The 60948-nt window shown below is 47.6% G+C and overlaps 4 protein-coding genes and 1 non-coding gene across 13 annotated transcripts; all 5 read right to left on the bottom strand.

Moving 5' to 3' along the window:
- Nucleotides 1-7748: 7748 nt before the first annotated feature.
- Tstd1 (thiosulfate sulfurtransferase like domain containing 1) lies at nucleotides 7749-9583 on the bottom strand. Of its 2 annotated transcripts, none has more exons than XM_048452079.3 (4): nucleotides 8938-9583; nucleotides 8662-8754; nucleotides 8001-8163; nucleotides 7749-7910 (listed from the first exon to the last, which is right to left on the bottom strand). In XM_048452079.3, exons 1-4 carry the CDS (start codon nucleotides 8999-9001, stop codon nucleotides 7859-7861), a joined length of 372 nt encoding a protein of 123 aa, XP_048308036.1. In that variant the 5' UTR covers nucleotides 9002-9583; the 3' UTR covers nucleotides 7749-7858. The 2 variants fall into 2 exon arrangements, with proteins under 2 accessions (XP_048308036.1, XP_048308029.1); XM_048452072.3 differs by having other exon boundaries at nucleotides 8632-8754; nucleotides 8938-9260.
- Nucleotides 9584-9767: 184 nt separating this feature from the next.
- On the bottom strand, nucleotides 9768-18756 carry Usf1 (upstream transcription factor 1). 5 transcript variants are annotated; one of them, XM_048452014.3, is made up of 12 exons: nucleotides 18603-18756; nucleotides 15091-15237; nucleotides 14461-14552; nucleotides 13697-13746; nucleotides 13279-13394; nucleotides 12457-12558; nucleotides 11408-11603; nucleotides 10961-11048; nucleotides 10765-10823; nucleotides 10553-10647; nucleotides 10199-10327; nucleotides 9768-10020 (listed from the first exon to the last, which is right to left on the bottom strand). In XM_048452014.3, the coding sequence occupies exons 3-12, from the start codon at nucleotides 14466-14468 to the stop codon at nucleotides 9931-9933; spliced, it is 933 nt and encodes a 310-aa protein (XP_048307971.1). In that variant the 5' UTR covers nucleotides 14469-14552; nucleotides 15091-15237; nucleotides 18603-18756; the 3' UTR covers nucleotides 9768-9930. The 5 variants fall into 5 exon arrangements, with proteins under 5 accessions (XP_048307971.1, XP_048307997.1, XP_048307981.1 ...); XM_048452040.3 differs by having other exon boundaries at nucleotides 15044-15237; XM_048452024.3 differs by lacking the exon at nucleotides 18603-18756 and adding an exon at nucleotides 18296-18549.
- Nucleotides 18757-19810: 1054 nt separating this feature from the next.
- Arhgap30 (Rho GTPase activating protein 30) lies at nucleotides 19811-41960 on the bottom strand. The gene is made up of 12 exons (XM_048452001.3): nucleotides 41545-41960; nucleotides 31982-32084; nucleotides 29198-29342; nucleotides 27631-27713; nucleotides 27366-27473; nucleotides 26492-26619; nucleotides 25839-26013; nucleotides 25654-25757; nucleotides 25496-25573; nucleotides 24609-25004; nucleotides 22243-22556; nucleotides 19811-22150 (listed from the first exon to the last, which is right to left on the bottom strand). Exons 1-12 carry the CDS (start codon nucleotides 41639-41641, stop codon nucleotides 20540-20542), a joined length of 3342 nt encoding a protein of 1113 aa, XP_048307958.3. The 5' UTR covers nucleotides 41642-41960; the 3' UTR covers nucleotides 19811-20539.
- A 639-nt stretch (nucleotides 41961-42599) lies between these two features.
- On the bottom strand, nucleotides 42600-60242 carry Nectin4 (nectin cell adhesion molecule 4). 4 transcript variants are annotated; one of them, XM_048452085.3, is made up of 9 exons: nucleotides 59863-60242; nucleotides 50298-50657; nucleotides 48205-48495; nucleotides 47047-47167; nucleotides 45961-46109; nucleotides 45558-45714; nucleotides 45087-45162; nucleotides 44584-44658; nucleotides 42600-44236 (listed from the first exon to the last, which is right to left on the bottom strand). In XM_048452085.3, exons 1-9 carry the CDS (start codon nucleotides 59936-59938, stop codon nucleotides 44012-44014), a joined length of 1530 nt encoding a protein of 509 aa, XP_048308042.3. In that variant the 5' UTR covers nucleotides 59939-60242; the 3' UTR covers nucleotides 42600-44011. The 4 variants fall into 4 exon arrangements, with proteins under 4 accessions (XP_048308042.3, XP_048308045.3, XP_048308053.3 ...); XM_048452088.3 differs by having other exon boundaries at nucleotides 45558-45711; nucleotides 59863-60241; XM_048452096.3 differs by lacking the exon at nucleotides 44584-44658.
- On the bottom strand, nucleotides 48701-48804 carry LOC125412373 (U6 spliceosomal RNA). Its single transcript, XR_007235579.1, has one exon. It is a non-coding gene; the product is annotated as a U6 spliceosomal RNA (small nuclear RNA).
- Nucleotides 60243-60948: the final 706 nt, after the last annotated feature.

The following is a 60948-nucleotide window of genomic DNA, read 5'->3' on the forward strand; positions in this document are numbered from 1 at the left end:
AACACCAATGCAAATAAAATAAAAATAAATAAATTACATATATATATTATATATATACACACATTTTTTTTTAAAAAGAGCTAAGCCTAAAGAGAAAAAAAAGCAAGTTATTATATAATGTGGTAAGGGTTACCATAGAAGTCCATGCTTGAGACATACTGTTTTGCATCTGTGTTCTTCATGAAATCCAGTTATACATATTTATCTGCTAATCATTCTTCCTGAGTACAAAAACCCTCTTGAGGAGAACCACAAAACTCCTGCCAAATACATTTTCCTAATTCTTATGAAATCCAGAGGGCTTGAAAGTCTGGAAGCTTCTCAAGCAGAAGAAATGATGAGTGAAGGCAGGGTCAGAAAGGACTATAGTCTGTTTGGGTCACTGAGGGCACCAGGCTGGTGGACGCAAGCACTGGCAGGATAGGTAAGGCAGGGTGAAGCCAAATCTGAACCACAGATTGCTCCAAGAGTCAGGATGAGACATGTCCCAGCCACTGGGCAACAAAGACCTGCTGTAAATGATCAACTCTCTGGCTGATAAAAAATGTTATTTCAAAGTTAGACAGGCAGCTATACTCCAGATGGGCTGGAATTAGAAGGTTCGGAAGGCCGGTAGATTAGCAAGGCTCAACAAGCAACTGTTTGAGAACTGATGTTCAAGGTGTTTGAGGTAAAGAAAGGGTACACGTCGGGCATGGTGGTGTCCTCCTTTAATCCCAGCACTTAGGAGGCAAAAGCTGGTGGATCTCTCTGAGTTCAAGGCCAGCCTGGTCTGAGTTCCAGGACAGCTAGGGCTGTTACACACAGAAGTCCTGTCTCAAAAAAATAAATAAATCAGAAAAGTAAAAACGAACACCCCCACACCCTGATTGAAACCTGAAAGGGTTCAATGCCTTTAAGACACTAATTTAGGAGACGAACAACAGAAATGGAGTGTGGTGGATACAATGATCCAGACACTTGGTAAACACCAGCCTGACATAGAATAGGATGACAGTGTTGGGGAGGTCCACTTCCATATGAAAAGGAAGGCAAAAAATGGCAAGGTGCTGGGCAGTGGTGGCGCATGCCTTTAATCCCAGCACTCAGGAAGCAGAGACAGGCGAATCTCTGGGAGTTCGAGGCCAGCCTAATTTACAAGAGCTAGTTCCTGGACAGGCTTGATAGCTACAGTGAAACTCTGTCTGGAAAAGAAAGAAAGAGAGAGACAGAGACAGAGAGACAGACAGAGAGAGAGAGAGAGAGAAGAAAAGAAAAAATGACAAGGTAACAATGTATAGCTGGTAAGCCCTTGTGTTCTGATGAAAAGACATGAATGTGCCATGCAGTGGTAGCACATACCTTTACTCCCAGCACTCAGGAGATAGAGGCAGACCGGTATCTGTGAGTTCAAGGCCAGCCTGGTCTACAAGAACTAGTTCCAGGACAGGTTCCAAAACTACAGAGAAACCCTGTCTCAAAAAACCAAAAAGAAAAGAAAAGACCTGAAAGCTTTGCATAAAGGAAAAGAAAAATTTAAAGGGTGGGGTAATGGATTAAAGCAGCCTATCAACTACCAAGGTTATGAACCAGCTACTTAATGAGGGGGAAGGAATTTTCTCTCAGTGATCAAACCAGAGGGCAACCATGTGGAGGGCCTAGTCCGTTTCCCCTTAGGATTCCCTTTAACCCTCAGCTATGAAGCCACAGGAAATGAAAGTTGGCAGTCCAGGAGGGCAGCTAGAAAACTGCTAGATAGAAGTTTACACTGATAGAAGAAAGCTGTTGCCTAGAAACCAAGTATGCCTGTAATCCCAAGCAAATGTAGAAGGTTCATGCATCTGAGACCAGCCTGGGCTGTGTAGTGAGACTAACTTAGAGAGGGAAAAAAAAATAGCTGAACTATAATCCCAACATTTAAGAACCTGAAGCAGGAGGATTACAAATCTGAGGACAAGAGTGTAGCATGTAACTGAGGAGAGGCACCCAGAAGAAGCATTGAGGTTCAGCGTTTCAGTCCTTGTATAGGGAAGTGGCCACGGAGTGACTACACGTAAAGCAAAATGAATGAGCACAAAGCACAGTGTTCCATGTTCGTAATTCCGGTACTCTGGGGAGCCTGAGACAGGAGAATCACAGGTTCGGCTGAAGATGTAGTTCTGTTGATGGAGTGCTTGCCTGGCATGCACAAAGACCTGGGTTCAACCCTCAGCATCACAGAGAAAAAAAGAAAAAGACATACTGACTCACAGTTGTAACCCCACTGCTTGGAACGACACAGGAGGATTGCTGTGAGCTGGAGACCAGCCAGGACTACATAGCAAGGTCCTGTCTCACCCACTTAGAATTTTTTGTTTTGAAAAGGAAAAGAAAAAAAAAAAAGGACTCATTTAATTTTAATAAGTTTTTTTTTTATTTTAGGTTTACTCCTTTTATTGTATTGTATGAGTGTTTATATCTGTGTATCATGTATGTGTCTGATGACTGGGGAGGTCAGAAGAAGGTATCAGATCCCCTGGAACTGGAGTTACTAACAATTGTGATCAGCTGTGTGGGTGCCGGGAATTGAACCAGGTTCTCTGCAAGAAATGTTCTTGACTTGCAGCTGGGCATGGTGGTGTACGCCTTTAATCTCAGCACTCAGGAGGCGGAGGAAGGCAGATCTCTGTGAGTTTGAGGCCAGCCTGATTTAGCAAGCGAGTTCCAGGACAACCAGGGCTGCTACACAGAGAAACCCTTTCTCAATGCCTGCCCCCCTCCCACCCCAAAAAGGAAAGAAATGCTCTTGACCACTAAGCTATCTCTCCTACTTCCAGTAAACATTTATTTTACATACCAACCAGTTTCCCCTCCTTCCTCTTCTCCCACCTCCCTTCTACCCCCACTTTTTGAAATTACATTTATGTGTGTGTGGCGGTCAGAGCACACTTTCAAGAATAGGTTCTCTTTCTTCCACCCTGTAGATCTTGGGAATTGAACTCAGGTTGTCTTGGCAGCAAATGCCTTTGTTCACTGAACCATTTTACCAGCCTAATATGCTTTTTTTTTTTTCTTGTAGCTTTGGAGCCTGTCCTGAAACTAGCTCTTATAGACCAGGCTGGCATCAAACCCCTAATATGCTTTTTAAAATAAACTTTGAGCTGGGTGGTGGTGGCACACGCTTTTAATCCCAGCAATTGGGAGACAGAGGCAGTCAGATCTCTGCGAGTTCAAAACTAGCCTGGTCTATAGAGGGAGTTTCAGGACAGCCAAGGACACACAGAGAAACCCTGGTGTATGTGGGTGTGGGGACAGGGACAGAACGACTCAATCAATCAATCTTGGGATCAGGTGGTGGTGGCACGTGCAGGTGTACCTTTTTTTTTTCTATTTTTTTCCCCCCTGAGACAGGGTTTCTCTGTAGCTTTGGAGCACAGATGTACCTCTTTGAACTCAAGGCCAGCCTGGTCTATAGAAAGAGTTCCAAGATGGCCAAAACTACACAGAGAAACCTGAACTTGAAAAGCCAAAACCAAACAAAAATATCTTTGAGCTGGGTCCAATCCCTGGCACCACTTAGGGTGTTCCAGCAGTCAGGAAGAGGAGACGGATATCTGAAATTCAACTCAACCAACGAGACTCTGTCTACAAAATCTGTATTAAATTTAAAAAGTTTAAAGTGAGCCGGGCGGTGATTTGTTTTGGGCACTTGGGAGGCAGAGGCAGGCGGATCGCTGTGAGTTCGAGGCCAGCCTGGTCTGCAAGAGCTAGTTCCAGGACAGGCTCCAAAGCCACAGAGAAACCCTGTCTCAAAAAACCAAAAAAAAAAAAAGTTTAAAGTATATGAGGCCCTGTTTGGTTTGTCAAAAACAAACAAGATCCTTCAATGAACTAAACATTTACACTACTGTATTTTGTTGCAAATAAGTTATGTCTCAGTAATTATAATCTTTTTTAAAATAAGATTTGTTTATTTATTTTGTATACAGTGTTCTGTCTGCCTGTATGTCTGTAGGCCAGAAAAGGGTGCCAGATCTCATTACAGATGGTTGTGAGCCACCATGTATGTGGGTGCTTGGAATTGAACTCAGGACCTCTGAAAGAGCAGCCAGTGCTCTTAACTGCTGAGCCTTTTCTCCATCCCCAGTAATTATAATCTTAAAGAAATACTATGAACCTTAATAAAGGTAATGGGAGGGGTGTGTACACTAATGACAAGAAAAGTTACACCCAGAAGAGATTTCCCAATGAGCTAGAGACTGAGTTTTGGGGGGGAAATTGATACCTGCCATTTACCTGACCCAAAGGCGAATACCACTCTGATCTCCAGACTTGGGCTGGGAGCCAGGCGACTGAGGAATGGAGAACCTGGTGAGCATGTGCAAACAAAAACTAACCTCAAGTAGCCCAGGAGAAAGTAGGCTGGGTCAGCGATGGAAGTGGGGAATCCAGGTGAGTGGAAGAGCAGAGGAAAAGAAGGGAAAAAAGTAAAACAGGAAATGTCTGATAAATTGTTTTAAGCACTTGAAAAACAGAAAATTGGGATCACATCTGAGCAAGCCTGCTTTCCTGGCTAAAGGAACAAGTCTTTAATTTTTTTTGGGGGGGGGGATGTTGTTTTGCTTTCAAAACAGTTTCTCTGTGCATCTCTGACTGTCCTGGAACTCTGGAGGTGGGGCTGACTCCTCCTGGAGTCAAAGGTGGGTGCCACCGCCACCCTGCAAATATTTTCAATTTTCATTCGACTGTATGTGTATGGGTGTTCTGTCTGTGTGCCAGTCTCTTCTGTCACACATGTGACTGAGGAGATCCCCTGGAACTGGGGTGACAGACGGTCATGAGCTCCTATGTGGGGTGCTGGGAATCACACCCAGGCATTCTGGAAGAAGAGCCAGTGATCAGTGCTTTTAATTGCTGAACGATTTCACCAGCCCCAAGGAATACTTCATGTGGTTTATAAAAATGAATGTTTATTTTATGGTTTCATGTATGGGCACATGCTACACATGTGAGATCAGAAGACAATCTGCAGAGTCAGTCTGTCTTTCTACCTCTTGGCAGCAAGAGCCTTTAGTTGTTGACCAGCCCATATGTAGGTTTTGTCCATCTTCTGATTTGTCTTTGGTAGTGTCTCACCATGTAGCCCTGGCTGGCCTAGAACTCACCACGCAGACCAGCTGGCTTCACACTCACATAGATTCAACTTCCTCTGCCTCCTACTGCTGGAATTAAAGGTGTGCACAACCAGCACTTTTTTTTCTTTCGAGACAGGGTCTTGGTATGTTGCTGTGGATGCACAGAACTCACAGTAGCCTAGACCAGACTAGAACCTAAAGAAATCCTGCTAGTATTGCCTCTGCATCTGCCCCAGAGCAGGGCTTACAGGTGTGTACCACCACACCTGCTAAACTATTTTTCCATTAGAACTGGGGAAAGGGCTTGTTGCAAAATCCTCAGGACCTGAATTCAGATCCCCAGAATCCATGTAAAAAGCCAGAGGTGATGGCATATGCCTGTAACTCTAGCCCTAGGGGGGCAAAGACGGGTGAATTCTGAAGCTCCATCGCCCACCCAACATGCCTGGCCAAATCCTTGAGTTTCAGGTTCAGTAAGAGACTGTCTCAAAAACTAAAGGTGGAAAGCAGTTAAGGCAATTAACATATTCACACACAAAAAAATTTTAAATTAATCTTTAAAAAATTTCATGTGCATTAGTGTTTTACCTACATGTAGGTCTGTGAGGGTGCCGAATCCCCCAGAACCAGAGTTACGAACAATTGTAAGCTGCCATTTGGGTGCTAGGAATTGAACCCGGGTCCTCTGGAAGAGCAGCCAGTGCTCTTAACCTCTGAGCCATCTCCCCAGCCCCCACAAAAACATTTTAATATCTCCAGCACTTGGGTGGCAGAGGTAGGCAGATTATCTGTGAGTTTGGGATCAGCCTGGTCTACAAGAGCTAGTTCCAGGACAGGCTCCAAAGCTACAAGAAACCATCTCTCAAAAACAAAACAAAAATTTAGTATCTCAAAAGAATATCCAAACGATCTACCACCCTAGGGTAGATCTACTTTTCAGTGAGACTTATTTCGGTAAACATTTGCAAGTTGCTGTTAAGCTCCTTGTTGATGGTTTATTTGGGTTGAGACAAGGACTCTACATAGTCCTAACTGTTCCGAACTCAGCTCTGAAGACCAGGCTGGCCTTGCACTCAGATCTGCCTGTTTCCCAAAGGCTGGAACTAAAGGTGTATGTCACCATATCTGACTGGTAGGTTCTTTTTAACATATACATTTATTGATTTATTCATTTATTGGTGGTAAGTAGGCAAGTGCTCTCCCAGTCCTTTTGAAATTTTTGAATTTCTCACTAAATAGTCCCGGCTGGCTTTGAACTCAAGTCTGTATCCTAGACAGACCTTGAATGTTCTAATCCTGCCTCAGACATTCACCACCAGTCCTGGCCTAAATGGACTTATTTTCTTAAGATTATCTTCCCACGGTGACTTAGCCTTGAATTTGTGATCCTCTTGCCTCAAACTCCCAAACAGCTTGATACAGGCACATGTCCTACCCACCCCCAGTGCTTCTTTGTTGCTATTTTGTTTTTTGTGGTGATACTGGGAACTGAATATTGAATTCACCGAGTTTTTCTGTGTGTTTTAGGGTTTTTTTGTGTGTGTGTGGTTGTTTTTTATTTTTTTTGAGACAGGGTTTGTTTCTCTGTGTAGCCCTGGCTGTCTTGGAACTCGCTCTGTAGACCAGGCTGGCTTCTAACTCACAGAGATCCACCTACCTGTCTCTGTCTCCCAAGTGCTGAATTTAAAGGCGTGAGCCAATCTACTGAATTCAGAGTTTTATACATACGTTACTACCTCTAGTCCATAGGTAACTTCGTTACCTTAACCCAGTTCTGGAGTCTGAGGAAGGTGGAATTGGGGCTGAGGAGCTGTACATCTCGAGCAGTCATGGGCACGCATTTTCTATCAAGGACTAGATAGTGCCATTGTAGGTTCTGAAGGACATTCAGCTGTTACCCGATTCTGTTACTTTTGACAAAAGGCGCACGTCCTACCCGTGTAGACAGCAGTCTGTTGTTTGTAGCTGCATATTGGAAACATCAGAGCAGCCCATAAAATCACAAGTGTCCAAGCTTTTAAGTTTTTTACTATGAAGCTTGGGCTGGCCTTAAATCTATAATCCTCCTGCTTCCTCCTCCAAAGTGCTAGGATTATACATGTTCTATCACACATAGCTAGAAAGTTGCTTTTTAAAAAGAGATTTATGTGTACAAATATATTGCCTGCATGTATGGATGTATGTGCGCTTTTTGCAATCCTGGCGCCCAAGAAGGTCAGAAGAGGGCATCAGATCCCTGAACTAGCTCCCTCTCTACAGAGCCCTGGCTGAGCTGGAACTCACTATGTAGACCAGGCTGGCCTCTCAGAGATCTGCTTACCTTTGCCTCCTGAGTGCTGAGATTAAAGGCGTGTGCCACCACCTGGGCCAGAACAAGCTCTTCAGACTTGCTTGTTATCAGACTGGCTAGGAACTGAACTAGATTCAGCCTCCCACGTAGCTGGGACTGAGCACACCTAGCTTCAAAACTCTAAAGCTACTGCATTCTGGGCTGGATACTGCTGCCCTCAGTCGACTTCAGCTGTTTAGCAAACTGTTTGGATTGGGTGGCAGAGAACAGATGAACGAACGGACAGGGATCCTGCGATACAACTCTCAGAACTAGATTAACGTTGGAACCATTTTTTGTCCACCTACCAAATTAAATGCTTGTAATACTTGATTAAATGTTCTTTATTTGAGTTTTTCATGTGCAAAACACTACAAGGGCTTGTCCAACCCAGCAAGGTGGTCATGAGAAGGGTCACGACCTCTAAGCCTTCTACCTAGCCCTCTTTCTCCAGCCATTCCTTATAGGCCCCAGCATAGTGTCGAGCCCTGTGAAGAAAAGGAGTGTTGAGAGAGGAATAGGTCCCGTAGGCCGTCCCCAGTCAGTCCCCAGTCAGCAAGTCTCACGCCTTGTCATACCCTGTGTATCCAAGACTGTGTGCCAGCTGTGTGGCCTGGGAGCCTCGCTTGCCCATCTGACAGAAGAAAACGAGATTCTTGTCTTCAGGCTTTGGCTTCTCAGCACTGTACAAAGCTCGGAAAGCAGCTGGGTCCATGGTCAAGGCGCTTTCCAACTCAGACACTGAGAGAGGACAAAATCGAAAGCCAGTGGCACATTGGGGTTCACAATGTGGGCCTAAAAAGCTGAGTCCTGGCCGGTCTGCAGACATTGTCCACATATGGTGGCCACCCCACACCAACCTCCAAGACAAGGAAGAGCCTACCAGTGCGGGGAGTTAGGCCAATGCAGCCACTTTCTGGGTCCTAAGGAGGCAGCAGATGATCAGGTAGATTAGGGAATCCAGCTTCAGGCAAACCAAGTATATAGGGGCTGATCTACCCCCTCTGGCTGCTGCTGTCCCCTCAAACTGGGTAAGCTAGTTCCACTGCCAGGATTCTCCATTCGGCCTTTCTCTAGGAAACCCGAGGGCTGGCCTGAGCAGATATAAGGCCATCTCTATCTCTACCAGCATCATTCCTACCCTGAGTGAGGTCCCTTTAGCTAAGATCAACATGGACTGTCACTCTGCCAACACAAGAAATTCTATACCAGGGATGTTGAGTGCCCCAGGGATGGTACCAGCTTCTGCTTCCTCCCGAGATCGAACATCGAAGAGCCGGGCCCTGCCTGAGGCTAGGAGTGACCGTAGTTCAGATAACGAGACCGTAGGCACTGAGAAAGACGACAGGAAAGAATCAAGGGCTGGGGGACCACAAGACACCTGTGGTCTGTGCCCTCTCCCTGGGAGCTTCCCAACCCAGTGGAGCTGCGGTCACACCCCTATGCTCCTCTCTGGGACCAGCATACACAGCCCCACTCCCACATCCCAGGTACCCCCATATCCTTCTCGGGTACCTCCACTCATGGTGCCAGCAGCAGCAACTGTGTGACAGAGACGCAGGAATGCAACCCGCAGCATCTCCCCTCCCTCCCTGAGTCCAACCAGGGAGACCGGAAATAGAAGCAAAGTGCGGCACCTGGTTGGCACCCGCAGAGCCCCGGAAGCACCTGTTGGTGACAACTCTAATACCAGTCCACAGCTGAAACCTTTAAAAACTGCCCGGTGTAGGCCGGAAATGACATCCAGGTTTGGCACAGGTACCAGCACTCTGGGTAATGAGTATAGGAATACTAACACCCCACCCAAAGCTTGACCCAGCCCTTACTGGTCAAAGGGTAACATGCATTTTCCCTTCCCCTAGAGCCCCCACAAAAGAAAGAAAACAGACAACTGTGGCTCTAAACAATTTTATCTTAAAAAAAAAAAAAGAAAAGAAAAGAAATAAAAAGAACCACCCCCAGAAGGGGAAGGCTCTCGGTGAGCCCCTGCCTATCTTTCACCCTGGCTTCAGAGACTTCTGCAGAGGCCCCAGCTGCTCACTGGCCCCTCGACTACTCATGGGATAGCAGCCACCTACATCCTTCCCCCATCCCGAATAAGCCTGCTCCCCAGAGTCATCAGGTGCAATCTTAGCTCCTGCTCCAGGGAAAGGAAGAACCAGTAAAACCCACAGTGTCCACGGACCCTCTGCTGGGCACTCTAAGCAAGCACAAGGCAAGCCCAGATTTAGTGTGTCCAGTGTCCATGGAAACAGCACATGCAATGTGCGGAGGAGCACAAGGGCCCGGGGACTACACAGCGGGAGCAGGCGAGGCTGTCAGGAAGGGTCCACTTCGTGTTTTACACCACTCTCTGCAGACGGCCACACCACAGGCCTCAGTTCAAAGACACGCTTGCCAGACTCCCCTACACGCCAGAAGTAGGCAGTGAAGGAAGGGGCGAGGGATCAGCCTGTTGCTCCCGGGCTCTCTGCAGTTCTAGGGCCCAAAGCCCCTGCATCCCCAGAGTTAGTTGCTGTCATTCTTGATGACGACCTCTAATCCATGGTGCCGTAACTGAGCTCGGAGTAGCAGGTTCTTGTTCTTAAGATCTTCCACCTGCACAGAAAGGCGGCAGTAAGGGGAATGGATAGGAAAAAAAACTGATAATCACTAAGCACAAATTTAGTCACACACCCAGTGCTGAGGAGCACAGTGTGAAGTGTTTTCTAGGGAATCCAAACTGGGTCAGTGGCTACAGGGCTGCTAAGGCGGCCTGCCCTGGCATTTGTCTGACCTGTTGCCGAAGCACATCATTGTCTAGCTGCAGCTGATCCAACCCCTGCAATTCTTCCGACAACCGGTGGTTGCTCTGCCGCAGCTCCTGGATATAATCACAGGCTTTGGATAGGATTCCACCTTTACTCTGCAAGGCAAAGTCAACAAAATGAGGACAAAGGCTTGACACACCCTACTTACTGTCCAAGAGCACACTCATACTTCCAGCCTATGTCCCTCAGAGTGGTGACAATTGTCTCACAGAGTACGAGGGAAAGTGGACTGCCATGAACGCTACTCGCCACCATTTCTGATAATAATGCCAGGAGACAGAACTCTAGCCTCCTCCCTGCTACCAGGGCCTTTCCATGACCTGGCCAGACTTGGTGCTCTCCATAGAGCAATCTGGGATGATTTTGGACAGCTGCACAATCCAATTGTTGATCTTGTCCCGGCGGCGGCGCTCCACTGTGGGACAAAGTGGAGGACACAGTGACTCCGTGAAAGATGAGCAGCCCTTCCCCCTCACACATCACTGCAGTTCCCAGATTTACTCAGGTGGCTTCACACCTGGGTACTCCCTACCTTCATTATGCTGAGCCCTGCGTTTCTCATCCCGAGTTGTCCTGGGAGCCTCTGACTTCCTGATGGTAGAGACCAGGGTGATCAGACCAAGTTAAAGGTAAACAAGCAAAAAAGACTGTTTAGGGTGAAGAATTACACAACATTTAGCAGGCATTAAAATCACTCAAAACAACTAAGGAGAGATAAGGTCACTCACGGGGAATAAGGGTGGGTCCTGGGGGCAATTGAACGCTGGCTCCCTCCCTGCAATACTTCTTGTGGTGACATCATCACAAAGAACTGACCTGTGAAGGCGTTGAGTTAGGTTTTTGTCAGGATCTAGGGCCAGGAGCCTCACCAAGACCTTAGGACCCTTTAGAGAACATACTACCATCTGCTGGTAAAGCGGCTCAGACCCGCTATATGCCCTGATTTTGCAGGGGGAGAGGTTCATACATGGTTTGTCTAGGTAGTCCTGGAACTCATTCTGTAGACCAGGCTGACCTCGAACTCTCCAACAACCTGCTTCTGCCTCCTGAGTGCCCATATTAAAGGCATGTGCGACCACCGCCCAGCAACCTGATTGTAGAATCACTAAGTCAAGTGCTAGGGCCCAGAGTCCCCAGCCACAGCCCACAGTAGCCCCTCCGGCTGCCATTCTCACCAGTACTGGGAGGGGTTGCCTGTCCCAGCAGTGCCTCTGAGCCTTGGGTGGTAACGACAGCAGTGGTACTCCCAGACGTGGTACCCCCTGACCCATCTCCCACCGCAGTGCTGGGAAAGTAGGTATAGTGTGTTTCAGCAGCTGTTCCCTCCGTGTCAACTGCATCATCACTGGTGAAAGCGCCCTGGATCACTGCCTGAGAAGGGAAGTGAGAGCAGAGTCCAGTCAGTCAGGGGCATATTCCCCACTATCACCCTCAAGTTTCCATCCCTTACCAGAAGGAAGGAGAAACACATGTGGCCAAAGATAGCTATGAATGCAACCCAACACAAAACTATCCTTACTTAAAATATGAATTGTTTAATTCAATTGTGTGAGTCTTTTTTTAAGACTTATTTTTATACATAGGAGTATTTTGCCTGCATGTATGTATGTGTATGCCTTTTGCCCGAGGAGGCGGAGGATATTTGATATCCTGAAACCAGATGGCTGTGACCCACCATGCAGATATTAAGCACTGAACTCAGGTTCTCTTTAAAGCAAAAACTGCTCAGAACTGCTAACTGCTAAGCCATCTCTCCAGCCCCAACTGCATTGTTCATGGTCATGATCTTTGTAGATGACAGGGACATGTCTCAATGACAATACTTAAATGACAAGTTTGACTATTATAAATGACGATTTATAATTTTAATACAAGTTGAAATATACATATAATAAAATTGACCTTAAATTTGTGTCAATAAACCAAAGTCCATACCAATGTAATGTATCATTTCTATATTATATTCCCCCCTTTCTTAAAAGAGATTAACTATGACCATTAACCATTTATAATCAATCCCCCCCTTTAAATGAAAACAAACATTTATAAACAATCATTTTGGGAATTTGTATTCAGAAGACTGAATACATCTGAACCTAGTCCTTTGGGTCAAAGCCACCCAAGATGCATCCCACTGTTCTAACCCAAGCCCTCCTTCCTCTTGGCTCTGTAGTTTCTCTTAGTGCTAAGAGCTCTCTAGTCCTCTCACGGCTTATCCCCATACCTGGGTCATAGACTGAGTGGCAGGGTAGCCACTGATGGCACCTGTGCCTTCTGTCTGGCCATCCAGCTGCCCCTCAGACACCTGGATCACCCTGTACATCACCTAGAAGCAATAAAGAGGGGTAAGGGATGGGAAGAGAAGTCAAGAATAAGTATCCAGAATCCTAGGCCCGCTCAGAAAGTGCCTCTTGGGCAGGGCAGTAGTGGTGCATGCCTTTAATCCCAGCACTCGGATCTCTGTGAGTTCTAGGTCAGCCTGGTCTACAAGATCTAGTTCCAGGACAGGCTCCAAAACTACAGAGAAACCCTCTCAAAAAAAAAAAAAAAAAAAAAAAAAAACCAAAAAAAAAAAAATTAAAATAAGGGGCTGGAGATATGACTCAGAGGTTAAGAGCATTGCCTGCTCTTCCAAAGGTCCCGAGTTCAATTCCCAGCAACCACATGGTGGCTCACAACCATCTGTAATAGAGTCTGGTGCACTCTTCTGGCCTGCAGGCATACACACAGAATATTGTATACATAATAAATAAATAAATTTTTATTTATTATTAATTTAATAATTTTTATTTATTTATAAAACAATAAATAAAAATAAAAAGTCTCTTGGATTGAGTCCCAGGGACCGTTCAGAAGCAGACTCAGCTGTCTGTCCCTTCTTTCCTCATTCTGAAGTTTTCGCATATCCAGCCCCACACCAACCTCTCTTAGCCTCCTATTAACATTTCACCCCAATCTCCAAGTCATAGCTCCCCAAATGTGTCCAGGCACCTCCCTTGAGCCCAAACCCAGGTAACATCTGCAGCCACCTGGCCCCCTCCCTTACCTGGCCCCCATTCTCAGTTCGGAAGACGTACTTGACGTTGGGATCGGGGAAAGTGGCAGCTGACTGGATGCTGGCGATAGCTACACTAGTTGGGTCCTCTCCAGTAGCCACTGCACCTAAATTAAAAGAGGCAAAGAGGGACGTAGAAAAAGACAAGATCTCCTGAGTAAATTGGGAGCATGGAGACCATGGGAGAGGGTCGATGAGGAAGGGAAAGGAAGGGAGCAGAGAAAAATGGAGAGCTCAATAAAATCAATTAAAAAAAAAAAGAGGTAAAGAAAGATCTATGAGTTAACTGCCTTTCTCCTTGTTCTACTTGCATGGCATTTAAAAGACCCACGGTACACAGAAGATGGGCCAGTCAGCTGAAGAGGGAGGGAGGTTACGATGGGTACTTGGTCTTGATTTTAGCATTCACCTTCCTGAATCTGCACCGTCCCCTCTTCGGTTTCAGCTGTTTTCTGCTGCCTATTTGTGGTGAAACGAAAACAAAGGGAAGACGTGAGAAGCTCACTGGCTTAGTGACATGGCGCCCAAACTCACGAGCATTCACAACAGATGTTAGGTTAGGTAATGACAGTACTTTACTGCCAGGAAACAACAGATAATTGCTGCCAGTCACGGTGGCGCACGCCCTTAATCTCGGCACTCAGCAGGCAGAGGCAGGCAGATCTTTGTGATTTCTGAGGCCAACCTGGTCTACATAGTAAGTTCCAGACATTTAGGGCCATAGAGGTATATTCTGTCTCAAAAACAAAATGAATTAAAAAACAACAACAACAAAAAAAAACCTAGTGAACTAAGTGTTTGCCATGTACATAGAATCAGGCTATAGTCACTTTTTTTTCTTTTTGATTTTTCAAGACAGGGTTTCTCTGTGTAGTCTTTGTCCTAGAACTTGTTCTGTAGACAAGGCTGGTCCCACATTCAAAGATCAGTCTGCCTTTGTCTCCCAAGTGCTGAGATTAAAGGCATGCACCACTACCGCCCAATGGATGATGTTAATAACAACATATGAAATCAATAATGCTACCTACTTTACAGTTACAGAAACTAAATCACAGACCTGGTAAGTGATGGAGCTGGGGGACCCAAATTCAGTTCTGCCTGAATCTAAACTCTCAGCCACTTTGCATTCTCCATGGTCATCCTTCTCTCATCCAGACACCACTTGTCACTTACCCCTTCATCTCTCTGTGTGGGGCTCATCCGAGGATCTGGTCTCCTTCTGGAAATCTTCGTATCTCCTGACTGAAAGGTCTGAGTGCTAAATCCTGGTGAAATTATAGTTTACAGTGAGGCCAGGCAACAGAACAGCTTTCCAAGTTCTGGAACCTAGGCTCCAAGAAGACATAGCCAGGAAAATAAACTAATTATCTCAAAGGACAGTCAGTTTCTCCAATTCTGATGGCAAGGGCTGGCCTGTAGTGATTGAAAAGCAACTCTTCATGAGACATGGTGGCTCACTCCGAGAATCCTAACACTCCAGGGAATGAGATAGGAGGATTGGTGCAAGTTTGAGGCTAGCTTTGGCTACAGAATGAGACCTTGGAGAGAAAAAGAACCAGGTGTGCTTGCCCATGCCTGTAATCCCAATACTTAGGAGGTTGAGGCAAAAGAATTAGGAATTTAAGGCTATCCTGGGTTGCAAAGCAAGTCTTAGGCCAGGTTGGGCTACAAGAACTTGTCTCAAAAACAAAAACAAACAAACAAAAAACCCATAAGCTCAGGGACAAAAGCACTTGGAACTGAAACCTAAACCTACACAAGAAAGGGGTGCAGCAGGGAGAGCAGGGACGCCGTCGTGAGCACCTGTAAATCACAGCACGCCTCGATGGACTGACGAACAGGAGAGGTAAGGGAATCCCTGGAAGCTGGGTGGCAAATGCAGCAGTGAAGAGACTCTGTCTCCAACAAGGTAGCAAGGCAAGGACCGACACCCTAAAGTTGTCCTCTGAACTAAAGAGAAAAAGCAGGCTGTTAAGATGGCTTAGCAAACTGGGCAGTAGACATCCACACCTTTAATCCCAGCACTGGGGAGGTAAAATGAGGCAGGATTGCTGTGAGTTTGAGGCCAGCCTGGGCTACAGGGTGAGTTCCAGGACATCTATTGATGTGGACTATTACTTTATCTAGGCAAAGATGTGTTACATTTATTTATGCTGCATTTGTTTAATTATGTAAAGATGTGTTGCTGTTTTACTTTGCCTGCCTAAGGGTCCTGACTGACCAGCCAATAGCTAGGCAGTAGAGGGATAGGCAGGGCTGGCAGGCAGATGATAGAATAAATAGGAAGAGGAATCTAGGCTTGGAGAAGAGAGAATAAGGGAGAAAGAGAGGGACACACCCAGGGCCAGAAGTCAGGCACTGCCAACCAGCCAGACACAGAGGAAAAAGGAAAATAAGATACACAACATAAAGATAAAAAGCCCCAAGGCAAAACATAGATGAAGAGAAACAGGTTACTCTAAGTTATAAGAGCTAACAAGAAACAAACATAAGCCCCAACATCCACCTCATCTACGATCTGCTGGAGCACGTGAAGGGACCTAACCTGCAGATCCAAAACTGCATGATCTCCACAACACAGAGCAACAGCAGGATAACCAAGAGAAGTTCCAGTGGGAGTACAGCATCGAGAACTTAGCAGAAACCAGAGGCGGGCACCAGACTAATGACTCTCTGCAATAAACACTTGCAAGTGAAGCAATGATATATGGGAAGGGGGTTTACTGTGTGACGCACTGTGTTACACTGAAGCTTTCACGATGAGATTTTTAATTTTTTCCCTTTTTCCTCTGAAATTTTGTTTTATTTGTGGAGGAATGTGGGGCAGAGGAGGGATTCAAAGGGATAGGGAAATAAATGGGATCAAGATACATGACACACAGAATAATTAAAAAGTAAAAACAAGCATAAGACCAAACATTCATAACTTATAATAAATTTCTGTGTCATGATTGGGGGCTGGCGGTCAAAGCCTTCTACAATCTACAGCTACAGAGAAGCCCTGTCTTGAAAAACCAAGAAAGATAAGACTAACTCCTGAAAGCTGTGCTCTGACCTCCACAGGTGCACAGACCACATGCATGTATGTACACACACATACCATAACTTTTTTAAAGCAACTTTTAAAATAATGTTCTTTGCTCTCTCTCTCTTGGTTTTGGTTAAAAGTGGGCTTCTCTGTGTAGCTCTAAATGTCCTGGAACTCACTCTGTAGAACAAGCTGACCTCCAACATAGAAATTCTGCCTGTCTCTGTCTCCCTGAGTGCTGGGCTTAAACACATGCACCACCACCGCCTGGCTGTTCCTCCTTAGTCATTCAAACTCCAAGAGGGGAAGGAGATAATTATACTGGAAGGCTGAGAAATAATGTGTTTCAAGGTGCATTATTGAAGCAATTATGGATTATTACTAAAGCTATTATATTCTGCTATGACAGCAGTTTCACAGGAATAGCAGGGCCATATTTAGACCACCACTATCAAATAACACCCACCCTGTTCCTTGATGCCGGGTGGTGATGGCACACACCTTTAATTCCAGCACTCGGGAGGCAGAGGCAGACAGATCTCTGAGTTAAAAGCCAGCTGGTTTACAAAATGAGTTCCAGGACTACACTGAGAAACCTTGTCTTGGAAAAACTAAAGAAATTCTAGTTCACACCACACATTTTGGTGCACGTCTGTAGTCCCAGGACTCAGGAGGCAGAGGCAGGTGGATCTCTTTGAGTTCTAATACATCCTGGTCTACATACTGAGTTCCAAGACTCTGTATAGTGAGATCCTCAAAATATGAGGCTCATCAAAGTGAGATGTCTCAAAATAAAATAACAACAAAAAAGAAATTCCAGTCCTCAAGTTTAGAAAGGGAAAACCGGAACCTCTTTTTGCCACTGGAAAACCATCAGGAACCACAAAACCTAGATTTGGCTCTTAGGCACCATTCTACTGTCAGGGCTGTTGGTTTGGGGGAGTCCAGATTTACAGCAGCTGTTACAAGCTCTAAAGCCCAAGCGCAACATATTCAAGGCTTCTTTTTTTTATTCATCAAGACTTCCTGTAGAGAAACACAGTTGCTAAAATGTTGCCATGACAACTTCAAATCAACTAAGCCTCAGGAGGAAGGGGGGCGGGAATCCAGGCTCAGGGTTCTGAAGGAGAAAAGACAATGGGGGAGGAATCCATCTACAATGTTTCTGCCTTAGAACTCTTGACTCCCGGCCAGAGAACTGGAAAAACAAAGAACTGAGCAGACAGATGCCTTCAGAAACAGCTGCACAGTACAACGCAATAAAAATAATCTCAGCAAGAAAGGGTAAGATTTTTGTAAACTGTCTACCCGTAAGATCCTCCAAACCTTCATAATCCAAAGAAAATCTTAGTTTAGTGGATAATCACCTTGGAAAGCCCGCGTGCAAAGAAAATGGTAACAATAACAACAAAGAGGAACTGAAAGTGAAACTGCCCGTCCAAAGTAATGCTGCAAAGGGAGACAGTGCCAGTGTTAAGGGACCACTAGGTCTCTCTCCATCCTCAAACGCCAGGAGGAAGGGCACCTCCGAAGCTAGTTGCATGGCATGCAGGAGGCGGCAAGGGAGAAGGCAAGGCACAGGAGGTAACTGTATAGCCCACAACTGTCAGAGCAACTTCTGAGGCCACCCAGCAACGGGGTTGTTAGGCTACTTACTCAAACCTTGGTTGTACATCCGGAAGCGTTTCCTGAGCATTAAGAATATGTGACACGGAAATCAGCATAGGGTGTTGTGGTTTGCACACTCAAAAGGAAGGCCCAGCAAACGCCCTCGCCAAGTACGGAAGCAAAGGCAAAACAAACAAACAAACAAACAAAAGGATCAAGTTCCAAAAGAATTCAGGCGCCAGAACCTGGCTGGAGAACGAGGCGTCACCCTGCAGGCCCACCAACTAGTAGGAGGCGCTTGGGGAGTCGAGCACCCGCCAAGCGCGAGCCCCAAAGCCCGCGCGCTGACCCAGCCAGCCCAGCCTTGCTCACCCCGCGTCCCGGCTGCTCCGCAGAGGAGACGGGAAAGGACGCCGGGGACCTCTCCAGGCCTGCGGCTGGCAGCTGCGGCCCGCGGCGGGACACCGCGGGAGGGTGGAACGTGTGCACTCCGGAGCGGGGAGCGAGCTCGGCCCACAAAGCAGGGCAGGAGTTAAAGAGCTGGCCACGGCCCCCTCCCCCAAAACAAAGGCTCCGTGCCCAGGCGCTGCCTGGCCTGACACAATGAAGCAACACCAAAGCTGCCCCGCCAGGCCGCTCCACCTCGTCTCCAGACGCCGGCTGGCTCCGAGGCACTCACCGACCCAAGCCGCTTTAGTCGCCAATTTCCCCCGGCAGCGTTCTCCCTCTTTGGATCTAGGGCGCTCCATAGACAGCTGCTCATGCGCAATCGCAGCCTGCAGCCATATTGGTGAGGGGCGGAAGTGTCTCCTCGACCCGCCCAGCTGGCCGCTGGGTTCCCAGGACCGCCCTGTTTCCGTTAGCTTCGAACTTCGATGCGCGCTAAAGCCGGCGTGGGGATGCAAGTTTTTACGGGCCCCGAAGAGAAGCAGTATCCTTGGGGACGGCGCTAGAGTTCCAGCTGTTTTCAGAAAGAACCAGAAAAAGTCTATAAACTGTACTTCCATCTTGGTGCGAGGCGGAGCCTTTTTAGTTCCGCTCAAAGGAAGTAGGGGGAGAAACGGCGTTCTTCGGCGCCATCTTTAACAAGGGCAATTTGGGACGCCATCTTGGATCAGGGCATCATTTTTAGGGGTTTCCAAGTGGACACTGGGACATTTCTGGGCATACGTAGATCAGGGTATATTCCTTTGTACTAGCGTCAGCAATTCCCCAAAGACTTCATAGCCTCCAATTTTTCTGAGGCTCATATGGGACAATTTTGATTACCATTTTTCTCATTCAGGGTGATACCCATGATGGTTTTTGAATAGTGACGTATAGAATTCAGATTCTGAAACCATTCCAGACCCCGATTTTAAATCCACAACTGACCCCCCCTTTTTTTTTGAGACAGGATCACTATGTAGTTCTGAACTGTTTTATATAGACCAGGCTGTCTCTGAAGTCACATAGATTCCCCAGCCTCTGCCTCCTGAGTGCCTAAGTTAAAAGCGTGTGCCTGCCACTGGAAACTGCCACTTCTTTACCCTGAGATCTTTGATAAGCATGCATTTTTACTTAATTACAGCTTAATTTTCTCATCTGTAAAATGGAAATACTAATACCAACCTTACCAAATTAAGTAGATTGAATAAATTCAAGGGCAAAGTTTTTATGCACATAAATCTAGCCCAATTCCTGGCATTAGATGAACATTATGTAAATACAGGTTTCTCTTCCTCATTTCTTGACCACCATGAACCCAGTTCTACTTTCTAGCTCCAGGTTCCCATGACAACTGAGGAAGAATATCTAAACAAGATATATACATTTTGGCAACATTCAAATGTGATACCTTTCCCCCCAAGACTTTAATAAGAGTAAGTCCATACACTATTAAGTGTAAAAAAAATCAATTTTTATTATCAAACAGCCACCATGGCTAAATGAGGCCTCTAGCTCCCGCCTGTGCAGAGAAACAGTGCCAGGACCAGAGTGATGACCAGACATCCCGTTCCTGAAATAGGAGGTTATTCTAATGGGAAAAAGAAAGACCAGAGAGATCTGTACAGGACTTCTTCTGCAAATAATTGAAGGCAGAAGATGCCATCCATTTCCTTCAGTGAACACTGAGGACTTTAAAGAGCTTCTTGGATGTGTTTCCCCTAATCTGGAGCTAAAAGGGTCAGGATATAGCTAAGGATCTGGGAACAAAACAGGAGTGAGCAATTCTGTATCTGGCCCTGTATTTTCCACATCTGTCTTGGGCTTCTATGAAGAGACGTTCACAGTCTCAGAAAAGGGCAGGAGTTTGACTGGAATTCCCCATTATGTATTTAAATTTAAGAAAATTAATAAGTTTCTACCTACCCTATGTTTTGGTTAATAATCACAACTTCATGGGAATAAGATCTTCCTACATTTCTTAAGACTCTGCTAAGAGATAAGTGCTTTGTGTCTAACACAAACTCAAGTAAACCCACCAGGGCAGTGCCTCCCGTGTCAAAACAAGTAGCTGGAGGACCCAAGCCTATGGAATTGGGCACTTCAGCTGTCAAGGGTGAAAAGACAGCTAGCTAGGCAAGGGTTTCAGAGATTAATGACAAATTTCTGATTCCTCTTGTTCCATCCTAATCACAGCCCTTCTTTCCCATGGTTAGTCTGTGTTTCAAAGGCATATGTCTGACGCTGAGGGGACGTAAGAGGGACAGGGGGGTGAAGCTCTCTAGGGGGCAGGCTAAGCCGACTCCTGGGCTCAGATCCTTCTGTGCCTTCAGGTGGGAGTTCCAGACAGCTAAGGGGCCGGGAAGAATGGGCAGGAATCATGCTACAGGGAGAGGTTCTGGAGTTGAGGCTATAATCCCCACCTCCAGTACAAGTCTGGGTCCGCCGAATTCCCTGTGCCTCAGTTCTCTGGCGTTCTCGGGCCAGGGCCACAGCAGCATCAAAGGAAAGACTACCCCCATTCCTCCAAGAAGCACGAGACCCCCAAGCTCTTTCTCCAGGAGTCCCATCAAGCCTACCAGGTCTTGGACATGGGCTTGCAGGTGCTACATGGATCTTACTACACATTGCGCTGGGCATCTTGGCAAACTGTGGTTTGGGGGGCACTACAGGAACAGAGCGGACCTGTTGGACCTGAACTAGAGTGGAAGCCAGGCGCATGCCCACACCACCAGTTGAACCACAGGGACAAGAATACATGTCACATGCCTCAGAACTGAGCTGTCCCTCAGCCTCCATCCCCTCTGGTTCAGATGGCTGTGGAGGGCCTTGTTCCATCTCAGAAGACTGTTCATTGACTTCTTTTGTACTGTCAACCTCCAGGGACTCCACACCTGGTTCTTCAGAGAGGGCCCCCTCTCCTAAGTGGTCACCAACAGCTCTCTTGCCTTCAGTTTCTATATCTATACTTTTTTGTTCCTTGCTGACCTCCCCTTCCTCCCCATTATCATTGTCTTCTACTGGACTTCTACCATCTGCACTGTGTCCTTGGTCTTCTCTTGACTGGTGCTCAGTATTCCCCCTCAGGCCTTTGATCTCATCCTTGTTGCCTTTCTCAGTCTCTTGGTTGTGTACCACTTCCCAGCTCTCTCCGGGAAGCAGGTATTCCTGGACCGAATGCTCTGGATCCATTCCAGTTTCTACGGGGGTGTCCTCTCCTTTCTCAGCTCCTTCTTTTCTCCCACTCTCTCTTTCCTGCTTGTCTTTATCCTCTTCTTTTGTTTTCTCCGTATCTTTGGCCTCTATACTTTCAACCTCTTGACCACTGGAATTTCCTTCCACGGTCTCTATCTCTTCACTATTCCCCTTTTCAAAACTAGCCATCACCTTTTGGCTTCTTTCCCCCTCCCCTCCTTCCTCATCAGCTTCCCCAGCTTCCATCTCAGCCTCTGGAAGTGCCTCAGCATCTTCCCTGTTAGCCAACATGCTTCCAGTCCCAGCTTCCTTGTCATCTTCAGCTTCCTGGCTCGCCTGTTTCTCTTCAGCCTGTGTTGGAGGTTGTTTCCCACATCTCGCTGCCTCTTCCTCCAGACTCCCCACACCCTCCCAGTTCGTGGATCTAGGGCCCAGAAGAGGACTCAAATCATCATAGGCACTCAGGAAGACCTCTTCCCCGTTTTCTTCTTCCACATCAGGTGCGGGACCAGCAGAATCGGGGGAGCAGCAGCTAGGAGCCAGGACATACTGTGCATCATCCAGAGACAGATCATCCAGGGGTGGCTCTACAGAGAACTCTTCCACCTGTAGGCATAGCATTGTGTCTAAGGACCAGGTAGTTCTATCCACGCTCTAGGCTACACACTACCCAAATACCCAGCACAGCTCCTCCTTACCTGAGGCCCAACTCCCAGGAGCTCCTCCAGGTAGCCCATCCCAGGGTCATCCTCCGCAAGGGAGAAAGGTGCTGCTCCTGCGGCTCCTGCTGCTCCTGCTGCTCCTGCAGCTCCTGCTGCTCCTGCGGCCTCTGCCTTGGCCACCTCCCTATCCTCCACCCCCACCCACTCAGGCTCGGAGCTGCTCAAGTCCTCTAGGAAGGAGAAGGAATCCTGCACCTCCTGGGACAAAGAGTCCTCCAGGGCAGGAGTCATGTCTGCCGGGTTTGAGTCAGCCAGGGGACCTGGGACTGATCTTGTCTCCAACTTTTCATCTGTTGGAAGAAAAGTAGTTTCAGAAATCTAAAATTCAAGGTCAGCCCCAATGCTTTCAGGTGTGGGTATTCCTCACATTGATACTCTAGGGGCCCAACACTCCTGGCATGTACTAGTCAACATGGCTCATCCTCTCAGACCAGAATGACTCGCTACTTATAGCTCTCTGTATTCTCACTCAAGTGCCAAGCACTGTGGGTTGTTTGTGTATGTCTTTGTTTTTGAGGCAAGGTGTCACTACATAGCACTACTTGGCCTGGTCTGACTAAGTAAACCAGGTTGGTCTCAACTCACAGGGATCAAGATATCTATGCCTTTTAAATACCCGGATTAAAAAGACATGCACCACCAGCTCTAAGCATTGATGTGTGTGTGTGTGTGTGTGTTTTGTTTTTTATTTTTTTTTTTTGAGACAGGGTTTCTCTGTAGCTTTGGAGCCTGTCCTGGAGCTAGCTCTTGTACACCAGGCTCTCCTCGAACTCACAGAGATTCTCTTGCCTCTGCTTTCTGAGTGCTGGGATTAAAGGGATGTGCCACCACTGCCTGACTGTGTTTGATATTTTTATAATTAATCTTTATATTTTCCTACAGAATAAAATGTTATGTATAGGGGCTGGATAGATGGCTTGGTTCATAGTGAGTGTATGCCAATATGAGGACCTGTGTTTGGTTTTTTTTAATTTATTTATTTATTTATTTATTTATGAATTTATTTATTATGTATAGTGTTCTGTCTGCATGTGTGCCTGCACATCTCATTACAAATGGTTGTGATATAGCAACAAATATAGTTGCTGGGATTTGAACTTAGGACCCCTGGAAGAGCAGTCAGTGCTCTTAACCTCTGAGCCATCTCTCCAGCCCTGAGGACCTGAGTTTGATCCCCAGAAAGTTGGTGTGCTCTTCTGATCTCAGTACTAGGAAAGAGGGACAGGTCAGTCCATGGAGCTGACCATCCAGCCTACTTGGAAAGTTCCAGGTCATTGAAATACTCTGTCAGAGAAAAAAAAATGTGGACATCTAAGAACAATATTTAAGGTGGCACTCTGGTTCCTATATTCATGTACACACCTGCACAGGCAACTCCCCTACACACAAATACCCTCCAAAAATAAAGAAATATTATGGAGGATGTTGTACCACACCCTTTGTTTGACACAGGTCTCCTGTATCCCAGGCTGATCTCAAACTATGGAGCCAGGGATATCTCAAACTTCCATTCTTCCATCTCCACCTCCGAAGTGTTGGATTACATAAGCCTCCATACCAGGTTTATGTGGTGCTGGGGAGCAAATCCAGTGCTTTATGCATGCCAGGCAAGCACTGTACCAACAGAGCTATGTCCCCAACTCTTCATCCTCCATTGGCATTAATGAAACTGAAGCTCAAAGCAGCTTGCCCAAGGTCATGCAGCTAATAAGTGGCGCAGACAAAATCTGAAGCTCCACCCACTTCACTGTCCTATTTACCTCGATCTTATACAACCTCAGGCTTTCTCATCAGTGACACTTTGGGCATAGGAATCTGAGAATGAATCACATCCTAGCTCTTGCTACCTAAATCAGTAGTAAATTGCTGAAGATAACTTTCAGGCTCTACTGTTGTAAGAATAACAATACTTACATCTTCACGTTATGAGAAAATTAAATGAGCTAATACCTGTGAAGTGTCTAATACAGCCCACAGCATGAATCGATAAGTGATGTTTAGCTCTTAATATTAATTTGCAGGGACTCTTAACAGCAATTTTTGTTCTTACCCCTACTTGTACCTTACAAAATCCCTTATGTGTTTGGCACAGGCCCCTATTCTTGGGGGTAAATCAGTGATTTGAAGCCTGACAGAGATCCCTTCTCCATGCACTTCATATTGCCTAATAATATGACTGGATCCCCAAACCCCAAATCTAGACAGGCCACGTAAGACTGTGTTCAAAGCCTAAGGGCTGAAGCCTCTGACCTCTGACCTTCCAACGCTACGTTCTCAGCACCACAACTTCAACCTAAAGTTCTAGATTCCTTTCCAGTCCTGGGAAATCTCCAAGTTCTCACCTGGGGGGCCTGGTCCAGGGCCGGGGCCAGGACCTGAGGCAGGATTTGGCCTGGGCTGTAGGGCAGGACACTCAAGGCCACGGGTAAGCCTGACCAAGGAAACGTTAGAAATGATGTTTGGAGGTACACTGAGGATGGAGGTGATGTGTAGCGGGAGGTTGACGTTGTAGGGGTCTGAGATGTGAACACCGGCACAACGCTCTGCACGACTGCTACCCGAGGCCCGAATAGCTGACCGCCCAGCTCGTGGAGTTCCTGGCTCAGAATTCGCACTGCCCTGTGCCTCGGCCTCAGGTTCCTGTTCACCCTCTGCTGCATCCATAGAATTATTCTCCAAGCTCTCAGACATCAGTGAGCTTGACTGAGGGCTGCTGGGCCCCACCAGTCCCTCTGGCTCTGTGGAAGAGAGAGAGGGTCAGGTATTCAGCAGCCTCAGCTCCAAAGGGTCTTGGCAGCTCAAGTCAGACTCAGTGGCTCTGTTTTCTTAGGTTTTAGAGGTAGGATAATTGGAAGGTACCAGACCCAGCTTCCTTTTGGCTTCTACTGCAAATGATCTGCCCAGTCAGCAGGTTAAAGGTCACATATACCTGATGGATCCTCTTCCCTCTCTGTAGATACAGTCACTAGCTACCATTAATACACACACACACACACACACACACACACACACACACACACAGAATCCATGTGCAATACTCATGAATATACCCAGAGATTAGACAATATGCTCATCTATTGTAAAGCTTGCCATCTGTCTCCAAGACTGATATATAATTATTCATGATTTTTTTAATTACTGGACACACTTGGTCACATTTATAGACACACAAGCCTGTGCTGTTATTGTCACAGCACATACACACATAGCCACTAACACCTGTCCTCACCATCAATGGCGCCAGCTGCAGCACTCAGTGAGTCCATGCTCTTAGCAGGCCGCAGTGTCCCCTTGTTGGCTTTTTCTTCTGAAAAAGATGAATGTGCATAGCACCAAGACCTCGCACGCCCTCACCAGAGCCCCATTTCCTCATCATCCCAGACCTACCCCTGTCCTCAGCCCGCAGTGGAAGTTTACGTTTTGTCTCATTGCCAGAGCGACCCAAATTGAAGATAGATCGCCATTTCCTGACCTTCAAAGATCCCTTTCTCCTGCAGAGAATGAAGATGCAGTTAGGAGTGGAGTCTGGGTGACTCAGTGCAAGGGAAGAAGTCCTGGGAAGGAGGCCTTACTTGTGTTCTGCAATCTCAATGATAGTATGGTAGGGCCGGATCTGCGGTGGTCCATCGCCAGCCTGTAAGATGCTAGGCAAGTGGTAGGGAGGAGGCCTGGGCATGAGGTCCTCAGAGCTGCCTGATGCCCGGGCCCCTGGAAGATGTTGCCATCCACTCTCCAAATCTGCACCAGCTAGGAGAACAAAAAGAATTGGCCAGCCAGTAACAGAACCAAGAAAGGAACCTCAAGTCCCCAATCCATCCCCCCGCCAACAAACTACCAAGCTAAGGATATATTCAGAGGCTCTTGGAGATAGATCCTCTCTATCCATTTCAGAAGGGTGTTCTCAAGAACAAAGAGGATCAGGAGATCCCAAGATATTAGCCTTGTCCTCCAAGGTGGTGCTGCAGAGACTAATCTACGTGCTAGAATGCCAACAGAAGAGGCCTGCCCAAGCCCTGGCTGTACTAACATTTCTCCAGTATTCTCTGCAGGTGCTCATCACGTACTGCCCTCTGTGAGAGACACAGTCTTCCTGCCCACAAAATGAGAAGTCTGACTGAAGTGACTTGTGAGGCTCTCTAGAGTTGATCTTAGTCACTATCGTAAAGCAACTACAGCTCTTCCCAGCAGAGAGTGGCGATGGGTAGCGGGCAGAAAGGACACTAACCAGAGAGGGAAGCACCCCCAAAGAGCTGGTCCACATGGGTGAGGATGAACTCCACGACAATGGACTGCACACGCACCTCCATGAATGCTGCGGTCCCATTGAAGCCTGAGGCCTCTATGTCCTTAGACCTAAAAGATGTGGAATTAGTCCCTCCCAAGACTCAAAACACTTTCCTATCTAAAGTCTTCCTGAAAACACACACACACACACACACACACACACACACACATGCATAAATGACAAACAAGTTCTCATTACGTAGCTGTGGCTGTAACTGGCCTAGAACTCTCAGTGTACACCAGACTGGCCTTGAATTCACAAAAATCCATCTGCCTCTGTCTCCCAAGTGCTAGTGTTAAAGTCATGCTACAAATGCCCAACCTCTGCCCCTGGTCCTTAACTCCATGTCTACCTCTTAAGCCACAGGTATGATTCAAGTTCAAATACCACTTCCCCCAAGAAAGCCATCTGTAATGTCCTGCCATACTCCTTGCATTGTACCGCAAAAGGAAGACCAAGAATTGTTACAATTGTTATTATTAATAATGCTTTGTGTCATAATGAGTCAGAGACAGGCCAGTTCCTGAATAGACTGTAAAATGTTCACTCAGTAAATGTTTGGCAAAGACCAATATTCTAGTCCCCAGACTTCACAGCACAGTGTAAGTCTTGCTCTTAAGAACTTCACTTGGTCTCGGTGAAGGCCCAAGTTGGTGGACTTTATACTATTTAGCCACTGCTGGACTTTCCTGTCTTGCTGGGTTTATGAGACCCCCAAACCCTCTCCAGTGCACCGCCACAACCACATACACTTGAGTATATCTTGCTACACCAAGTCTCCCAACAGCTACACACTGCTCACACATACACCCACCTCAGCAGGTTGGGGGCCCACACAATCGCCAGATTTCGGGCATGCATGTTGGTTTGGGCACTAAATGAGGCCATGTGGACCAAGTGCCTCATAAGGAACTCCAGCGTCCTGCAGAAGTCAAGAAAAGAATCACCCAAAAGAATATCAAGGCAGGGGTGGACTGACAGGAGAGACAAGCAAGGCTGGGGCCGTTAGTAGGGCTGGGGCTGTAGGTAGGGCCGGGGCGGGGGTGTCTCTGGAGTACAGAGGGTGGAACCCCACACACCTGTAGTTTGGGGCAGGGAGTTCCTGGAGCACATCAAGAATCTTGACCAAGCGTTCTGGCTCGAGCTGCACTGCCACTGCCTCCTAATTGGGGACAAGGGGTAAGAAGGAGACATTGACTCACAGATGACCTGCTTGCTTCTCAGAGGTCCAAATTAAACTCTCAGGAGTGATCTATTGCTATGTCCCACAATGGCCCCACCTAGATCTTCAAGGCACCATAAAACAGTGAAAACACCTCAGGCTGAGCATGGTAGCACATGTCTCTGACCCCAGCACTCTAGAAGCAGAGGCAGAGGCAGGAAACAAGGGCTGTAACCCAGTGGTAGAGTGCTTTCCTGCCTGCACAAGAGCACCAGTGATTGAACCCAGAACCCCAGAAAGAAAGCTTAGGACCTTTGGGCACACAAATGACTACTGAATTTGTTTGTTTGTTTGTTTGTTTGTTTGATTTTTCGAGACAGGGTTTCTCTGTAGCTTTGGAGCCTGTTCTGGAACTTGCTCTTGTGGACCAGGCTGTCCTCGAACTCACAATGATTCGCCTGCCTCCCAAGTGCTGGGATTAAAAGCGTGCGCCACCACCATGTAGCTGATTGCTGAATCTTATTTATACATCGTCTTGTGACCTTGAGTAACTCACGGCCATTCCCCTGCCTCAGTGTCCACCTTAGTACAGCTCTGGAGCTAGACCTTTGAAAGGGGTCTGGGAAGGTAATCCACCCAGGCTGGTCTGGATGGACTGAGCAGGCTTGGTTGCTATGCTGAGTCTCAATGTTGTTGCACTCAATAAAATGCAAGCTCTTGACAAGTAGATGGGATTTTGCTATGTTGCCCAATCTAGGCTCAAACTCTAGGCTCTAGCAATCCTTCTGCCTCAACCTCTCAAGAAGCTAGAACTTTACTTTAAAAGTATTACTCAAGCCGGGTGGTAGTGGTGCACGCCTTTAATCCCAGCACTTGGGAGGATCTCTGTGAGTTCGAGGCCAGCCTGATCTACAGAGCAAGTTCCAGGACAGGCTCCAAAGCTACACAGAGAGACCCTGTCTCAAAAAAACAAAACCAAACAAACAAACAGAAAAAAAAAACAAAAAAAAAGTATTACTCAAATCAGGACACCATTTTTGTCATGTGTTTTCTCCTCCAAAACTGTTTAAGATTTAAGATACAGTTATAATTGTAACTGGAGGGACATTCCTGAAAATATTTTTTTTTGTTATGTAAACAGCATTTTTGTTCTCTTAAGTGTAGGGAAACTCTGGTCTAGGTGCTTTCCAAGGCCTCCCAGCTCTGACAGCCTGCCCTTGACCTCCCAAGTCTTACTGCCGTGCTCTGTGAGGTCTGCAGGCCTTAGGGGAAACACACCATAGGGAGGGAATGAAGACAAGAGGGAAAGAAGCTGGTAGAGGTGGCAGGGGGTTGATGAGGTCTGGGAAGGAGGGCGCTTCTCCTCAGTAATGCTTAACTGTCAGGCTCCCAGGACCGTGCCTGGCACGTGACACACCTGGGGTGTCGAAACTGAAGCGGTGGCCCTTGAACCCTGTCTCCCACCCCTCTGCCTCTCAACTCACGGCAAATTTGTCATAGAGCCGGTAAGTGAGGAGGGGATCTGGCAGCTCTCTGAAATAGGCCTTGCACAAGGAGGAGACGCAGTGAATGTCCTGGAGGTAAACGTCCCGTCGAAGGTCTGGCTTCCGCTCTGCCTCGAACTCCTGCCTGGGGAGGTGCAGAGTGGTCAGGCATGGTAGAGGCCAGACGGGGGATATGTAGGGAGAAGTAGGACCCATAGAGGTCAGCTGCAGGCAGGGTCATGGTCCAACATGGGTGAGACTTGGAGGGAGAATGCTGGAATGTACGCATATTCACATGTATATACATTATATATGTTCATTGGGGTATTTACATATATTTTCTATGTATGTTAGGAAATATTAGGAATTGCATATGTGGATATGTAGACATGAATGTAAAGATGAGGAGAGACAGGTAAGTGGGTCTGTGCATGACTAACTAGGGATCGATGACTAGCAGCAAAGACGTACGTCGAACTCACTAGACACGAGCGATGGACCTAAATGTGTCTCTCCTTTTTCCTTTTCTTTTTTTGAGAAAGGGTCCTGTTATATAGTTCTTGGGTGGCCTGGAACTCAATATATAGACCAAGTTGACCTCTGACTCACAAAGATCCATCTGCCTCTGCCTCCTGCATGCTGGCATTCAAAACGTATGCCACTTCGCCTAACCTGGGTGTCATACTTAAACCAAACATGTTGTCTTCATGATCTTGATTTGAGTAGCTAGCAGGTGCTCAGATATGGCACCCAAAGTGCCAACAACCAAAAGAAGATAGATAAATTAATAACACAAATTCTCCTGAGGCAGGAAGATTTCCATGAATTTGAGATTAGCCTATGCTATGTAATAAATTCTAGGCCAGTCTAAGTTACAGAGTAAGACTGAAGAAAAAAAAGAGAGAGCAAGACAAGGGGCTAGGAAAACACCTCAGTTGATAAAGTGCTTGCCTCATAAGCTTAAGCATCTAAGTTTGAATCCCCAGCACTCATAGGAAAAGCCAGGCAAGGCAGCAGAGACCTGTAAGATCAGCACTGGGGACTCCCAGGAGCTTGCTGGCTAGTTTGTCTAGCCAAATCTGAAAGCTTCGAGTTCAGCATAATCTCTGACTCAAACAACAACAACATTAATAATAACAAAAACGTAGAGAGGACTGAAAAGATGCTCAGTGGTTAAGAGCACTGGCTGCTCTTCCAAAGGACCAAGGTTCCATTCCCAGCACCCATATGATGCCCCACAGCCATTTGTAACTCCAGTTCTGGGCCTCATCTGGCCTCTCGGGGCACCAGGCACACACATTGTACACAGGCATACAAGCAGGCAGAACACCCATACACATAAAATAAAGATATTTTAATAAAAATAAGCTCATTTTTAAAATAAAGTAATTGAATAAAACAGGCAACATTGACCTCTGGCCTCCACACAAATGCACACAACCATACGAATATATACATGCATATACCATCCACAATAGAAGAAAAAAAAAGGAAAGTTTATGTGTCAAAGGACACTATCAATAAAAAGAACTCTGGGTTCAAAATCCCCGCTACCACAAAGAAATAGAGGAAGAGAACAACCCACAAACCACAGATGGGGATGAGAAAATACTGCTCATTATACATCTGATTAAAACCTAGTACTAAGTCAGGCTGTGATGGTGTGCTTTAATCCCAGCACTCAGAAGGGAGAGGCAGGTAGATCTCTGTGCATCCAAAGACTGCCTGATCTACAGAGTGAGTTCCAGGACAGCTAGGGCTATCCAGTATAACCCTGTCTCAAAAAAAGAAAAACTTTGATATTCAGAACATATAATTTATTACAACTCAATGATTTAAAAAAAATTAAGCAGAAGCCTAAGATTTGAATAGGTGTTTTCCAAAAAGAAGGCACAAAAGGTGTTCAACTTCATCTGTAGCTGGGGAGATGCACACATAAATCACAGTGGTATATCATACACACCTACTAGGGTGAATACAGTCGGCCTTCATATATGGCTGGCAGACATGTAAGTGATACAACTGTTATATTAAACTATTTAGCAGTTACTTTGAAAAGTTCAACATGAAGTTGCCATATGGCCCAGCCATTCCACTCAGGTACACATTCATAATAACTGAAGATACAATCATGAAAACTTGCACATGTTTGTTGTAAAATTATTCACAATAACCCAAGGTGGAAACAACCTGGAGAGTCATCAACTGATAAAAGGGTAGAAGAAAAAATGTGTAGCTATGTTGGAGAATTGTATTCATCTACAGAAAGCAATAAAATACTAGTACATGCCGCAACATGCATGAACCTTGAAAGGACTCAGAGTGAAGAGACAGACTTAGGAAAACATGCATTGTATTGTTACTGTTTATGAGATGTCCAGAAGAGACAGATCCATTCAGATAGAAAGTCAAGTTAGGTGAAGGGGAAATGTAAAGAGAATGGTGACATGTTCTGGAATTAATGGTAATGATTGCAGTGCTGTGATTATACTAAACATAACTGATGCAAACATTTTTAAAAGGTGAACTTTATACTATGTGTATATGCATGTATGTATGTGTGTAAAGCAGACTGCATATGTGGAAACGGGGAGAGTATGTGTGCTGTGGGAGTGAGCTTGGGGTCCCCACCTTGCCTGACCAGACTTAAGAGCCTCTCCCTGGAATAGTACCTAACATCTGTGCTTTCTTCTTCCACTTTCCCTTACCCCTCCTCCAGCTCTCCCCAACAGCTTTTACCATGACTGCCAGCAACCCAGAGCCTGTCCACTCTGTCTGACTCACCGGAGCTTCTGGATGTTAGAGGAGACCCCTGAGAGGCGGTAGATCCCATCCACCACTCCATACTCTTGCACGAACTCTGCACAGCTCCTTAGCACCTGGGGCACTGGGGACACAGATGGGTAGAGAAAAGAAAATCTGAAAAGCTAGTGACTGTAAGGGTTCTGAGAGATGCAGCATCATGGAAGAGGGTTCACCAAGGTTAAGGGCAAAGCTTGTGAAATAAAAAACTCGTTAGAAAGATTCTTACCGGTGATCAGACCCAACTCAACTGTCTTCGTATAATATTTTTATCCCATAGTCCTGAAGTCTCAGCATAAACCCCTGTACTAAAGAGGAATTCACTGCTACTTAATATTAACCCTCTTAGTTCTATCTCTTTTTCAAAGATAAAGATTTTTAAAAAATTATGTGTATGTGTCTGCTCAAGGGAATCTGCATATAGTCCTGGTGCCTGCAGAGGCCAGAGACATCAGATATCCCTGTAGCTGGAATTTTAGGACTTGTGAGGTGGCTAACATGGATGCTGGGAACTGAACTCGGATCCTCTGCAAGAGCAGCAAATGTTTTAACCAGTGAGCCATCTCTTGAGCCCCAGCTCTGTAACAAGCTTTATTTTGGCCACCAACCAGCCTCCAAATCACGACACAGAGATTTAGTATTAGTTATGAATGTTCAGCCTTATCTTATACTTGTCCCATTAGCTCTTATTACTAAATTTAATCCATTTCTCTTCATCTACATTTTGCCTCAGGTTTTTTTTTACCTTTCTTTTATTCTGTATGTCCTACTCCATGTCTGGCTGTCTGACTGGCAGCTACCTGGTTGTCTTCCTCTTTCTCTCCCTCATTCACTCTTCTTTCTCTCTTTCCTCTCCTTCTACTTTTTCTCTCTGCTCACCAGCCCTGCCTATCCTTCTACTGCCTAGTTATTGGCTGTTCAGCTTTTTTTTAGGCCAACCAGGCACCTTTAGGCAGTCAAGGTGAAACAACAACACATCTTTATATCCTGGAACAAATGCAGCATAAACAAATGTAAAACATCTTTACATAGTTAAACAAATGCAGCAAAAACAAATATTAACACATCTCTGCCTGGTTAAAGTAATATTCCATAACACAGCTCTACCTCTGTTTGTTCATTTGTTTGCTTTGAGACAGGGCCTTGCCGGGGCGGTGGCAGCTCATGCCTTTAATCGCAGGACTCAGGAGGCAGAGGCAGGCTGATCTCTGTGAGTTCAAGGCCAGCCTGGTCTACAAGAGACAGGGCCTCTGTGAATCTTGGGCTGGCCTTCAGATTGCTATATAGTTAAGGAAGACCTTGAATTTCTGATCCCCTCCCCCACTTCCTGAGTACTGGAATTACAGATGTGCCCATCACATTAAATTTATTTGTTTGTTTTTGAGAGTCTTTCCTAACCCAGGATGACCTTGAATTTGCTGTGCAGTTGAAGGTGACTTTGAACTCCTGATCCTAGTGCTTCTGCTTTCTGAATACTGAGATTACAAGCATGTGCCCCCATACTTGGTCTGTGTGATACTGGGATCAAACACAGGGCCTATGCATGCTAGGCAAGCACTCTGCCGACCAAGCTACATCCCCAGCTCCCTTTTTATGATATGTACTCAGTGTTATAGCTTATTATTTTAGATTTACACAGAAAATGATGGGCTAATGTTGTAGGACACCAAATCATTTACAATAACCTTACCTTCTATTTTAATAGTTTATAGATATTTAACAGCTTATATATAAATCCAGTTGACAAAAATCTTAAAAGTTAAAGATAAAAAAATTAAGGTAGGTACGGTGGCACACACTTTAATTCCAGCACTTGGGAGGCAGAGGCAGGTGGATCTCTATGCATTTGAAGTCAGCCTGGTCTACAAATCAAGTTCTGGAACAGCCGAGGCTACGCAAAGAAAACCTGCCTCAAACAAAACAAAAACAGATAAGAAATACAAAAGAACCACGCAATGGTGGCTCATGGCTTTAATCCCAACACTGGGGAGGCAGAGCCAGGCTGATCTCTGTGACCAAGGCCAACCTGGTTTACAAAGTGAACTTCAGGAAAGTTAGGATTGTTACCACAAAACTTTGTCTTGAAATAACGCTCCCCAAAGAAAGAAACACAAAAGAAAACCACCTCAATCTAACTTTAAATATCACTATCCATGTTAGAAAATACAAATAAAATTATTAGGCCAAATCAAAATATAAAATGGAGAAGTAAGATAAATGATAACTGCTTTATTTTGTTTTTCAAGACAGGGTATCTCTGTGTAGCCCTGGGCCTCCTGAGTGCTGAAATTAAGGCATGTGTCACCAACACCTGACTAAATCAATGCATCTCATTAATAGTCCTGTTTGTGTGCATGTGTGCACACACGTGCGTGTGCTTATGAGTACAGAAGCATTTCAGGATCCCTGAGGGGCTAGAATTACAGGTGATTGTGAGCTGCCCAACATGAGTACTGGGAACCAAACCCTGGCCTCTGTAAGAGCAGTGTGTGTTCTTAACTGCTGAGCCATCCCTCCTGCCCTGCATTCAGCTGTCAGTGCTGTAGTTATAGGAAGAACAGGTCCGCAGCTTTCGAACTGAAACTTCTCTTTGTCATTAGTTGTTGCCCCAGATTTCTTTTTTCTGAGACAGAGGGTTTTTTTTTAATATTTATTTATTACGTATACAATGTTCTGCCTGCATGTATGCCTGCAAGCACCAGACCTCATTACAAATGGTTGTGAGCCACCATGTGGTTGTTGGGAATTGAATTCAGGATCTTTGGAAGAGTAAGTAATACTCTTAACCGCTGAGCCATTTCTCCAGCCCCAGAGTTTTTCTTTGTAGCCCTGTATGCCCTGGTACTTGCTTTGTAGACCAGTCTGGCCTCGAATTCATAGAGATCCATCTGCCTCCTCCTCCCGAGAGCTGGGATTAAAGGCTTGTGCCACCACCCTGCGACATACCCCAGAATTTTTAAAGGGAGCAGCAATTTTGTGGGGCAGACAAGGCAAAGTAAAAGACTGGCACCAAAACTGCATTTATGTAACATTCTGTCAGCCACGAACAAATGAACCGTGGTTGTCCCGGCTGAAATGGAACCCAGCTGGAGGCACTTTCTCTGGTAAGAAAACTTGCAGTTACTCAGTTTGGCATTGGAAAGTACCACTCCTGATCATGTGGTCAGGCATAAAAGGAGAGTACCGACTTCCACAAGTCAAGTTGTCCTTTGACTTTCACATGCCCTTCATGGTACATGTGTGTCCACACAATATACAAACAAAATAATAAACATTTTTTAAAAATGAAAAAAAAATTATCTCTCCTGATGTTGGGCCAATACTGTGCTATTAGACTCATCTCCTTAAAGATTGTCGTGGTGTTTCTCATATTATCTTGATAGAGTAGCAGTTGTGATAGAGTCTCAAAAACAAGTATTGAATCCCATATAGAAAGCCATGCAGCCAGATGATGGTGGCCCATGTCTTTGATCCCAGGACTCAGGAGGCAGAGGCAGGCAGATCTCCCTTAGTTCAAGGTTAGTCTGGTCTACAGAGCAAGTTGCAGGACAGCCAGGGCTACACCAAGAAACCATGCCTCAAAAAAAGAAAAAAGAAAGCCATGCAGACAAAGATAGCTGTGAATGCAACCTAACTCTCAAACCTACAAACTACGCCCTTTCCTTACTTTAATCCTAGGCTAAAGAAACACCCAGCCTACTCTACCCAAGTACCCATTGCTTATCTTAAAGGTACAGAATAAAATATGAACACCTCAGCCTAGGATAGAAGACCTTCACAACCCAGGTCCTGACAAACTCTATGACTGAGCCCTTTGCTAATCCGTAAGCAAGCCTGGGTACCATTCTTCCGTGATGTGGCTTGGACATGCTTTTTCTCTCAAAGATTTGTGTGCTGGAAGCCTGGCTCTCAGAGTGGTGGTGTTGAGATGGGAAACAGTCAAAGTGGGACCTAGTGAGTGATAATCAAGTCATGGAGTTCTCTCCTCATGAATGAATTATTACTGTCTCAAATCAGTGGGGTTTGCCTGTTTTTTTTATGTTTGTTTTTTTCTATGTGTAACAGCCCTAGCTGTTGTGGAACTAGCTTTGTAGATCAGGCTGGCCTCTGCCTCCCAAGTGTTGGGATTAATGATGTGCACCACCACCACCACCTGGACTGGCTTTTTTTATATATATATACATGTGTATGTTCTTGTTTGAGAGGTGGTCTTTATTACTAGCTGAGACAGGCCTTTGAAGATGCTCCTATACCTTTCAAGTACTGGGATTGTAAAAGTGTGCCACCAAGGCTTACAATGCTCCCTCTTTGGGGTGGAGTGGGTCTTTCACGACTGGATCAGAGAGTTATCAAATGGCAGGAGCAATGCCACTCCATGCTCCTGGTCCCTTCTGTATGCAGAGAGTTTTCTTTCCATCTCACCATATTGTGACATATCCAGGGGTTCCTTGCCAGGATGCTGGCATAAGCTTTCTGAAAACCTCAACCACTGTGGTCATGAGCAAAATCAACTTCTCCATTTGAGCCGTTTTGCTGGAGCAGCTCAGAACTGGCGAAGGCACTTGTTTTATTTTCCTGTCTGGGAATAAATCTTCCCCTCCAATTGCCTGGCAAACTGTTACTCAGAACATCTCAAGCATAGCCTCCTAGCTGGGCAGAGTGGCACATGCTTATAGTCCTAGCTCCTTGGGAGACTGAGGCAGGAGAATCACTGTAGCCCAGGAATTCAGAGCCAATGTACAACATAATGAGACCATCTTTAAAAAAAAAAAAAACTTAACTAAACTAAACAAACTAAGCAAGGGCTGGAGAGGTGGTTCCGCGATTAAGAGTGTTTGCCTGGAAAGCAAGAGTTCTGGAATTCAGGTCCCCAGAATCCATGTGAATTCATGTAAATGGGTTGCAATTCTGTCCTCACAAAGTGGAGACAGGAGATGCCCCAGAGCAATCAGGCTGCTGATACAGCCATATCAGCAAACTATGGGCTTGACTGAGAGACCCTGACAAAAATAATGTGCTGGAGAGTGATGGAGAATGAGCCCAATTATTAACCTCAAATAGCCACACACATGTATACACACACACAAGAATAAGATAAAAACAAATTTAAAAAATCACTGTTAATTCTGAACCCTTTGTGTGTGTGTGTGTGTGTGTGTGTGTGTGTGTCCTCACACACTTTGCTCATCTCAATTTTTTTTGTATGTATATATGTGAGCATCTTGTACATGCACCTTATGTATGCAGGTACCTGAGGATTCCAGAAGAGGGTGTCAGATTAAGGTGGAACTGGAGTTACAGGCAGTTGTGAGCTACACTATGTGGGTGCTGAGAACTAACCCCAGGTCCTCTGCAAGAGCAGCAAATGCTCTTAACTATTGAGCCATCTCTCCAGGCCCCAATCTTAAGTACTTACTAAACTTTATTGTAAGTGGTTGTGTCTATACCTCCTAAGAAATGTTACTCTCTCATCAGAGAATCCTATTTCTCACTGTGGCGAAACATGAGGTATTCAAATGTTTGTTAGATTACGCAATGGATTAACTCAGAATTACGTCTGAATCACTGAAGTCCCTTAGAGAGTTGATAAAGAACATTGCCTTTGACAGAGAGCTAAGTCCTGTTGACTGGAACTCACCAGTGAAATTCCTTGCATTTATCAGTGTCAGGGAAGTTACGTTTCTTCTCAGCTACCTAAATTTTTGTTCCCTAAAAGCCTTGTGAGTTTCATATGACTTTTAAGTACTACGCAGTTTAAGGCCCACCCCTAGCAGTCACATAAAACTATCTGACATGCATTTCTGGGTCCTTCTCTTCTTAATTTCCATTCAATTCAGTTTCCTCAGTCATTTATTTGTTCGTTGTGTTGCCTCTCGGAAGTCAACTCAAGCTTTTTGTGTGAGGTTTGTTTGTTTCATTTTTTGAGACGTGGTTTCTTTGTTTAACAGTCCTGACCGTCCTGGAACTCACTCTGTAGACCAGGCTAACCTCAAACGCACAGAGAGCCAGCTGCCTTCCCAAACTTTTTGTGGAACAAATACGACAGAAAACCAGGACGAAGGGTATAGACAATAATCCCACCGACCACTGGTTTTCATCTTTCTTCCTGTGACCTGGTTTTCAGATCCTTTGTCTTTTTGCTCATAACCGGAACTTGAGTAAAACAAGAAAAGTGTGGAGGGTTAAAAAAAAAATTTAAGGAAGTCTTTGTTTTCACGGTTGTGCGTGTATTAATCCTTAGAATGAGGGACCCAGGACATTTGCACAATGTCTCTGGAGTGAGTGGTTCCTAAACTTTGGGCTCCTGTCATCTTTCCTCACCTCACTCCAGTCTAGCCTTGTGGATGACTGTTTCTGCCTTCAGGACCTGCTCTCGCTTTTTCGTGGTCCCTCGTCCTTAGTTCTCGGCACTAAATGAAGAGACGAGGCTGCCCCACTTGTTGAAGCTGCTGCTCTGCCATTGGGTGTCAAATGCTGCATCCATTCTTTTGGCCACCATATTGCTCTACTGATTCACAAATAGGCTGCCGGCTGGGTCCGGTTAGTGCACACTTGTAATCCCAGCTACATAGCGAGACTGCATCTCAAACATCAATCTCCTTCTCTCCTCTAAATTCCTAGATTTCATCTAAACCAGGTTTTCTTGCCCTATTGTTCTCAGTTGATTTTGAATCTCTGGAGTAGGTCTTTACAGAGATGGAAGGTCTTAAGGAGCCTGAGTCATAAAGGAAATGGGTCTAGAGATAACAGGGTCAGAGAGTTGGTGGAGCTGCAGATATACATCAGAGAAATGAAGTCTGAGACAAGACAATGGAATCTAGGGACAAGATTCGGGTGATGGAGTCAACATGATGCAGAGGATATGGGTGGAGTCAAAGGCAGTGAATCAGAAACCAAAGCAAGTTATCAGAGTGTATGTAGGGCTCAGGGATGGGTAAGATCCATTTAGGGGAGAAGAGTTAGGGAAGAGGTCTAAAGTCAAGCAAGGGTGTAAGGGTAGAGAAAACTAAGATGACCGGGGAGAATCAGTACACCAGAAGCAGATGAATTTCGCCTACCCAGACCTTCAATTTCTTGCTGGATCTTGAGCTAAAGAGAGAAGCTGCAATCAACCAGCCTCACTCATCCCTAACACTTTCCACCTCTCTGTACCAGGATGTTTTGAATTAGGGGACGGGTTCTCACTGATACCCGAGATACCCAAGAGTCATCTCTCAAGCCTGGAGCGCAGGTGAAGTTCTGGTAAGGGACAGAAGTTACTTCTCAGCTGCTCTGGATTCACCTGCAATCAGGAGCTGCTGGCCTTTCATTATCCCTCTATCTCTAGAAAGAAACCTTTCACCAGCTGGGAATGGTGGCCCTGAGAACCACAGAAGGGGAGCCTGGGCTGCCTGCGGGGGATGGGAATCACAGGGAAGTGTTGAACAAGGATAAGGAGGCTGAACTGAGGGTTTACCAGGAACTATAAGAACATCATCCCCAATGAAGTCCAATGAAGATTCTCTGTCAAGAATCGTTATCTAATGCTGGCTAGGCGACTTCTCAGCTAAGAGAATTGACTGTTCTTCCAGAGCACCCTTGGCAGCTAACGATGGAACTCCAGTTCCAATGAGAATCTGATGCCCTCTTCTGGTCTCCATAGGCACTGTACATATGTGATACACACACATACCCACAGACAAAACTCATGCCTATAAAATTAAAAAAAAAATCTCAAAACTTAAAAAGAAAATCCTTTAGTGCTGGTGAGATGGCTCAGGAGGTAAAAGATGCCTGCCACCAAGCCCAAAAACCTCAGTTCAACCATGGGACCCACATGATGGGAAGAGAGAACTGGCTTCCAAAAGTCGCTGTCTGATTTCCACATATGCACCATGGTACATGTGGACACACACACACACACACACTGATATTAATACCACTAATAAATATAGCCTGCCAGGCAGTGGTGGTGCACATCTTTAATCCCAGCACTCAGAAGGCAGAGGCAGTTGGATCTCTCTGAGTTTGAGGCCAGCCTGGTCTACAGAGCAAGTTCCTGGACAGTCAGGGCTACACAGAGAAACCCTGTCTCAAAAAACAACAACAACAAAGCATGGCCTGTGAGGTGGTACAGTGGATGAAGGTACTTGCCGCCAAACCTGATGACTTGTGTTTGAGGTCTGGGACCCACATGATGGAAGGAGAAAACTGATTCCCTCAGGTTGTCCTCTGACCTCCATACCTGCAGGGGAACCAATTTGCCCTTCCCAACATGCATACAAAATATATAAGTAAACAGTGTGATACTTTTTTGTTTGTAAAAGAAACATTATGGCCAGTGGATCGATTATAAAGGAGCCAGGTGTGCTCAGAAGAGAAGAGGAAGGCACAGAGAAGTCCACCTCGGCTGTAAACACTCTTGGGGTCTGGACTTTCCCTTAATGGAGGCTGGTAGGGATGGGGCCCTCTGATGGAGGAGAAAAGGGGAAGGAGGTGTCTGGGGACACAAGGGCGGGGCTAAGAGCAGGAAATGAGCTGGGAACCACCATCGCCCTCCCTTCTATGCAGGCACCACAACCAGAGAAGGGGACAAAGAGGAAATGACAGATTGGGGTGGGGTGGAGTGGGGGGGCAGAATCATGCCCTTTTTTGTAAGTCGCTCAGTGTGCTGAAAACAAGCTGTCCAGTGCAGTCAAGATAGCTCAATTTCAAATCAAATAAGACATGATTCTGAGCGCATGCTAGGCAGAGCACTGAGCCAGGGCTTGTCCCTGGGTAGGCTGGCTTTCCAAGGCCACCGCATAGTAAGCCACGCAAGGAACTGAGGCAGCTCTAGACAGGGCCTACACCTATCTTTATTGCAGCTTCTACTCCCAGCTTCAAACCAGGGCTTAAGCCATCTCCTTCACTTTTCTGTGTTCCCTGCTTCAGCAGCTTCTCCCCTTGCCTTCTACTGCAAACCTGTTTCTTTTCTTTTCTTTTTTTTTTTTTTTTTTGCAAGCAATCTAAAAAAGACTGTCTCTCCTTCCCCCACACCCTCCCGCGGCCCAGCAAAGGTGCAGAAGGGCCAGGTCCTTGTCCCTTGGTGCTGTTCTCCAGCTAGGATGCCTCCCTCCTCTCTTCCCAAGCTATGTCCTCAGATCCACTGGGCCCATTCCCACCTCCATTTGTTCTTCTATCAATGATCCCTTCAGTCACCCTCCTGACATAGGACCTCCATTCCCACCCTCTGTCCTCGTCTTCGTCTCCTCACCTGATTCATCGGTATCTCTAGACTTTATAAATGTCATCATCCCCCACCTCAAGTCCCCTTGGAGTTCTTATCCTCACCCTCTCAGAGACCTGCCCCACAACTATTACAGAAGCGAACCTCTCTGCCTCCTCTGAGCCACATTTCCTGTCTATCCTGGGCACGGGTCTCATGGATGGTGATCCTGGGCCACGGGGCCCTACGAGTTGATTCTTCCCAACAGATCAAATCAAGCCAGAGAAGACAAGCTCGGTGCCTGCGTGCCAGTCCACCCACCCATTCTGCTGCCCCCTGCTCCGGTTGGCCTCCTTACCGTCTTGTCCTGAGTGCTGTAGGTGCTCCTGTAAGTCGCACCCAAACACACGTTCCTTGGAGTAGCCCTTCTTCTTTACTTTCTGCCGAGACTTCATGGCCGGCGCCCCGGGGATCTGGCCCCACCACTTCTGTTCCCCAAGACCTTTGACCTACCAGTCCCCCATGGAATCCCAGTCAGTAGTTGGGTTTGGCCCAGCCCCAGAGGGGCAGGGCTCCAAACTGGAGGTGGAGGGTGGCTTGGGCAACGGACAGCAGCACTTGCCTATGGGGCCCACCCGGGGCCACACGGAAGTGGATATGGAAGAGGAAGCTACCAGAACCCTGGCATGAAGCTGTATCTCGTGGCCAAGCTGAGACCTGGCCCTTCTCGCACTGTGCAGCTCTAGGGGGGCAGGAAGCTGTGCAGCTCCTCAAACCCGCTTCCTGTTAAAGCATCTTTGCAACCACAGGGCCTGCGGTGGGGGAGGCAGCTGACATTCACATCCTCATCATTGCTGAGACTTCGTCTATTGGTTACAAAGGGAGGTGATGTCAGAACGCTTGGGTGGAGTAATGGTGCCTGGGGTGCGAGCAGGTGGTTGGCATTTCCAGAGACCCAAATTCGGGGAGCGAGGCAGGAAAGGACTAGGCAGAATATACTCAGGATGGAGGATGCCTCTGATGGCTTTGTCATTGTGGTCAAGCCACGTTTCTTCACTGAGCCTCGGTTGCCGTACCTTTGAAAACGAGGACACAGGCCAGCTGCCTTTTGAGTTTCAGTTTCTTTGTGAAAGAGTACACGGCTGTCCACCCCACACAGCTGTTGGAAGTTTCCAGCACAGTCAAATTCGAAACACTTTGCACACTAAGGCACTGGCTTCCCCTAAAGGAGGTCACATCCACACTCTCCTACCTGAGGGCACTCGGAAATGGCTAAAAGGGTTTTGAAAGCTATTTGTTACTTCTTAGCTGTGAGTATCTGGGTCCTCACCCTGCCCAGGAGCAAAGGGGAGGACATTGAGAAGGCCCTTGTGACTTACCCAGGTCAAGGGGCAAGACAGGAATCAGACAGAAAAGATTTTATCTGTTTATTTAAAAACAGAATATCATTTTATGTACAAATATACATATATTTACATAAAATATACATACTAGGACCCCAGATCCTCAGGGTCCACAAGTCCTTGGGAATGGGATGAAAGCCTCTCTGTTAGACCAGATTGCAGGCCAACCAAGGTTGGAATAGGAAATCTCAGTGTTCTGGCTGAGTAGGTTTGGGCAGGCTAAAGAAAAGCATCTAATCCCAGGCCCCACACATAGAAAATGCCAGAAGAGCCCCAAATTAATGACTCAGAAACCCTGGGGAAGGAGCTATTGTCACCCTTGCCCACAGCAGCTCAAACCTCACCTGAACTTCTACCTTCCCTTGCTACCCTCTGCCCTCTACACAACTGAACCAAGGGCCCTTGACACCAAGTCCCAACTCTAGTTGTAGGCACAACTAGGGGAAGGTTTGAAGGGCATGGAAGTCAAGCATCCCATCTCTACCCTCTTCTCCCCATGTTTATACCTCACACTACTGGTTCCAGACTCCGCCAGCACTCAGTTTCCTCCCCAGAGCCTCTTTGGGTGAAGATGCCCTAGGAGGAGAACTTTCCAGAACCATAGAAATTAGCTCCTGCTGTGGGGTCTGCTAGACAGTCTTGTCAAATGCCTATGTGGGCTGGCCTTGCTTAAACAAGCCCAGCAAAAAGCATGCACAGTAATCAAAAAGGGTTTTGTTTGTTTGTTTTTTAAGTTTCCTTTTCTCTTATTAAGGGAGCCTGAGGTGAACTCAGGAGGCTCCCTTGGAGATTCATTTACAGACGGTATGGTGTGTACGTGCAGCAGGCCCACAGGCCACCAGAGGGCAGAGGGCTTCTGTAACAGTTCAAGCCTCTGGCAGACCCCTGGACGTCTGCTTCACACTTGCCCCCCAAGGGTGGGAACACAGCTCCCCCACTTTGGAGGTCAGATTCTAGCTCCAGCTATGCCCGCACACCTGGATCTGGCCCACAGTCTCCACGTCTCCCCTCCAACCTCTGCATCACTAATACTGCTCTGGGGTCTGAGAATAATACCTGCGTCTGCAGGCAGAGGTCACACATGAGGCACGCTAGGCACAAGCCACACCCTAGCAATGTTCTGCACACAGCCACAAATCCTGTGGCACACATACCATCAGCTAGGACTCTTAATATGACAGCACAATGCATGCCACACACACACACACACACACACACACACACACACACACACAAATAGGAGACACTCAACCAGTGGAGCCCTCCTGATGAACAGGATTGGAGGTAAAAGTGGAGCAGTCAGTGGGGTGGGAAGTATCTTCCTAAAGAAATGCAGGCTTTTAAGGAGGGTTCGCCTAAGAAGAGTTGAAATCCCCCATGGAAGCAGAAGAAACCAGGCCTAGGGAGGAAGGCCAGCCTGGGTCAGACCAGGTGCCCTCGCCCGTTGATGTAGATGCCATTCCCTGTGGGTTTGGCCCTCAGGGTCCCATTCTCCTGAACAAAATGGTTCATGGCCTGTTTGATGCCTTCATCCTGATCCTCCTCCTCTTCTGTCCGCCCAGAGCCCGGAGACAGTAGTTCAGTCTGTGTTTCAATCTCTCTCACTGTGGTCAACGTGGAGTAGCTACGGCCCTCTGGCTCTTCACTCTGGAGACCAAGGGCGGAGGATAAGTCAGCAGTCGAGATCAAACAGGCAAACACAGTAGGGTAGGGATGGGTTGTGATGGGGTCAGAGGTCAGGTAAAGCATGGGTAATGGCTGTCCCGGAGGCATGGGGCTTGGAAATTTGGGGGTGGGGAGGGCAAGAGCAGGTGTTATATATAGGGATGGGAGACAGAGAACGCAGGCACAGCAGAAATGCGGGGCGGGGCTCACATGGGAGCCAGGGATGAGAGGCAGGGACTGGTGGAGGGGGCTGCTGTAACACCACATCTGGGGCCAGGAGAGGGGCCTGAGGAGACTGTTGGGGACACCGGTGGGGCCGGGGGCCTCACCATCACAGAGCAGCTACTGTTGTCCTTGAGACTATCAGGGTGGCCCTCCGCTCTCAGCCCTACACTCTCCTCCGGCTGCAGGAGCCCAGACATAGGGGAGGAGGAGTCAGAAGAGAGTCCAGCCTCCTCCCCTCAGCCTCTTCACCTCTCTCATCCTCTACCAGCCTCCTCCCTAATCACCTTTCCCCCAACCCGTAGTTTCCTGTCTCTCTGACACAAGCATCCCCCTTCCCACACTCACTCCCAAAAACCCACCCTGGAACCAGCACTGGTGGTGGATCCCTAGAGCAGCCCCCAACCCAGTGCTAAAAGGGCCTTGCAAGGAGGAGTCCCAGCAGCCCCAAAGCATCTATCCCCGGCTAATACCCCAGCCTCGGCTCAGCTCCACCTATGAGTTAGCAACCAGACCTGGTATAGAGCTATGTTCCTATCTATAGAGGAGCCCAGACCCAAGCAAACCCGTGTGCCCATGCCCCACACATGCACCCATCCTTAGCACACACCTGGCTCCTAGGGTCTGTATGATGAGAATGCAGTCTTCGGATGGAGTTCTCCCTGGTCAGAGTCAGCTCCTCCTCACTGGGAAAGACACCCCCTTGTCAGGACCTGAGAGCAGTGACAGCCTCCTACGGTGAGTCTAGCCTGGCTGAGCCTGTGCACAATGACTGGAGGGAACTCTTGCCAAACTATGCCTGCAACAGAGTCTGTGGCTGCAGATGACAATGTGGCTGCAAAGCATTTGTGTGCCGCATAGTGCTAAAGTATGCATAGTAGAGGACATATGGATTTGTGCTTCTCTCAGGCTTATGCCTCCTCATGAGGCTGTGGTCCAGGTCCCAGGCTTTCCCCACTTCCCCAAAGGCTGTCCAGTCATAGGCTACCCAGTGTCCTCTCTCCTCTGTTCTGATTCACCTCCTACTTCATTGTCTTTGTTCTCAGCTCAGCTCCACCCACTCAGTGCAGCCAGTACTCACTATTTCTGGGTCATCTGCTGTGCTTTCCGTCGGTGATACCGGGACATGAGTACCACCACCACCACCAGGAGGCAGAACAAGAGTGCAGCAATCACGCCCACGACCACCACTGAGGCCGACACCAGGTCCACTTGCTTTCCTGAATCTTGAGGGTCTGCTGGAGACAGGCTGTGTCTGAGGTGCATGCCCAGATCCTTTCTGGATCTACCCCAGACCCCATGGCTACCCAAATATTATCCTCATAGAAGACATCCTCAGCTAACCTCAGCTAACCACTCAGAGTAACCCCATCCACCATCCCCAAAGACACTCTTTCTCATTTCTTTCTCTGTCTTGCTTCCTGTTGCCCACCCCTATCTCTGATTCAGCCTCCCTGTCTTTGTTCCCCAACCACTGTGCTTACCAAGAACCTCCACGGTGACCTGAGAATCCCTCGAAGAAAGTTCATTGCTGACGTGGCAGACGTAGATGCCACTGTGCTCAGTGGTCAGTGGGGGAAAGCCCAGAGTGTCCCCCTTCACTCGCACCCCATTAGGCAGAGGTCCATCCAGCCTGAAGGACAGGGAAGCTGAAGGGTGCTGGCTGGGGCAGGCTAAGGCTGCCACCACCCAACGTGCCCAGGCAGCTATTCATCCCCCTCCCCCATGACGTCATCCAGAGCCTCAGGCTGTTCCCACGGTGCCCCTCCCTACCCTAGGCAGGTCTAGGCAGAGGCCCTTTCTCCCTGCCGCCCAACCTGACCCGGGCACCCCCACACACACTTGGGGAAGATCCACACGCGTGCCATCCCACATGCTCCCACAGGCATCACGTCATCTAGCACCAGGTAACAGGTATACATGCTATAAAGTCCACACAACAGGACACTCCACTCCTAGCTGGCCTCGGAGGTACCTGGAAACTGTGATTGCATGCTCCACCACCTATGATATTACATGGCGGAGTAAACAAACCTAGCCCTAGGCACAAGGCCACATGTATCGTTCATACGTCCACATGTAAGGACATGTCTATCATAGGCTCACATACATGGTTGTCCTACCCTTTCGTAATTCTCTGGAAGAAAAGACAAGGGCTCTTGAAGGAGCTGGTGGAAGAGAGTGGGTGTTTCTGGGGTGCTAGCAACATGATGGTTATAAGAAGCATTGGTATACCAGCACTAATAGCCAGCTGTCTTTTGTCTCATGCACTTTTAGCACTCAGAAATAGCAAAAAGATTCATATCTACTATAGTTTTAGTTCATAGTTTAAAGTTAGGGGGGGAAAGCCAAGAAGATATCTACATATTCCCTATGGGTAACCACACACTCCCTGGACCGTGCCAGTAATATTTGCTGACTATGCATATTTTTATATTGGTCTGAACATATGCCCTAACTTATTTAGGGTTCAGAATATGTGGTCCTAGCTCATAATGAGTTCATCCTGGCCCTGGAAAGAAAAGGATGCTAGCCCCATGCTAGGCCTTTCTGCAGGCATAGGCCCTTACCGTGTCCAGTTGAATGAGGGAGGGGGCTGTCCTTCACTCAGGCATTTGAGTGTAGCTCCTTCTCGGCCAACATGCCACAAGTTTTGGTCCTCAAGGCCCCTCACAGAGGCCTCTGCAAGGACTGGAGTGGGAGGAGGGAGGAGGAAGAATGGGAGGATGCCTTAATCCATGAATCCCCTCTTGTCCTACACAATCAGCCTCCCTCTCCCCTCACCCACAGCTCCTGACCACATTGTCATGTGCCCCCCACCCCCACCCCAAGCTCAGAGTTCATTTTGTTTGACCTGTGCTGCAAAGCCGCACATCCCTTGGAGTAAGGGAGTTTCACAGTCTTTCTGACTCTCTGGTGACACGTAGCATACTGCTACTCACTGAGCAGGTGCTCGCTAAGGGCCTAAGAACCCACCAGTTTGTTCATTTTCCTGACAGACATGTGCTGATTTCCTACTTCATGTCAAATGGCAGTGTAATCTAGGCTTGCAGTCTAACGCTGGGAACACTGTCATTTACTGAACCCTTACAGGATTTCAAATCTGTGAGATGCTTTGCATTCAAGGACGCTAATTCTCATCAAAATCCTGTAGAGTTGGTATAATTACACTCATTTTCTGGTGAATAAAATGAGGCCTAACAAGATTAAATAGCCATTTGGTAAATAGCAGAATGACGATTTGTCCCAAGTCTGTCTCCAAACTCTAAACTGTATATTTTGTAAACACCTTTGATATCATATTTATATTTTATTCTCCCATCAACACTGTAAAAATAAGGCAGTCTCTTCTACAAGGTTCACAGAGACACCAGGCGGCAGTGGGGCTTGCCTTTTATCCCAGCACTTGGGAGGCAGAGGCAGGGGTGGGGTGTGTGTGGGGGGTGGATCTCTGTGAGTTCGAGGCCAGCCTGGTCTACAGTGCTAGTTCCAGGACTACACAGAGAAACCCTGTCTCAAAACAAAACAAAACAAAAACAAAAACAAAACGCCAACCAGCCAAACCAACCAAAAGCTCACAGAGACCACAATGATTTTTCCCAGGGCATCTAGGCTGGCCCCCAAGTCTTCCGTTCTCAGGCTGACCCTCCTGGCGTGGTTCAGAGTCACAGTGTCTTAGCACTATTTTCAGATCATAGGGTATCTCACCCATATACCCCAATACTCACAGGCCACTTGGAGGGTGTGGGTGATTCTCTGGTCCTGGAGCAGGCCAGGGTGAGATACCACACAGGTGAGTGGCTGCCCATTCATGCTTCGGCTAGGCACCAGGTGGAACTCTGAGGTGACAGCGGCGGAGCGGGAGTGCTTGAAGGAGCGGCTGGCCTGAGTGCCTTTGACTTCTGTGTCCCAGGTCACAGTGGGAGCTGGGCTGCCCTCGGCAGTGCAAGAGGCTGCCAGCGTCAGGCCCTGGCCCTCTTCTAGCGGTGGACCAGGATTCAGTGAAGGCAGGGGAGGCACTGTGGATGGGGGAGGAGTGTATGAAAGATCCGCTGTCAGGAAGCCTCTCTCAGTCCCACCCAGCTGCAAACTTCAGCCCCCCGTTTTTTATTATTGATTTTATTTAGTTCTACATTTTTCTCTGCTCCTCTCCCTTCTTCTCCCCTCCCCTCCAACCCTCTCCCATGGTCCCATGCTCCCAATTTATTCAGGAGATCTTGTCTTAAAAATATGGAATGCTTCACGAATTTGCGTGTCATCCTTGCGCAGGGGCCATGCTGATCTCTGTATCATTCCAATTTTAGTATATGTGCTGCCGAAGCAAGCTCCAGTCCCTTTTTCTTATCTTACTAAGAAAAGTGCCAGATCAGTGGTGTAATTTCAAGTGTCTTTACATCTTTCTTCGCTATTAGAATTTTTTACAATGTGCATAGGTTATTTTTTTAAAAAAATAAAATAATTTTAGAACTAATTAGATATTATCTATGTAATAATAACAATAATAACCACTGCTTACTACGTGTCAACTATTATGCTAAGTGCTTTGCATACATTATCTCATTTAATTCTGCTAACACACTAGTGAGGTGGATGTTACTATGCTTTGCTCTTCAGATGAGAAAGCCAAAGCTCAGGGCGGGTCAGTAATTTGCTCCAGGTCGTCAGCTCTTAAGTGACAAAGCCTAGAGTCACAGATTTTGTTTTGGGGTGTGTGTTGGCCCAAAATTCTCCATTCTCCTGACTCAGCTTCTGGAGCAGTGTAAGTATAGATATTTATCACTATGCCCAGCTTTTTTTTTTCACTCAAGTTTTGTTTTTTTTCCCCTCCAAGACTTATGCTACTAACTTCCACCCAAAGCAAAAACATGAAGGCTTTTTATTTCTAACTTCAAGATAACCCAAAACACAATTTTTTGATTTTTTTTTAAAAAAATTCTAGCTTCAAAATAGCCCAGCCACAAAATTGAAAAGACACCTTGACCATAGGTCCAGGTTGACCAGCACCACTGTTCATAATGCAAAGTAGTGGTTTAGAATGTGATTGTGAGCCAGACGGGGGTAGCATATGCTTTTAATCTTAGCACTTGGGAAGCAGAGGCAGGTGGATCTCTGTGCGTTCAAGGCCAGTCTGGTCTACAAAGCAAGTTCCAGGACAGGTTCCAAAGCTGCACAGAGGAACTCCTGCCTCGAAAAACTGATAGATGGATAGATAGATAGATAGATAGATAGATAGATAGATAGATAGATAGATAGATAGATAAATGTGATCGTGTCTTAGATCACATTCACTGAAGTCCCAATCAAGGGGCGTATAAACTTATTAATCATTCCCCTGCTCACATATAGTCACATCACAGCTGGGCCTCATGTTCACATCTGTGACTCTCACATTGTAAAACCGTAGCGCCTAGGATGGTGAAGAAAGCTTTGCGTTGATGTCTTTCGTAGAATCAGTAAGTGCAACTTGGAGAAGAGGTCATTTAAGTGGAGTCTGGCAGAAGTTCTCAGCTCTCTGAAAAGCTACTCGAAAGAATAAGCCCATGCTCCAGAAGGGCAAAGGTGCACAGAGTGAAATTCGGGCCATGGGAAGGACAAGCTTCCTAAAATATGTATTATTCCCCAGCTTTGGCAGTTTTTGGAGAGAATTTATGGATTGGGTGGGAGGTACTGAGGGAGGTAATCCTCCCTCACTCCTACATGGCCTTATCTTTTATGTCTGCCTGTTCTGCCTCTGCCACCATCCATCTCTGCTGTCCCGTCCTGTCTCTACTCCCCTCCACCCACTCACGAATTCTGATTATGCCCAGCTGGCCCTACTAACCCAGAACACGGAGCCGCATCCGTGCCTGGAAGCTGCCGGCAGGGAAAGTGCTGACTCTGCACTCGTACTCGCCCTCATCTGCTTGCACAGCGTTGCGCAGGAGTACGGAGCCGTCCAGAGGGTCTCGTGGGGGCGGTGGTTGCTCCACGCGGTCCTCATAGGCGGGGCTCACATGAAGCCCGTATTTGGAGTGCAGCAGGGCCAGCTCCCGGGTGCCCTCATTTGGGTCCACCCGAGCCCATGCCACTTGTCCCACCTGCTCGTCCGGATCCCCTCGGTAGAAGCAGGGCAATTTTGCGTCCTGGCCCAGCACCACCGTCACCAGGTCCGAGGTCTCCAGCTCACCCGCCCGGCATCGGCCTGCAGGGGGCAGACAGTAAGTCAGGATGAGGGGACAGCCAGAACTAAAGGAACGCAATCAAAATGATAACGACAGCAAAGGCAGCCGGAACTCCAGGAGCAATTTATGCTTGCAAAGCGCATTCTAGCCATTACCTCATTAGATCCACACAACATTCCCAAGAAGGTAGGCGTTATTATCGCCATTTAACAGAGGAGGAAACTGAGACCCAGAGGGAAGTGGCTTCCCTAAGGCCACACAGATGATTTATGGAAGACTCACCCTTTTGCAATCTAGAAGTCTATTTGAGCAAAGAAACTACAACAGGACCAGAGACCTAGCTTCTGCCCCTCACAGAGCTCACAGCCTTCCAGGAAATGGAATCTCAGCCCATAGAACCAGGAAACCAAGAACAAATTTCACAGGAGGCACAGTCTACCAAATGGGGTAAAAGTAAAAGTGAGTGCTTTTGGAAGGAATGGTGAAGAGCGATTGAAAATGTTCAGAATGTTTGGGACCTTGGATGAGCCATTTTGGAAGGATAAGGCCCTTGGGAACGTTTTTTCCCATGGCTTGAAGATGAGAGACCTGGATTCCCAGAGAGAAGGAGGTCGTCCATGTGGGAGGAATGGCATGAACAGGCTTAGGGGCAGGAACCAGCAAGTCACTGAAGACAAAAAGGGCCCCTAGGTTAGGGGCCTGGAGAGATGAGGTCAGGGCAGGTACACAGCAATTATCAGAGTGTTGAGCCAGAATCAGAGGACCAGGGATGAAGGACTAGTGTTTTGATAATTGATGAGCAGCTGTAGGAAGCATTTGGAAAATTTGAATTTAGATACGTCCATTACATATCCTTGCTGGCAAATAAAGATCCATTTCCTGCCCTCATGGAACGCGAGGTCTGTTTAGGAGGAAGAAATACAAATGATAGACATCCACCCATCCATCTATCTATCTATCTATCTATCTATCTATCTATCTATCTATCTATCTATCATCTAGCTACTAACAGACAAGTATGAAATCATGCAATGATAATTTCTTTTTTTTTTTCCTTTCTCCTCTCTTCCCTCCCTCCTTCTCTTCTTCTTTCTTTTTCAGACAGGGTCTTAACTATGTAGCCTGTCAGGCTGGCTTCAAACTCACTGTTCTCCCACCCCAGCCTCCATAGTGCTTACTGGATGCACCACCCCACCTGACTTGCAATAGTGGTTTCTGATTTAGTGTTTGGTGGCTGGGTCGTAGGTTGTTTGAGGCATGTGGGAGTCATAGAGAAGGTTTCATGAATGAGTTGGGTGGGATCAGGAGGCCCAGGAGAACTAGAAAGGCACTGATGATAGAGGATCAAGTAAGCAAACACCTAAGGGAGTAGAGAGGCTGGCTGCTGCTTCAGGAAGCAAAGAGAAGAGGACCCAACCTAAGATAGGGTGTGTATGTCGAGCAGCAGGGAAACCATAGCTGGGGTAGGGTGGGTCCGAATAGCCCAGGACTACCCATGCCAGGAAAAAGAATTCAAATTTGGTCAGTAGGAAGTGGAGAGTCACCAAAGCTTCCCTAGCCAGCAAGTGGCATGAAGCAGGTGACAACATGCAATCTGACCAGAAAACGGGTCATGGAAAGAGACTGAGGCAGATACCATGAGGCCGTAGCCTGGCAAGGTGGTACTGGGCAGATAAAAGGGGACGTTTGGTATGAATTTAGTCACTGACTAGAGAGAGGTGGGGAACAGGAAAGACTCAAAGATAACTGGATATCTAGAATGGGTAGTTTATAAAGAAGGTTGGGCCTGGGAATGCCTATGGTTGTTAAAAAAATGAATAAATAAACAAAACCCAGGGGTAAGGGGGAGGGTCAGGGGCTGGGCCAGGGCAGAAGAGTGCTCTGGGGTGGCCAGAGCTCCAACTTAGAGCATCCAACTGTTTATAATCCCTGCCTCTAGCCAGTACCCCACACACCCTGCTGTCTGTCACCTTTGCTCTCACTGTACCCCTGCCTGGAATGCTCTCCTCCCTGTGTCTGGTTGCTCCTACTCATCACTGTCTGGAGAACTCCTACTCATGCCTTAAGACTCTGCTTAGACATCATTTCCTCCTGAGTCCTCCCTCCCTTCCCCCACCTCAAGCTGCTTTGGGTGCCCTGCCCCTGTGCTTCGCCAGCACTCTGCTTTAGCCTCAACCATAGCGCTTTAACCTATAGATCAGACTTTCTACTTTCGTGTTCTCCTTCCCCAAGGCATTGAGCTTCCGAAGAGTCAAAACAGGTTCATGTATCACATATTAAAAACATGGCTTCTGACTTCACACTCAGTCAGTGTTATGTGGTCTCCTTCCTGTCACATAATGGGACGCTGATGAATGTTTATTGACTGAGTGAATCAATGAATGAATGAACAAAGCCAGGCTTGGTAGCCTATACCTCTTATCCCAACTTGGAGAGGTTCAGGCAAGATTTTGGGTTCAAGGCCATCCTGAACAAAAGGGAAACAATGTCTCAATCCCCACAGAAAAATCAAAAGCGAAAAGAACATACAAATGAGTGAGTAGATGTATGAAAGAGGCAGCAGAAAGAAAGTAGAACCAAGAGGAAGGCACAGTCCCTTATTTGGATGAGGCAGGGAAAGTGTTGGCATGGCAACCTTGGGGTGGGGGTAAGATAAACTGACTGTTTGGGTTCACTGCCAGAGCGGGCAACTCTGGACCAGACAAAGGAAGAAGGCGATGGAGACAGGCAGGCATGTAGTGAGGAAACGAAGCATGGAGTAGGGCAGAGGGTTCCAGGGAGACAGATGAATGGGTCTTGTGGCCCTGATAGGAGGGGTGGAGGGAAGGATGCTGCTGCTGGGAGTTGGGAGGGCCCCAGACTGGACGAGACAGACCTGCAGGGCCAGATACCAGGGCCCTGACCTGCCTAAGCTGACATGGGTCCCACCCAGCCCAGCCTGGGAGTCCAGCTAACCACTCGCACCCCTCCCAGGTACCTCCTCCTAGCACTAAAGGGAGTAAGGTTGTCAAAAAAGCCTGGCGGTGGGGTGCGATATGGGCTCTCAGCTCACCCTGCTGCAAAACACTGATGTGGATTTAAGTCACAATAATGTGGATGCAGGTCACAGGGACCCCAGTCCTGTCCACCAGGAGATACAAATCCTTCCAAAGACTATTTCTGTGACACTGGCAGGTCCCATATTTCCATCGTTAAATTTTTCCTTACCTTACTTATTTGTTTTATTACGTGTATGAATGTTTTGCTTACATATATGTATACTATGTGCCTGGTGGCCGTGTAGGTTAGCAGAGAGCATCTGATGTCTTGGAATTGGAGTTACAGGTGACTGGTCACTGCCATGTGGGTGCTGGGAATTGAGCCCAGGTTCTCTGCAAGAACAAGTGCTCTTAACCATCATCTCTCAAGCCCTTACACTGCCCCCTGCCCCCACTACAAGTCATCCATATTCTGTCCCCCAAAATACCTCCTTAGGACACAGTAAGAATTGGGTACCCATCACATGCCTGCGTCTCCATCCATAATGTTCCTAACCTGTGAGTCCGAAATCCTCATCCTGAAGGCACAAGCCCTGGTTTTGCAGACTGAGGCACCTAATGGATCAGGGAAGTTCCTTTGGAATTGCTCCTACAAAACCCACACTGTCCTAAAGCCATTATTTAGTGGAAGTATCTTAGGCTGAGGCATCCCCACTTCCAATGGCCTTCAGTTCATCTTCTAAATCAAAAGAGATGAATTGAGAGAAGTTGGGCCCAAGTATCCTTGTCCTGAGCTAAATGGACCCAGGAACCCAGGCTTCCAAGCCAGGGCAAGCCAGGATTGTCTCCTCCTCTCCCCACCCAGTGCCTGCCTGGCGTCAGCATGATGATGTCACCAGACTGAAGGAGACACACCGCCTGCCTGGTGAGGTCACCTTATGGGCATGCAATAGCCAGGCCAGGCCAAGCCCACAGACCCTTCTACTGCTGAGGCTGGTGTGTAGTTTGCTGAGGCTGGTGGCCTCTAGCTTCCTGGGCACTCCACCTCCTTCTGACTCTCCCCACCCCTCCTCTCAAGGAGCACCAGGACGCTGGTCAGGAGCCTTAGTGACTCAGAAGCTGCTACAGAGCAGCAGGCCTAGCCACAGCCACCACCACCTTGCGCAAGGGAGAGAACAGGCCCAACTGGCCAGACAGGATCCCTGCCCTCAGCCTCCCCCACCCCTGGCCAGGCCCCCTCAGGCCTCTTTGGGGCCCTGCCTTTTGTGTACCCCGCCCGCTCCCAGACAGGTCCTCCATTCCTGGCTTGGGCTAGCTGGCTACACCCTACTCTGTTCCTTGGCTCCTACTTTCCTTTCTCTGTAAGTCTTGGCCTTTAAGCTCAAAAGGGGAAACTGAGGCTGGCACTTGCAGATGCCCAACCTTAGCAACGTGTTTGAGAACGAGATTTTTTTTTTTTTAGGGACTTTTATCCGCCAGTGTCTTCTACTGGTGCATAAGAGGATGTACACACATTGGGGTCCTTGAGGTGTGTCTGTGTGACAAAGGTAATAACTGTCGAGTCTTTTGTGTCTGAATCTTTGGATGAGGGCTAGGCCAGTTTTTCTAGTTCGTGTGTATGTGAAACTATTTCCTTGCAAGAACCTGGAGGTGTTTCATACATATATGTGTTCACAGCTCTCTTCGGGGAAATATACATCCTAACTTTTCTGTACCCAGACGGAAGAGCTATGTGTTGGCATATGAACATATATGCACACACCATTACATATACATCTCACCCTCGGAACACACAGTCCACATCACCCTACTGGGGAACGCCGCACACATAGTAAATATTTTGATGTCATTTATCTTGGCTTCCGCATGTCTGGCTCAACTGCATTTGGTCAGTGTGTGGCTCTGGGCTTCTGCCCATTCTAATGTGGCCCCTGGCTTCCCTCTCCATCTTACCCCAAGACTTCAGGGCAGATTCATCTCAGGCTAAAGGTGGAGGTAACCAGAGATGAGGTCACTGTCCCTCCAGGTGATGGGAAATTGCCATCCCATCGAGCCTCCCCAACAAACAAAACAAAGGCTCCCTCTCTCTTGCTCTTTGGGTTTCTACAAAGGGACTCCCACCCTTTTTATCCCCTATGGCCACACCCCTGGGCCCCCTCAATACTCTGACCCCCCAAGCAGAGATTCTTCCCTGGGAATCTCTGTCAGGGCTTTGCTGCTTGCTACCACCAGAAAAACCAGCTCTGGCTCTAGGCCTGGGGTAAGAGCTGTCTGGTGCAGGTTTAGTGGGAAGCAGTTGGGGGGGGGATGCCTGGGGCTAGGGGGAGGGGTCCAGGCTGTCTAGGGTCTCATATTTTTTGTTAACTCTTGCCTCCCTCCCGTCACTAGCTTCACCAGAGAAGGCTGGCGTAAGTGTGTTAGTTTGAGATAAGAGAAGATATGACAGGGAAGCTTCTAGGTCCCCGTCCACCCAGGACAGGTGACACAGACAAAGCAAATGGTTATTTTGGACTTTCCTCTGCCCGTAACCTTGGCCTTGGAATTGAGGACCTTTGAAAACCAAAAGCTTTCCCTCTGCCTTCACCCACCTCCTTCACATACCCCTCATTTTTCCTAAGCCCCCCAGCTTAACGAGAGCTTCCCAAGCTGGGCAAAGCGCCCACCCACAGATTAGTGTCTAGGGAGGGGGGGCACATAAGTAACAGAGGGAGAGAGGAACAATGGGGAGGACGGACAGTTCATGAGGCGGGCGGCTCTGCCTTAGACACAGCTCTCAGCACAGATAAGTCCCCTAAACCCCCCAGGAGCCAGAGTCTGAGCCCTGCTGAGTCACCGCTGTGGGTGGGTGGGAGACCTAGAATTCAACTTCTCTCAAACCCCTGAGATCTAGCCTCCACCACCACCACGCACATTCTGCCCATCCCTGCTCCCATTGTGTCGAGCCCTGCTTCATTCCACATCACAGCCCCAACCTTAGCCCACAGTCTTTGAGAGACGTGTTGGGGGTGGGGGTGGCACAGAAAGCCATGGGAACAGCTCCTCAGGCCACTGCTGGCTTTTGTTCCAGTGAAAGGAGAGGTTATGGTACCCCCATTCTCCAGAATACAGGCGGGTAACTCCCATTTAAACTTAATTGCTTTAGATTCTGTTCCCAGATCTGGACCCCAAAGGTCCTCTGCTCTCTATGCTCCTGACTCAGTTTGCCACTTTTCATTTTCATCCCTTCTTTGTCGAGTCTTTCCAAGATCAGTGTAAGTTTTGGAGACCAGATTCTACAGGCATTCTCCCCCTAGAGGACTTGCTCTCCTCAGTGGCTAGTACCCCCATCCTCCCACCCCCATTCGCTTTGCCCCAGGACCCCTGGATTCTGAGGCTATACTCTAGAAGATGGGACTGTGCACACTAACCTCCTCACTGTTATCGCTGTAGCTGGGGGTCTCTCTACCCCCGCTACATCAATACAAAAATGCTAGGATGGAACCAGGGTCACTGGGGCCAAGGGCTTCCCTGGGATTCTCCTGGTTCTCCACACTTGGGCGGGGAAGCAAACCTTCCTTTCTGGCTTCTCTGGGTTTGGGTAGGCCCTACAGGAAAGGGCCTGCCCACCTCTGTCAACGGGAGCAGAAAAGCAGGGATGGGGCCCCTCCCTTTCTAGGAAATTAATTTCAACAAAAAGTTGATCCTAACCGTCAGAAGACAGAACTTAGAATTCACGGACCAGCAGGACCCCAAAGAGTTAGAATCTGGGAACCTATTGGAAAACAGTTTGCAGATTCAGGCCCCTCAGCCCCAGGGCAAGAGATGGGGGAGGGAGGAGGGATGAGACCTCACCCGGAAACTCATCCCATTAAGAAGAAACAAAGAGCTGTGGTGTTGGAGGCGCCTCCCAAGCCTGGGCTTCTCTCCCTGTCAGGGGTGGGGCAGGGCCCTAGGGTTCAGTGCTCTAATGGTCCTGGAGTTGGGGGGCAGGTGTCACTTTGCAATTGGGCCAGGAAGGCTGTGTCCTTGGGAAGGGTCCTCTCAGCCTCAGGGAGACTGAACAATTCTTCAACCACCACAAACACTTCACTTCAAGCCAGGAGCTGGACAATCAATCACAGAAGCCTAGTATTTCAGAGTCAAAAGGTCTGCAGAGACCATCCAGTCCTTCTCAGTCTCCTGGTGCAGTCTCTCAGTTGTTCAAAAATACCTAACAAATTAATGGAAGAAATGGGATCAGAACTCAAGGCTCTTGATTTCCAAATCTGAGGGCTGTTCAGAGGTATAAAATGAGTCTAGGTTCCTAGGGCCATTAACGAGATGCCTACACATACATACAGGGGAGCCAAAACAGAGGGGATGGGCCTATCTAGTCCTTGGGCTGTGGCCCCATAGTGCGAGTTTCCAGGGATTCCTGGGAACAGCCTTCATCTCTGTGCAGGTCATGGCAGCAGAAGTTCAGTGACATCCGATTAGCTACCAGTCTCCTGGGCAATCCTGGAGCCAGCCTTTCTCCTCAGCTTAGCTTCTCTCAGACCCGGGTGAAGTCTGGGGCAATTTTCTAGTCAGGAGTTCCTTCCCTCTTCTCTGGGCTTCTACTAGAAAGAACAGCTTTGCATCACGGAGAAGGAAGGCGGGGGTAGTACCCTTACCATTGTATCGCCAGCATCTAGTACCACGTGCACTCAGCTATCCTGTTTTTTTTTTTTTTTTTCCTTTTTTTCTTTTTTCAACAAGGAGTCGGGTGACCAAGGTACTAACCCTGGGTCTGCTTCTTACGCTGAGTAATCTTGCAGATCTCACCTGCCCATCTGTTTCTTTTGGTTTTCCCATCTTTAAAATGAAGGAGTTGGAGTAGTGATCTCTTTGATCCTACCCAAGTCCTGAGACAGCATGATTCCATTCCTCAGGGGTAGGTAGATTCCCCAGGAAAGTGTCAGTTGGGTTCCCTGGCCCAGCAGGAGGCCCCACCCTCTTGGCTTAACCCAGGGAAAAGGGCTATCTGGAAAATGGGAATTAAGGGTGGGGGCTGAGGGTAAGGGCAGGTGGCAGAGGTTGGAACTTAGCGTCCTGATTTTGGAGAGTGACCCATTGACCCTTCTGCTACCAGAGACCAGAGTGAGGGCTACCTCAAGCCTGCCAATCAGGCATCTATGCCTTGTTCTCCTCTCGTGCTTCAGCTGAGAATGGGGGTGGGGAGAGAGTCACCAAGTGCTGCTGGACAACTGACAGTCCCTTGCTTTTGTTTCTTGAGCTGGGGACCCTACTGTCCTCTGCAGCCAAGGCCCTGTCTTTCTAAGGAAAAAGAGTTCTTCGCTCCTCCTTCCCCAGCAACAGCCAATGGCATCCTACTTGCATACACATTCTCTCCCTCTCGCTCTGACAATGATACATTCTGATGATTTATGTATGTTCTGACTATATTAGGCAAGCAGAAAGTCTAAGTATTGTATAGGCATTCAACGGAGAAAATGGAGAGATAATAAATGAATAAAAGCCAACCGCATCTCATCTAGAAGACCCTTTGCCTTTTAACTTCCCCTCAATTGTGTAAGAAACACATACCATTATTCTCCACCTACTAGTGTGTGTGCCGGGGAGGGAGAGGCACTAGGGTGAGAGGAATTTCAAGGCTTTTCCTGTAATCCCATAATGAGCACCCCAATCCTGCTGCTCAGAATATTACTATGAGAGGAGAAGGAGACAGAAATGCCCCTCCACTCCCCAGACACCAGGTTTCCTGCTCCTGGTGAATGCTGAGGCAGTTCTGAAGCCCAGTGGGTAGGCCACAAAACCTTCAGGAAGCCCTGGGGTGAGCAGGGTCCTCGGAGGAGTCCACCTTTCAATCTACCTGCCCTGTATCGTGTGTGTGTGTGTGTGTGTGTGTGTGTGTGTGTGCATGTGTGTGTGTGTGTGCGTGTGTGTCCACAGAGGCCTTGGCAAGCAAGGTTTTAGTTAGGGGCTACAGACATTAAGTGGCTTGGTCTTGGGACAGAGAGGAGACTTGAGTAGAAAGAGCTACATTGGTTCTTTTAAGGGCACTAATGGCAAGTGGAATGAATAGGAGAAAGAGAGTGTCTTCTCCATCCGGAGTCCAAGGAAAGGGAATGTTTGGGTATGTGGTGCATTCGTGTGTGTGTGTGTGTGTGTGTCTGTGTGTGTCTGTGTGTGTGTGAGTGTGTGTGTGTGTGTGTGAGTGTGTGTGTATGCCTGTCTCTGCCAGGTAGGGCTTAGAAGCAAGAGTCCTGACGGTTCAGGCAAGTCCTACCTGTAAACGATGCCAGGAACAACAGCAGCAGCCAGGCTTCAAGGCCCCACATCTCGGCTCCCAGGGACAGGGGCATTGGCTGAAAGGCAGACCTGCCCAGTGATTCTGAGTTCCACGGAGTTCTCCCTGGGAGCCGGTTCTGGAGCTGTGTAAAGCTCTGACCCAGAAGGCAGAAAGTCACGGAGTCCCCAGGCACTGACGTACCTGCCTATCCCACTTGGGTCTCCACTAGGGGACCCAGGCCCCAGTTCTACCCACCCAGCCGTGGCTACCCCCAAGAAGCCGTGATCGGGAGCCCTGAGCTCCCCCAGAGCTGCTTCCCACGCCGTGGCCAACAACGAAGGCAGAAACCTGGGAACCTGCTAAGCAGGTCAGAACAGGTGCGTCTCCGGGGGCCGGGCCTGGCACAGAGAGGAGACTCCACAGCCACCGCCCCCACGGCCTGGGCTAGCTAATGGGCGCCAAGGAGGGAGGGAAGAAGGGACGGATCTGGGTGCGGGCAGTGGGATCTCATCAGCAACGGGGGCTTTACCTGTGAGGGTATGGACAGCAGCTTGAGAGTGGTGGTGAGCCTCTAGCAGGGGGGCGTGGAACAAGGAGCCTGGGTGTCTTAAAAACGGAAGCACCAGATGTGTCTGGAAAAGCACCCAACCCTTTCATATGACAGCCAGGCCAGCTGTTTCCTGGGGTCCCTGACAAGTTCCTCAAACTCCTGAAAGATTCAACTTTTGGTGCCACAGAATCAGAGAACTGAGGCAGGTCCCTGGCCTGCTGGCCCATCTCCCTCATGTTTCAGAAGGCCTAAATAGGAGGATGGACTTGCTAGAGGACAGTCAAGTTAGTCTAATGATTTTCTGGAAGCAGAAAGTTAGTGCAGAGAACCCTCTGAGAAAGAACTTCACTGCCTTCCTCTGACCCACCCCTGCATGGGAGAGGTGGAGGGGCTGGGTGGGGGGGGTGGGAATAGGGGAGTGGGGGTTAGCCCTGTGATTTCCTGCTTTTCCTCTCAGAATCTTCTCTCAACAACTTAACACACATGGCAGGATTTTTTAAAGTGCATCAGCACAACCTGAGGAGGGGGGCTTT

This window comes from Myodes glareolus, chromosome 5 (assembly GCF_982192425.1).
Source record: "Myodes glareolus chromosome 5, mMyoGla1.1, whole genome shotgun sequence".
Taxonomy (NCBI): domain Eukaryota; kingdom Metazoa; phylum Chordata; class Mammalia; order Rodentia; family Cricetidae; genus Myodes; species Myodes glareolus.

What these genes read in the sequence shown, in the direction of transcription:
- Tstd1 (XM_048452072.3), bottom strand. Translation starts at nt 9,001, where the DNA reads ATGCTGCGGGTTGCATTCCTGCGTCTCTGTCACACAGTTGCTGCTGCT. An exon ending in TGCTGGCACCATGAGTGGAG is followed by an intron (nt 8,755 to 8,937) that starts GTACCCGAGAAG and finishes CGTCTTTCTCAG; the next exon opens with TGCCTACGGTCTCGTTATCT. An exon ending in CACAGTCTTGGATACACAGG is followed by an intron (nt 7,911 to 8,000) that starts GTATGACAAGGC and finishes TTTTCTTCACAG; the next exon opens with GGCTCGACACTATGCTGGGG.
- Usf1 (XM_048452014.3), bottom strand. An exon ending in GGCAACCCCTCCCAGTACTG is followed by an intron (nt 11,049 to 11,407) that starts GTGAGAATGGCA and finishes ACGCCTTCACAG; the next exon opens with GTCAGTTCTTTGTGATGATG. An exon ending in AGGACCCACCCTTATTCCCC is followed by an intron (nt 10,824 to 10,960) that starts GTGAGTGACCTT and finishes CTCTACCATCAG; the next exon opens with GAAGTCAGAGGCTCCCAGGA.
- Arhgap30 (XM_048452001.3), bottom strand. Translation starts at nt 41,641, where the DNA reads ATGAAGTCTCGGCAGAAAGTAAAGAAGAAGGGCTACTCCAAGGAACGT. An exon ending in TGGGGGTGCTTCCCTCTCTG is followed by an intron (nt 26,014 to 26,491) that starts GTTAGTGTCCTT and finishes TTGTTCTCCTAG; the next exon opens with CTGGTGCAGATTTGGAGAGT. An exon ending in TCCTGGGAGTTGGGCCTCAG is followed by an intron (nt 22,151 to 22,242) that starts GTAAGGAGGAGC and finishes CTATGCCTACAG; the next exon opens with GTGGAAGAGTTCTCTGTAGA.
- Nectin4 (XM_048452085.3), bottom strand. Translation starts at nt 59,938, where the DNA reads ATGCCCCTGTCCCTGGGAGCCGAGATGTGGGGCCTTGAAGCCTGGCTG. An exon ending in CCACACCCTCCAAGTGGCCT is followed by an intron (nt 47,168 to 48,204) that starts GTGAGTATTGGG and finishes CTCCCACTCCAG; the next exon opens with TCCTTGCAGAGGCCTCTGTG. An exon ending in GGTCACCGTGGAGGTTCTTG is followed by an intron (nt 45,715 to 45,960) that starts GTAAGCACAGTG and finishes GCCTGTCTCCAG; the next exon opens with CAGACCCTCAAGATTCAGGA.